This window comes from Pseudoliparis swirei, chromosome 24 (assembly GCF_029220125.1).
Source record: "Pseudoliparis swirei isolate HS2019 ecotype Mariana Trench chromosome 24, NWPU_hadal_v1, whole genome shotgun sequence".
Classification (NCBI taxonomy): Eukaryota; Metazoa; Chordata; class Actinopteri; order Perciformes; family Liparidae; genus Pseudoliparis; species Pseudoliparis swirei.
The window spans coordinates 7,710,449-7,776,106 of NC_079411.1; the positions used below are offsets into that span (position 1 = coordinate 7,710,449).

General features: G+C 41.5%; 1 protein-coding gene across 1 annotated transcript; it reads right to left on the bottom strand.

The window, feature by feature from the left end:
- Positions 1-20,619: 20,619 nt before the first annotated feature.
- hhip (hedgehog interacting protein) lies at positions 20,620-51,379 on the bottom strand. The gene is made up of 13 exons (XM_056410133.1): positions 50,640-51,379; positions 46,646-46,838; positions 42,473-42,602; positions 40,881-41,082; positions 34,909-35,060; positions 33,403-33,576; positions 32,909-33,052; positions 32,546-32,664; positions 31,519-31,642; positions 30,322-30,467; positions 29,012-29,093; positions 23,340-23,488; positions 20,620-23,101 (listed from the first exon to the last, which is right to left on the bottom strand). The coding sequence occupies exons 1-13, from the start codon at positions 50,907-50,909 to the stop codon at positions 22,905-22,907; spliced, it is 2,082 nt and encodes a 693-aa protein (XP_056266108.1). The 5' UTR covers positions 50,910-51,379; the 3' UTR covers positions 20,620-22,904.
- Between the last annotated feature and the right edge of the window lie 14,279 nt (positions 51,380-65,658).

Sequence of the window (65,658 nt, forward strand, 5' to 3'; positions counted from 1 at the left end):
GCATCTTTATATTATTTTAATTTATATTACTGTATATACACTTTGCATTTTTTGCATTTTCATTTTCTTTATGTGTGCATCTTTATATTATTTTAATTTATATTACTGTATATACACTTTGCATTTTTTGCATTTTCATTTTCTTTATTATTTAAATTTTCTTGAATATAATATGTCCTGATCTGCTATTTTATTGTCTTGTATAAATTGTAAACATGCTTGCTGCTGGTACAAACACATTTCCTGGGGGTTTAGTGTCTTGCTCAAGGACACTTCGACGCGCATCTATGAGGAGAGCGGGGATCGAACCCGGTACTTTGTGTTTGCGGGACGAATAATGAAGTGAAACAAAACGACACTTAAGGCTTAATAGCTCACCGACATGAAGCATGAAAACCCCTCATTATAAACAGGTGAGGCGCGCTGTAGTGATAAGCTGAGGGGTGTTTATGAAGCAGCATTACCTTCACAGGTCTTGCTGTCAGCGGCCAGGTGGAGGCCGGGGGGACACAGACAGCGCACTGCTGCCTCTCCCTCCATCTGGCAACCAAACTGGCAACGCAGGGAGAAACATGCGGCTTCTCCTGGAAGACAGACAGGGAAACACTGGCTGAGGAATGGTCAGAGAAATGACCCACTGGATCACCGCTGAGCACATACACACACACATACACATGCCACCACATACAATCAGAGTGCAAGTTCTGCAACCCTGGGACTAGTACTAAAACCATAACAAAATAGTGATCACATTTAATTTAAAAACGAAACCAGTATTGTAAAAAATATCTCACAAATTTATATTAACATATTTTCCATCATTGTTTTTTTCATCTTTTTCTTTCTTTTTTTAAACGTTCTGTTTAAACTGAAAATGACTCACTGGCGCAGGTGTATCCATCTGCGCTGAGTGTGTATCCAGGTTCACAGTAACAACGATAGCTACCGTGTGTATTCATGCAGCGGTGGGAACATGGTCTCTCCAGGAAACCGCACTCATTCACATCTGGAGACAATGAAACATTATTTGAGCAGCAGAAAGAAAACCTTGCAGTAAATCATGCAGGAGAATGGGTTCAGAAATTAGAAACATCAGTCTGACAACGGTTTTGTGCATTACCTTTATCACACTGAGGTCCTTCATACCCGGTGGAGCATAAGCACTTGTCTGGTCCCGCACATTTTCCATTTACACACAACTTCTTGCACACCGCTGAGGAAGATGATAGACATACCATAAAGCAACGCATGTTAACATTAAAAACTCCTGTACACTGGTATTTGATAAGACCATTACTATAGCTTATAGTTTACTCCATGAATGTAAAAAAATAAGCATTTAGTCACTTTGCGTTCACTTTAAGGCAACTGGAAAAAGCTGTAAACATAACATTAGCTGTGTTTCCATCCAATTTTCGAACCAATAGTAAGCAAACTTTTGAAAAGGCGCAAAAAGGAAGAAATGTCAATTGGGCTGCATAGTTTCCTCAGATATATAGGCTACGAATGGCTATAATGTGCCAGTAAACATAAGTAGAGGTCGCCAACTGGGAATAAAACAAGTCACCTTGGCTAGTCTCCAAACGGAAAATGGAGAGAGGACTTCAGGACATTTTTTTCAGTTTGACAAGTTTGACTTGTCCTTTTATGTCGCCTAGTATTGGTCGTGTTTCATGCTGGGACAAAGACAAGACAAAGACGCTAAAACACTCCGTAGAGCTGAGGTTGGATGTTGATTTTTGGAGAGTTTGTTTTTAATAAATGATTTAAAAAATAAAAATAATGATGATGAATTGTTATTGTAGAAATATTGATATGTGCAGCTTTTAATGTTAAAATACAACATTTCAAAGAAACATTCTAGCATTCACAGTTCTAATTAGCAAATAATACAAGAAGTTTTCGCAGAATAATGTATTTGAGTATTACAAGTACTTATAAGTGTGAGTGTTTTATGTTTTGTATAAAACATATTGAATCATTACTGATGCTTTCACACTTAAATAGTATTTTAATTTAGTAGCTTGATGATTGTACCTACTTTACACACTGTTGGGTTGGTGTTAACATTCTAGTTATTCTATGTTCTCTTCACACATGTGTAAAATCTTAATAAGCTAAATAATTAGTAACTGTGGCTGTCAGATACATATAGAGAAGTAAAATTGATTGATTATATGTTTGTATAAAATGGATGAGGAAAAATGTAAAGAAAAGAACTGTGAATGCAAGAATCCGAACTTCCTCACACGTGTTTGTGGTTTTGCTGAGATGCTGAACTGATAACCTGTGAACTGTGGGTAGTGTGTCATTGTTCTTGTGCTGTCACTGCATCGCAGAATGACTTACGCTGACAAATGCCGTGCACATTCCTCCATCCCAAACAACAGGAAGTGGTCTGACCATAGCTGCAGAGTCCTGGCGGTGTGCGACTCCCAGAGCGCTCCAGCGTATTCTCCTCCGACCTGTGGAGGCTGCGACAAAAGGTTATCGGATCATTAGGCATCGAGGAGCTCTCAGGGATTCAACTTCAGTGCAGAACCCTGAAAGATGGTGACACACCTCAGTATTGGAGAAATAAACACACTGCGAATAAAAAGTTAAAGACAGCTACCTTTATTTTGACTGAAAACAATTATAAAGCTGAAAACACTATTCAATTGGATGACACATTGAATGATATATATATATAAAATCCGAAAAATGAGACCACTTCACCACCTTTAGGGCTGAGATGGTAATGGTAGAGTGTTAGAGTGATTTTAATGTGAAAACATTGAAACAAAGTCAAATTAAAATGTAATAATTGTAGTGAGCAGTTAAGTGGCAGGTAGAGACAAACATGTTTTTCCACTGTTAGCTAGCCAATGTTCCTGCAGATGCAGCAACCGGAAAATATATTTGTTTTTTAAACAAAAAAGTGACAGTAAAAGCTCCAAAACGTGTGAGATATGACACTTTTGGAAGTCAGGTGGTCATGGGGTAAGACATGGAGAACAGTTTATTCTTTCTCCTATTTTGTCATGTCTTGTTATATTTGTTTGGGAAAGTGGACCTCAGAGGTTTTTCTTAACAATCAAAAGTCCCCAAAAGTTGGGAACCCTTGTCTTAAACAATTGTAAGACAAATGGTGTTGCACACATTAATTAATGAAGTAACAAGGAAACTTCAAGCAGAGACAACATTAAGTTCCTAAAGGAAGTGCACGGCAGAAATTAATCTAATAAAAGTATATGCCAAGGATACGTCTTTGTAAGCTAACTAAAAACATTTTTTTTAAAGAATAGAAAAAAACCTATCTTGTCAAGAATTAATTCAGTTGCCAATGAATTACAATTCCCATTAAAATAAATATCTCATGCATTTTATAGCTTAACGGATCTTTTGACCACACTTGAACCCATTTACTGCAGCTGTATAGCATAACTATGTAACACCTTCCTCATTTACAGGCATTCACCAGGAACCCTACTATTGCCAGCAGCAATAATTTGGGTCTCATTAAAATCTACTGTCATAAACAAAAGTGCAATAAACTACAAGGCCTACGCAACCACCGAACAAGCTTCATTCATAGCGGCTGTTAAATCTTACATCCGTGAAGCAATTGAGGCTATAATAAATGATAAGAAACGAGCCAAGTAATGATTCATTTCACACGGTCACACTGTGAGAAAGAAAGACTCACACCTCATTTATTTGTAAGAAATGTACTAAATTAGTCGAGCAGCATTTGACTTCTCTTGATTACAGTTTCTTTCAGGCGCTACCAAGCGTTTGTCCAACCAGTGGTCACATTTTCAAAACTCTAAACACAATTAGCAGAGCATCGGTGTTTTGTGGCCGTACCATTCACACATTTCATGTCGTTTTCACACAATATGCAGTCAGTGAACACATTTCCACAATGCTTACATTTTCTTAACAGACAAGCTATACCTCCCAACAAAACTATGGATTGTTTTTGTATTATTTACAAATGTTAACACACAACATCCCACAATGGCAAAAACAATATTCCAAACCTTAGATACAGTCTAAAAACCTCTTCAATTATATCAGTTATAAAACAATATATCTCAGCTGATAATAAACAAACAATTGATTCCCCATCTCCTCCTGATGGTAGGTCAGAGTTTGGAATGTTTTTGGGAAATATGTTTGAGCAAGTTTTGGATTAGAATTTACATTTTGATTATGACAGTTTGAGATGTTGATCACACCGCCTACATTGACTAACCGAATGTTGTTCAATCATCTATTGCAGTCGTTGTCCCAAAACATAGTTTATTTGTAAAAAATAAAAAAATAAAAAATAAATAGTTTGGATTTACTGTAACTTTTTTAAAGGAACAATAGTTCACCCCCTTTTTATCTGGGCTTGTTGCCGTTATTTTTTTGTTCAGAATGCTCTTGTGTGTTTCATGGATATTTTGTTCACTGTAAGCAATACTGTCAAACTTTTTCTGTTCCATCATACTGTAAACAGTATTTGTACTGTACCTCCTGTAGTAAACAGTAAAGGAGAAAAAAACTGATTAGTTTTTTTACTGGAATGCTTTTGAATGTGAACATTACATGTGGACATACAGTTCCCAACCAATACATTTAGTGTAAAAACAGTGGATTGCATGTTTTGCATGCAAATACCTGTAAAACTGAAACATAAAAGTCTATGCAGTTTTTGTAATGTCAGCAACAGCCAGTGTTTTGAAACCTGGTGTACTTTGATTGACTGGAAGGAGCTTGTGAAGTGAAAACAAGACTTATTCTTTGACAGAATAATTTCATTTTGAGTCAGATTTCCAGTGTTTTGGTAAAGTTAGTGTCTGCAGAAAAAGATGTGTTCTATTTTGAAATGCAGAGTTAGTATTTATTTAACAAAATGTGCTTTTGACAAGAAAATTATCCATTTGGCCAATTGTGCTTTGTGAGTGTGTTGAGAGTTTAGAAAAAGTATCTGAAGTATGGGTAAGCGCTTGTTAGCGATTGAAAAAAACTAATATAATATGCTGCTTTAAAAGGATATATTATCCTACATAGTCATACAGATTCACTTGTATACAAACTCTTTCTTACCTGTCCTGATGTTGAGTCATGGAGAGCGTAATGAAATGCAGAATCCCCACAAAGACCCTTCGGTTTATTTCAATCATTTTCTTCCACCACAGATTCTGTTCCAACTTTTTAAGTTCATATTAACTGCATCTAACCTTCAAAAACCTTCTCGCCGTCCAACGAGGCGCTCGTCTTGTGATGTGTGTTGAAAGGCGTCTTCCGTGCCTGAGGACATTAAAGTGTGTGTGGATGTGTTTGTTTGAGGAGTGGAGGGGGGAGTCCCATGGTCTAATTGTAGGGTCCAGGTGTGCCAGCTCACCTGTAAGAGGGACAAAGAGAGGCAGGGTGAACACAAATAAAAAGAGGACAACAGCAGAAGGATGAAGGCAAAAGAATACAAAGAACTGAAAAAATATATTAGCTGACAAAACAATATCCACTAATGGCTCTTGTTCTGGGCTTCATCACAGAGTCTCCATCATCTGATGCTCAGGGGTCAATAGTTCTGAGAAATCTCCTGAGTACTTTTACGACTTCTCCCTCATGTCGACTTGACCGTTCATAATTCTTGAAGTTTAAAAACAGCGGCTTACGGAGCAATCTCCACTTAAGGACTACTTATTCACTTAACATTTATTTTTCCTTCTACCATATCACACGATCATTATCAGCGGGACGTGTGGGAGTACATATTATGTCACATGTTATGATAAAGAAGAAGAGGAGGCAGCAGCAACAGTTCAATGATTTATTGGAAATGGCTTTCAAGTCTTGAGTCCAAAAAGGGCCGGCAGGTAGCAGGCAAGGTCACAGGCTAAAAGGTAACAAAGGAGGGGGCGAGAACAAATAGTGAGTGAATAGTGACTAATGGGGAAGGTGTGGCGACTGCAGGGCTGACGAGCAATGGTTGAAACAGGGCGGGTCAGCTAATTAAAACTGGTGGGGAAAATACAAAGCTAGCATTTAGCTTAGAAAACTTAGCTTAGAAAAATAAGCTAAATGCATGAAACTAGAAGCCGGGGAAAATAGCAAGCCTGGCTCGTTCCAAAGATAAAAAACATTTCAAATACGTAAGATACACCTCTAATTAAATATCTCCTTTGTTTGTGTTTAATAAACAGTCAGAAAGTCACTGGGTCATCTAACTTGTTTCTAGTAAATCTCCTTAAAACCAAACAAGTCATTGTTTTACTCCGATTTTTGTAAGAAATACACTAAATAATTAAAATATATTTGTTACAATAATTACAATATTTGTGTGACATTTAGAGGTTTTTAAATGTAAGACAGAGCCAGGATAGCTGTTTCCTATACGGCTTTTAGTCTTCATGCTAACCGCCTCCAGCTTCACAACAGGCAAGAGTGTGATGTTAATCCTCGAGTTCAATACAGTTGAAACCAACATAGTAAATGAGTCCTAAGTGCTGATAAAAATAAATAAAAAAAAGTATAATCTGTAGAATATATTATGATATTTTTATACATGTTATCATTAGTAATTATTTATTTTGTTTGTAAATATTATTATTTTTAAATATACCCTGAATAACTGCGGTTGCCTTTTCAACTAATTACCATTACCTCTTTCATTCTCTTGTACAAAAACTTAAAAAGTAACAAAGCGGGGACAAGAAATCTTATCGTCGAAAATAACTGCCGGCACACTCAGAGGTGAAGCCTTTGAAGCCTCAACTAGTACCAGCACTGATCACAGAGCAATCAGTTGAATTAAGCCCAAAGCTGGACCCATGGTGGTCCACTCACTATGCAAAAATACACACACACACACACATCTTGCCTTAACACTACATGTGTCTGATGAATGAACATTAGCTGGTAAACAATTGTAGATGTCATGTGTTAATCTCCTTACAGCTTCACCAAGCAGCTGGATCAAATAGATTATACCTATCTGGACGGAGGCCATAACATTATTCTGCTTGTTTAGTCAGTTTACAGCAAACCTCCTGTTTTCAATCGACACCTCAATTTGCCTGACCACTAAACAACAAATGGCACATATTTGGCAGGTTCCTCCAATCCTATTCAACTATTCTGACATACTGTGGGTAGATGGCCCCGCCGTGCCACCGCTGCAGTGGAGCCCGGAGCTAAAAACCACACAGATTTTTAAATTCAACCAATCATACTCATGGAGGAATGCCATTTAAATGAGGCTCGGGATGGAAGGAAAGAAGGTGTGGTTAAGGGTGACTGAAAATTGAAAATTGCTGTTTGTCAAAGTTTAGTCTCAGTTCATTTTCAATCTATCCCTATAGACACACACACACACCCCTCCATGCAACCTCCATCTTGGATGTTTTTTGTCAAATGTGTCACTACCACACATCAGCAAGTGAGGTGGAAAGAAACCATAAAATGGCTGTGCAAGGTCTGCCTTGAATTAGTGCCAAACCTCAGTCCGTATCTGTCATAAACGATACAATTAAACTTAATCCTGGCCGCCAAAAGGGAAAGGAGAAAAAAAAAAAAAGTGGCTGTCAACAGTAAAACAGAATGATAAACGTTGTCGGTGCAAACGCAGTGTGTGGCAAGTGCAGGAGTTGATCAGAGAGTTGTGCTGCGCTCCATCTGCCAGCATGACTCGGTGGGAGCGGATCAAGATTTCCAATGTGTGTCTGCGCCAAATCTGCAGATTCCTCCTCCTCCTCCTCTTTTGACCACATTAGATGTGTAACACATTGGTGGTCTTTGATTCCTCAACTTGAAAAGGGATGCCCCACAAAGAGATCAGATGTCATTTATGTAAAGCCTCTTCCCCACCCCCACCTGCTCAAAAGATATAACATATTCGTCATAAATGATGAGGTTAGAGGGAGTCCCCCGATGTGAATATAAGATTCCTGGAACATTGTTGGTGGTCAGTCACATGGTCCATACAGACAGCCCTTCTGCTCTCATTAAATAGTACTTTTTCATATGTAAAAGTGACTCACGGGTGTATTTACCGACAATTCCTGATCCATTTGCTCGTGTCCACAGAGATGAAAAGACCACCAGCATTTTGGAGTTTAACACTGCCTCTAATGGCTTGATTTGAACTTAATTATCAGCAGTCTGCTTGAGGTTTTATATGCGTACATCTGACATTTTGGGTGTTGGGGGTAATAGTACTCCTTGTATACTGCATGGGATGGGGTTCGATTCCCTGCAGTGTGGGACGGGGGGGGGGACGGGACGGGGGGGCCTTCCTTTCTTGCCAAAAGCAAAAAGTAAAAGGCACTGGTAATGGTACTCCTGGTTTACTGGGATGGGGTTCGATTCCCTGCAGTGTCCTGCTACTTTTTTGACATAAACATTGAAGGCCATAATATTTTCACTGTTTCTGAAAATAGTGTTTAATGTTTCCTACATTCACTAATAACCTGTATCTAGATATATTTCAACAATAATTCAGATGGGCATAAAATATGTACGAGATAACATTTTCTTGACTCCATTGTTTTTCAGAATGAACTATTACTTTATGTGTGGACCACAACACAGAGAACAGGTGGGACGAGAGGAGGTGGACTTTGAATATTCGCTGTCCAACAAAGTTAATGGAAAATGCTTTTATAATGTTATACTTTTTCTATGCTCAGATGTCGACTATATTATCAGGCCAGAGAGCTCTTTTTGTTGGTGCGGTTTGAATTCCAAAGTGTAGTCTTAGACCACAGGGCTAGAGAATCAGTTGTATACATATTTATTTCACGAGACTACATTTCAAAATTTAATTTAAGTGTTTAACTGAGTATATGGGTGACTAAGGAGGTTTTATTATGACAACAGTAGCTCAGTTCATTCATCCATCCATCCATTCATTCTCATCCGCTTAGTCCGGGGTCGGGTCGCGGGGGCAGCAGACCCAGCACGTGCACAGCCATTTTGGGGGGCAGGTGCTAAAACCCCCCCAAAATATGGCAGCCATTGCCAAACATGTTGAACCATAAGCAGCATTACACAAATGTTGCTGTCCTCGACCTGCGTTTCCTCTGGGTAGGATTTTCTTACATTTTCTTTATGAATAAAGGTGAATTATTATATGGCAACAACAGTACAAGCGTTCTGATTGGCTAATGGGTCGTCATGCCAACCCCGTATTGCCCTCCTCTGACGTCATTTTCAAAATGAACAATACTGATAGACATTAACAGCCAAGACGAAATTCATTAGCAGCGAAAATGTGTTTTTGAAAGTGATGAAGACCAGAAGCTATAGTTTGAATCACTTGTGATGTCTATTTACTGAAAATAAAAACTATTTTAGCTGAACCGTGTTGTCTGTTTTCTACAAGATTGATCGTTGTAAGACTGGAACAGACCAAACAAAGAGATACATAACACATAAAACAATGAGGCACAAGGATAGCATGACACCGAGAGCTTGCATTGTTAGCATAAATTCTCGTGACATTTATAAACATACGTGAGCCCGGAGCATGTCGGGGCGAAATTCTCACAAGAACACAAATAAATTTACTGTCGGATATCAAAACACATTTGGGGAGACTTGATGACAGAGAGAGTAACTTTTATTCTTAAATGCTGATGAATAAAAAAAAAATGTGGCTCCAGCAGAAGGGGCACTTTTCTCATCCAGGGCAAAAGGGCAGGTGCTTGAGCACCACTAGGGCTCTATCTGTGCACGTGCCTGGTATGCATGTGTGAGTGTATCTGCGTGCTTATTTCTCGATTTCCAAGTGAAATGTAAGAAACTGACATTCAACACGTTTTAATGTGCTCTTAAATAACCCAAAGGCAATCAATAGGAAACTAAATACACATTGTAGATATAAATAACCTCTTGCCTGGTTATGTTTATATGCCAACCTCCCTGCAGAAAATAGCAAAGAATGATGAAACTTGAATACAAATCAAAGTTGTCAGTAGAGTGTGCGATTGTTTTAAGGGTGTTTCTCTACTTTATGAGTAGCTGTGCGGGGAGCTTCATCTCCACAGAGCTAACATAGGTTTTTTGGTTGATTTTTTTACCAGGTGACCCCCAGAATGATGGACAGTCTGAGGTCGGAGTTCGGAGTGAGTATGCAAAGGAGCCGCCCAGGTGTGAGGGGTTAAAGAGTAAAGGTCAGGGATGAGGTCAGCACACGGGACACCTGCGAGGGTCTGATGAGCACAGCAGGGATGGCTGTGGCAGGAGGACAATGAAACTGATTTGGGGTGAGAAATAGGGAGGAATCCCACTCTATCCATCACCATGATGCCGAGTACCCGGTGCAGGTGCAGCATTTTGTAATCCTCTCTCTCGCTACGTCTTTCTTTTATGAGCAGGGACATGTGTACATTTACATTTACACATTCACTGTGGCTCAATTGTTGGATTAATTAAGTCATCACATGTTTACATTTTTAAATCTTATGTCAGTGTGTTGAAATAACAATTAATACATCAAAAGTTTGTTTCAGGAAACTCAAGAAGTCCAAGAAACATATGTTGTGTTACAAGAGGAGGGATCTGCTTCACTTATACCAAGAAAACAATTTGCATTTTTCACTGTTTTCTGCTAATCTTAAAGCTTAAGGATTGATGCATGATGGAAGTCTAAAAAACACAGGAATAAGTCAATAATGTAAATGCATGTGTAGCTCCACCATAACACTTTAAAACACAATATGCTATTTCTACTAAATTGATTGACAGTTCTTGTATAAATATTTTCTGATGTAGTGATATGTTTGTTTACATCCGTCATGTCTGTCAACAAGAGGCATTTTATATTTTTAAAACATATATATTTTTCCATTTCAAAGCCACAGTACCTGCAATAACATCATGAATATTTCCACATTTTATACTGTCACATAATTTCCGACCGGGCCTTCCTTCCCGGTGTGCTTGTGTAACAAGCCGTTCCTGTCACCACTTTGTTCTGCTCGCCAGGCTTCAGTCAAGCTGGAGGTACACAGTGTACAGAGAGGCAGCAGCCATTAGATACAGAGCTTTGGAGAGATTAGGATGCACACACACCACCAACACAGGCAGTCAAGGATTAGGGCTTTGGCAATGGCAAGGCAGCACACCAGAGCATTGCCAAAGAAAATGATTCACCTTATGTGTGTTTACCTTATGTGGCACTGATGAGAATGAATGGGCAATATTTTCAGAGAAGGAATGAGCAATATTTCTTATTCAGTTCAATATTTCTCTGAGTAGAAGGGCATGTTTACTCTGTAATCCACCATTTATATAACTAGATGTATTTATGATTCATTTTGTAGAGTGTGCTCTGATGCAGGACTTGGAGCTATGGGGGTGCATTTGTGTGATTGTGTGGGTTTGACTTAGAGGCAATGCACTGTTGCAATTTTTTGGGTTATAGCAGAGCCATAAAGAATAAGGCATTCTTGTTTACCAAGCATTGCTCTGCCTCTTTTGTTTCATAGTAACTGTTAATTCATTAGCACAAGTTAAGAGAATATTTTATTTACATTTTGAATCATTAAAAAGCTTTTTCTTATTGAAGGTTAATCTGAAGCTTTGAAGTTCAACATTTTGTAAAATGCAATTATTTGCTTTCTTGCAGAGGGTTTGTTCCTTGGCAGTTTCTCGAGTGTGTACATTAAGTATGGAGCTAACGCCGCGAGGTGATTCGCTTATCTTAGCATAAAGACTGGAAGCAGTGGGAAACAGCCACAGCCATGCCAGCAGCTGTGTGAGGCTGGCACAGCCAAATACTGATATTTAGCAGATATAATGTTTCCCATGTTCACCATTCAATGTTAGCATGCTCACATTTGCTATTCGAGACAAAGTACATCCGAGGCTGATGTCTGTAGTTTTATAGGTAATGGAAAAGTTAGAATGTAGACCTCATGTAAGGTTTGTGGTGCTTAGATTACAGGGAGATTTATCATCGAGGGGAGTGTGGAGATCAATCCTACCATTGAGTCCTGACACTGGTGGACGCAGGCCGACCAACTGATGAAGCTGAGGAGATGTATGCACAAAACAGCAGCATTCTTACAATCTTATTCAAAAAGAGAGAGCAGAGAGAGAGCAGCAAGGTGATATAGTTACCAATGAAGATGTGTCACTATTAGACAGATATAACAGCTGATATCAGGATTGAGAGCCTCAGACAGTGACGGCAGGAAATGATGAGTACCCATGCGTAAGAGGAGTAAAAGCAGGATATGAGAAATAAACTAGAATATACACTTTTATTAATCCCCAAGGGGAAATTAGTTCTCTGCATTTAACCCATCCTTAGTTGTTAAGGAGCAGTGGGCTGCGGTGAAGCGCCCGGGAAGCAACTGGGGGTTCAGTACCTTGCTCAAGGACACTTCAACTTGCAACTAATGGGGAGAGCGGGGATCGAACCCACAACCCTGCGGTTGCAGGACGGCCCTCTTACCCCACTGAGCTAAAGCCACCCCCAAATAGGTCTAAGCATGCAGAAGAAGGGTTTTCCTGGATACATTTACGCTTGAGCTCCATTACAATTCAACATAAATGTCTAAACCAAAAGGGTGAGAAAAACCAAGATGTTAAGGTTATCGTGGCGCTAGAAGAAACATTACATGACACAAAGGGTCCGTTTTACGTCTCTGTTGGTGTACGGATGAAACAAATGAGATCAAAAGATGTTGGTAGAATCATTTTGGAGAGAGACATGCTCTTTACACTAAGCCAAGCTAACTATCTCCCGCTCTGTGAGTCATGAACCTTCTCAATACTCTCAGCGAAGAAAAATCCAGAAATGTCAAAAAATATTTCTAGAAATTAACCAAGCAAGACAGAGTAAGAGCACCTTTCAGATTCGCGCCGCCGTGGGACAATTGAGAATCTGCATGCAGAGATGTGTGTGTGCGTTTGTCCCCATCCATGTTGGTTCATGCTCGACTCTACATGCTACTCCCGTGTGTATGTCACTGTGCTATCACTTGTGCAAGACCCCAAACTCTAGTGTGATTAACTGTTTGTCCCAAACAGTGCCTGTACAGATAACAAGGCGGCAGTCATCTGGCAGAGTTCACTGGCCTGGACACACAGATACAGACACACACACACACACACACAGACAGAGGGGCTGATGCAAGCTATGGCCCCACTTCAGTCAGAGGAAACCACATCTTTGCAATCACAGAAAACGCAACTGTGCTTTTCTTTCTTTTCCTTCCACCGTTCCCTTTTCTCTCTCTCGTAGGGCCGGAAAGTTCTGGAGGGAAGTCGGTGTTTGAAAAAAAATTCAATATGTGCGAGAACACAGTCATCAGAACATTGTTCTGGGCTATTTCTGTTGTAAACGAGAGACAGAGAACAGGATTAGTTTGTGATCAGGTGATCCGTGGACACTTCTTGGCTTGGACGCTTCGGTTGACGCACACTTTGACATACACAAACACATACACACACACTATTTGACCCCAGTGTCAGCTCTAGTGTTAGCAGTGAGGCGGCTGCGGATGTCCATCTGTTGACTCTGAGTGATGTAAGCTCAAGATGAGCCCTGCAGATTAAGAGTGAAGGCAAACAAAGGGCCCTGCCAAGATGAGCCACAGTGTATACAGATTATTATAACAATACAGCCACACGAGCGCTGCCGTAAACCATTTGCATAACTCTTGTTAATGTGTTTCGGAAAATGTTCTTGCTTTGCTTTGAGGGGATACCCCGACATGGAAACTTATACTTAGGTGGTCCATTCCAGCCGACATCAATTGTTTACCTAGCCCTGCTGAGGATCACATGGAGGGGAAGCAGACAAAGAGCGATGTGTTGTCTTTAACAGCCTCACGCACGCTCGGATAGAACAGACACACACAGAAACATACGGTACATGCAAAGTCACACACCTTTTATTCATCCATCCATCTATCTATCTATCTATCTCTCTCTCTCTATCTATCCATCTATGTATGTATCTATCCATCTATCCATCCATCTATCTATCTATCCATCTATCTATGTATGTATCTATCTATCTATCTATCCATCTATCTATGTATGTATCTATCGATCTATCCATCTATCTCTCTCTCTATATATATATATATATATGCCTATCACACTAATTTAACCAGCAGACTGAGGCTGTTCATACTTTTCAGATAAACCAATCATCTTGTTGCTGTAAAAGTTGGACATATCTTCCTTTCTTGTTGTCTCTTCAGCTTCCTGTGGATTTGAACCACCACCTCCGTATTTTATCAGAAGGAGTTAGTACTGTCCAGTGAGCACGTCAGGAAACCCTCGTCAAACATGACATCAATAAAGATGATCTGATATATTCACTCGTTCACCACCAAGGTGGCGAGGCTCTATTGGGGGGATATTGCTGAGTATCTACCACCGTAACATGAAGTCATCGACGGAAACTGCTCTCATATGTGCATGTTGAACTTTTTAATTGTGCTCAATAAATAAAATGAATCAATACTTTTATTTAAGTCTTTAAACCCTTCTTTCAATTTCTCTCCTGACAAAATGCTAGAGCTGCATACATAGGAACAGACTTGTTTGGAGTCAGAAACACACACGCAGCTGATGTTTCCTCTCAGAATCCTTTCCTTTTAATGCTGTGTGGTCATTTATCATGGTTTCTGCCATACAGGACATCAAAATCGCCTCGTTTTTGAACCACCACCCCTCACCCCCACCAGTCTTACCTGTCTCCCAACACTCAGAGCTGCTCTCAGCCCTCTGTGGGGGTTCAGCATGTGTTAACATGACAGCTTGAGCCCCAGTGGGAACCTTAATTGCATCATTTCATGGATGCGAGTCAGTGCTGTGCTCCGGGAGAGTAAACAAGCTCTGAATCCAGGAGCAGCGAGAGAGTGAGGGGGGGTCAGGAAGGGGGAGTGATGGAAGGGTGATGGAGAAATGAACGAGGAGCATGAATACAAGAGCTGGTATAAAGAAGAAGAGGCGGTGCTTCAGGATGGGAAATTGGTGTAAATTACTGAGATTGAAATGTGAGATAGTGAAGGTGTCGAGAAGGCAAAAGAAAAAAAAATCTCTTAGCTAATAATGAAAAATCCACAAAAAGCAACAGCCTTGCAAAACCACCCAAAACTCCTCCAAGGTGGTCGTCAACTGAGGTTTGTTTTGTTATGTGATAAGCCGAGAGTTAAGTGAGGCAGAAGGAAAAGGCAGCAGCAGGCTGGTCGGAAAGTGTGTCTTCATCAGTAAGTGATCGGGGCCAGGGAATATGAGATTTCAGCTGCCTCGGTCATGCGTTTCAGCAGTAGTACTCACCGAGTAAGCCAAGATGTAAACACATGAGGTCACAGAATACACGATGCAATTGGGGGTGTGACACAACCAGATATACAACTGGGGGATTTTACATTCACACACATGTACACTTGCAGGTATGGAGTCAGGAAAACAACCAGCACACATGTTTACAGTCCAGATCCAATATTCTCATATTATTCAATATATTCAATTCAATTCAATTCGGTTTATTTGTATAGCCCAATTTCACAAATTACAATTTTGTCTCGGAGTGCTTTACAATCTGTACACATAGACATCCTTGTCCCAAAACCTCACATCGGATCAGGAAAAACTCCCAAATAACCCCTCTAGGGGGAAAAAATGGAAGAAACCTTGAAAATGTTGCAACTTGGAGGCCACGATTTATATACAAAATTACAGGAGACCTGTGCCATTGTGGACAAACACAGATCTTTCCCCTTCATGACATCATGACTTCATAAGGTAACACATGATATTAATCTCATGTACATTTAACCATGATGTTGTGGTGCGGTGGTGAAGTGGTAACAGTTATTCATGGTGCAGGGAGAGTCAAAAAAAGACTTCAAGAGATGTCACAGTCGTGGTGAGGATCGTGAGACCTTTCCAGAAAAGGGTCATGGCTGACATGGGTGGTATCAGAAAAATCAAATCCTTGTAGTCAATATGAGGAATAATGGATTATAATGTGGCTTTGATGGAGGAGCAGTGCCTCCAGGGAAAATGTGGGGTAAAGTTACTTATTTGTGTTTGTTTATGTAGTTAAAGAGAATACCGTAAAGCATATGGTGGACATTCTTTTTTATGACAACGACCAGTCTTGATGATTTACACCCAATTGATATATTTAGAAAACTTTGAGAATGCCATGAAGCAATTATGTCATTAAAACACATGTTTGGGTACAAAATATATGTTTTTTCACTGCTCAAATCACAGTACTGTACCCGCACTGTGTTGTGTTTTACCTCCACGTGCACACTGCAGTTTGGAAATATACATCTCACAGTCACACGTACATATTCACTTAATGCTGTTGAACTCACAGTCCTCTCCTACACGAGCAGTGCTCCTCCTGGATATGACTGCAATGAAAAAAGGTTCTATAATACTGGCGCCTGAACATGAACTCAGCACTCGGCACTCAGCACGGTAAAGTGAACATTTAAAACTCTAAAAAGATTTGCGATGCAATGACTGTATAATCTTGAAAAAAGGTTCAAGTTACACGATCAGGGTGCAAATTACAGGATCATTCATAACATTATTTTATACTCGGTAGATAACTTTGGTAAAGATACTCTGAATATATATAATAACATTAAAAAAATTAAACGTGGATCATATTCTTGTTGTTTTGGCCATCCATATAATTATTAATAATACAATTGTACTCTCCAAGTTAATTGCAAAGGCAAAATGTTGTCCATCACATTTGTCAAATGACGTAGTGTATTGTACTAGTTGTGAGTCCATACATTTTCTTTAAATACAATGTTAGATGACTCACATTTGATTATAAAGATTAAATAAATATCTTCTGTTTGAATAATATGTAGAAAAGATTAACAAAGGCATTAACAAATATCTGTTTAACAAACTAAGTCAAAAGTCAAAGGTACAAGTCTAAAAACACAAGATGAGGAGTTAACTGTGACTCCCACTGAACGTTTAGGTTAGAAAGTAGCTGCTGAAAGTTAAGAAGATACTGTTGAGAAAGCTAACAATCGGCAGCTTAAATTCTAGATTCATTCAGCAAATATGGTACCATGTTTTGTTCCCTTAAGGGAAAATACTTGCAAAACAAGCTGCTCTTCCCACTTCGCAACTCGACTTCGATCATGTGGCCGGCAGGAATTTCACAGTCACATGTGTTCCAGTAACTATCGCTGTCTGCTCTACATTATGCATTCATAATATTTGTGAGGTTTAAAATAATCTTTTATCAATTAGCTATTTATGTGTTTCATTTGCGAGGCACAAGAGAGATGTCGTCCCGACACAAAGCGGCTGTTGCCTATTGAATCCCCCCCAGGATTAAATACGTCACTACAGAGAGAGAAAAAACACACAAAGTGAATACAGAAAAACAAATTGTTCACTTTCGTCTGGATGAGCACAAAATAAATGACGTGTCTCTTCTTAATCCCAGGGCCATTGTTTTTTCCCGTCTCCTCCTGTTACCCTATAAGTATTGCTTGTGCTGACTCTTTCACTCATGTATACAATATTATAGCATGCACTTCCAGCCATCTCAGTCCTACAAATATTTGGTATACAGGCTGTTCATGTTTATTCAAAGTACTGGGTTACACTGTTTGGGAAAGATAGCCAGACAAGAGCCCTTTGGGAAGGAAAAGGAAAACTATTCCAAATGAAAAGTAATGATTCATGCCACAGATAGTGTATAAACTCAAATATACGCTGGACCTCGCAGCACTATTGGACAGTTCCACTTTATGCAATTTTGATTGGATCTGAACAGTGCATAGACAACTTAGTATTGCATTACTCTAAATATGGCAGCGCGTGCACTGTATGTGCAAGTGAGGACCAGAGTGAGCTGGGTGGTCTCCACTCACTATCAGTATACAACACGGAGCCTCGTTGGTATTTTGGGAAGGAAATTAATATTGCCATCAGTGGTGGCTCTCTGCGTGTGTCCCTCCGTGCACGAGCGTGTGTGCTGCGTCTTTCCGAAAAAAAACAGAGCGCATAATTTCCATTTCAAATGAGGGAACATTTGTGTCAGGCTGAACTTTGAGCGATGCCATGACGCTGCATGACGACACAGCAGCCATCTCCGCTCTCTCGTCGCTGTCGACTCCGCGGGCAGCGTTTCCATTCGAGCGGGAGTCGAAAGGAAAACCCGCCAAGGCCCTTTGCCACGTTGGCCCGAGTTTAACTTAAACATTTTCTCAACATCCTTCTCTCCACTCTTTTTACCTGGCTGGAGGACAACCCATCAGTGGAAATGTTGCAGCTGGCTTACCAGAAATGAGACCGCAACCAAAAACAGGGTTCTTATACATTACAGTCCCATAAAAACAGATTATGTCTGGACTAAGATTGTAGGTCAAGGTTCATTTTTTGGATCGGTAATATCTCAATACTTTCCTAATAGTTATGATAGAGAGAAAGTGAATTGCTTTTTTTATTCTTTTGTTTGTGTTGCCCTTCTATATATGCATGTATAAAATAGTGAGAGTATAGAGACAGACAGGTGAGAGAGAGACACGTCAAACAACGGTTCCCAGATAAATAAATAAAAACACATTTCAAAGGAGCAGTTTGGATAATACACATTTGTTGCTTTCTTGCAGAGAGTTAGACGAGGAGATCAATACTATTCTGCCACCTGTAAATATACATCGTCCTCTCGCGACCGTTTAGCTTCGCTCAAAATGACAGCACATGTCACCTCCAAGGGGTAAACGGCTAGCCGGCACCTGAACACGAATACAAAAAATAATCCACCCCAGTGCTTTCAAAGCTACATAATAAACATGTAACATTATATAATACTACACTGTGATATGTGTAAAAAGGATAACTTGTGTTATGTTCAAAGCTATTTCTTGGCTGGAAGGAGTGACTTCCTGAAGCATCCTCTCGAAGGAAAGAAATTAGATATAACATGTAAATCAGTGAGCTTTAGAGGTTTTAGTTCAATCTGGTAAGACCCATGAATAAAGAAAGGATGTTTATTGTTAACATGTGATGCGCAATGGTGAAGTCTCAGAGTCTTTGGCGCTTGGACTCTACGGGGAGATTTGTAGTTGAGGGCTGACTGCCCTGATCAGCAACGAGATAGATCCCCCCCGTGGAGTCCAGACCTGGTGGTGGCTGATGAGCTGATGGAATGATGAGTTGAAGCTGATGGATCCTTGAAGACTGGCTGGAGATGGGGTGGTGGAGGGGTGCATGACAGCAACCTGAATGAACTGAAGGTAGAGAGACTGTCATATTTGAACGAGACAGCAGCGAGACGATTGGCTCGCCATGTCCTCATTTCCCCGTGCTTATTGGATAGAGTGGACCAGCTGATCTGCGCAGCTGGAGTCATGATTGACAGCGCCGAGCAATGACCGCGAGCAAGTAATGAGTGCGCATGTGTGGGAAATGATTATCGGACTGAGGGATGAAAGGCTGGTGTGAGGGGTAATGGTCTTCCTGTCTGAATTTACGCGAAGCTTCATTAGGCCGATTTAGTTCATGTCTTTTTAAACTTTGGAAAGATAAATTAAGTATTTATGTTAAGCGAAGTGTGATATTAATCTTCTCATCTTACATTCTGTGAGAAAACAAAATAGCACATTACCCAAAATGGTGAGCTTTTCCTTACTCAAGCACTTTTCCTTTATGTGGATATAGAAGTTGGGACTGAAGATGATTCTTTGCCTTGAGTTTTGCGTTGACAAATGAATCTCACCATGAGCTTCATCATTAGCTGTTATGCAGCTTTTGATCTTATCACATGGTCTTCCTTACACATACAGGACTGTCTCAGAAAATTAGAATATTGTGATAGTTCTTTATTTTCTGTAATGCAATTAAAAAAACAAAAGTCATGCATTCTGGATTCATTACAAATCAACTGAAATATTGCAAGCCTTTTATTCTTTTAATATTGCTGATTATGGCTTACAGCTTAAGAAAACTCAAATATCCTATCTCTAAATATTAGAATATCATGAAAAAGTATACTAGTAGGGTATTAAACAAATCACTTGAATCGTCTAATTAACTCGAAACACCTGGAAACACATTTTCAAATGTTTGATTTTGTTTTGCTGTTATAAATCTTTTTTTTTACTTGGTCTGAGGAAATATTAAAATTTTATGAGATAGGATTTTAGAGTTTTCTTAAGCTGTAAGCCATAATCAGCAATATTAAAAGAATAAAAGGCTTGCAATATTTCAGTTGATTTGTAATGAATCCAGAATGCATGACATTTTTGTTTTTTTAATTGCATTACAGAAAATAAAGAACTTTATCACAATATTCTAATTTTCTGAGACAGTCCTGTATATGTGGCCCAGTCAAGATGAGTGCACATAGAAGAGTGAAGAATCTTTTATTATATATTCCCATCACAGCTGGGCAACTCTCACTGCTGATGAAGGTCATGTGATGCTATCAAAAGCTCCACAACAGCTACTATAGTAGGACTTGTGGTGCGATGGTTTTGTTATTGATTCTCTAAAAGTACATGGAGACATTTTATATTAATTTCCTTTTTTTCAATAAAATTTCTATTTTTACAATAATTAAAGTAGTACTAAATTGCATCAGAAATTTGGAAATCTCAACATGAAAACAAGAGGCAAATATTTCAGACATGCTATAAATTTTAATAGACATATTGATATTTCTGTAGAGAAACAAAGTTATCCCTAGTTTTATTTACAATACAGGAATACAAAAAAATTGTCACAAACAGTACAATGGTAAAAACAACATAGAAGAACTTAAATAATTATTTTATTTGTGTAACTACTTAAATAATGAAAATGGTTATTCTATTCACACCACGCCGTCTCAGCAGCTACAATGCAACTTTCACATTAAGTGCTAAAAGAAATGATAATTTTCCATTTTACAGCATGAATTCCATTTTGACCAGGTAGTATTTATTTCAGCAAACACAAGCGAGGCGGGAGATGAGGAACAAAGACATATCTTTAACGGACACTGAACCTCAAATAACTATGACACTTGGAAACTTGTTTTTCAAAGTGAAAGTTGGGAGGAGAGCAAAACTGCAAATGTTTGCCTTCAACAATGTGAAACCCAATGACTGATAAATGAATGACAAAAGATCAAAAGGTGGAGTTTATGGAGAATATGGGCAAACATGTATGTGTGCTGCATCTGAATCAACTTCTGTCTGGCATCCGAAAAGACATAACACGTGAATGTGGCTCCAGCCCTCCCAGTCAGAGTTAAACTGTTTTCTGACTACAAGAAGGAGTCAGATGTTCATTAGACGTTCAATCGGCATCATCTCCATGAGACGGATCATTAGTTTAATCTTAAATCTGCTCTCCACAGAGAAGATCTGCCAAGACTTGGTGGCCTGACCAGACGTTTGATCATCTGACAACAGAGACACATTTCTGACAGTGCTAGTGAAACCAGATGAAATGGATGGGCTCAGCCAACTGCTCCGAATTACTCTCCAGGCACAGACATGCATTACTTTTACAGTAAGGGCGGGCAGGGGGGTATAAAAAGAAACTTGTCCTCACGTGTCTTTCTTAACAGAGGAAAAAGCTGCATTTGTATAAGTACAAGAACATGAAATGACATGAACTGACAAGCTTAGTGTAAAACTGCTTTCTATAAACACCATTCTCTCCCATATATTATTACGCTTAAAAAAATAAACCCTCCTCTATGATAACAATAGTAATGCTATAGTTTTTTTTTTCGTTTTTTTACGAGTTTTTTTTGCAATGCTAAGTAGTACTTAGGTAAGCTCTATTGGAAATATACATCACTGCGCTATCTCTTCCCTTTATAGTTTTGAGTTTGGGTTCAATTTCAGTGTGTGACGCATGAAAGGAGTTTGATAAATGATAACTGTGATAGTGTGGTGTGTACATGGGAATGTTAAACTACTCTCATTGCGCTTTTAATACATGTTTTAATTCATTTTGAATAATAAAGTGAATGAAACAAAAAATGAATACAGTGCATGAGAGCCAGAAACTCTGTTCAGATTGTATGAAACTGGCTTTGACAAAACGGTCTCACTTAGTTCCTATTTCTGTGTCGGTGACAGTCCTCTGTTGTTCATCCACTCTGTACATTGATAGCAAGTGAATGTTGCAAAACAAAGTATACACACTGTATACTATTATAGCTTTTTTATGACAATGTGCCCACAAACTAAATACAACATCTGAAGTGAGACGACACGGTCCATCTCTCCGGTATTAGTGCCTTTAGAATAGTATAGCACAAAGCACTGCAGGCTCTATAGGACCCACGACTCTCATAGACGTCAGAGGTGCAGAATGTTCCTTCAAAGTCTGTGTATGGGGACATATATTTTGAATGGACCATGAGTATAAATTGGATCTGGAGCCACGCCGCTCCTGACAACTATTTATCCTTAAAGAAGCCCTGAACAATCAACTGTCTCCACTGAAAAGCCTCAAACTCCCTTTTATCGAGGGGTCTTAATAATACGACAGATAGCCCCTGAAGAGATCCAAAGTCTTGGGTTAAAAATGTTCTGTTCCTGTGGAGTCAGCCGTGAGTGAGCATTCCTCTGTGCGAGACAGGACGCTTCCGAGTGGATTTTCCATAACTTGGCCGTGCAAATCATCTCCTCCGCCTTCTGCAGGCCACTCCAAAGTGTGAACACGGCTTGGATGCCAGGCCTGGTGCTCAAGAGCATGTAGTTTATAGGCAAAAGAGGACGAGTCTGGTATGGTGATGAGGACGAGGATGAAAAGCAGTCTGATGGGGATTGTGTGTGTGTGTGTGTGTGTGTGTAGGAGATTAAGAGGCCATATTTAGGACACCTCGTTAGAGTCTGCTGGTGGTGGTAGGTAGATTTGCGTCAACGTGAGGATGACAGCGAGGAGCAGCCCCCCTCTGCGCACCCCTATACGATATAGCTGGTCAGGTCGAGGAGGTACGAGGTCATGTCAATGATGTGGTCGAGTATGCCGTCTTTCTCCTGGTCGTTGGGCATGCCCTGCTCACTCTCCTCACACTGGGCCCCAGAGTAGCCGCTCTTACACAGGCACTTGTTGGGCTCCATGCACACTCCTCCATTGCGGCAGACCGGTTCACACTTGGCTGCGGCCGCAGAGAGAGCAGAAAACACAGTGGTCAAACGGTAAGTCAGAGAAAGATGAGGAGAAACAGATGCCGGTGCTCTGGATTTAAGTTCAAATATGTGTTTGTATATTGTGGCAGGCAATGTTGTGCATTAATGAACCTCACTTAAACATCTGGAAAGTAACAACGCATGGACATTCGTTCACATGATGCTCCTCTGAAAGCAGCAGATGCAAATCTCCTTAAGAAGACTCACCAACTCGGCAGAAGGGTCCCTCCCAGCCGGGGCTGCAGCAGCACTTGCCCGTAGGAGTGCAGTGTCCATTCTTACAGTGTCTGGAACAAGCGGTCATCAGGAGCTCTGGAGGCTCCACTTGACGCTGGCACTCTTTCGGGGCATGAGGCCTGCAACGGTTGTTAGAAGGAGGGAAAGTCAATATGTGGGGGACACATTTGTCACGTGGCACTGGGACAGAGTACTGGGACAACAGAATGCAGTTGAGCCCTTTCTGATGAAACTCAGGGTCGGACCTGCAATCTTCCGATTTTCAGTCTAACGTTCTACCAACTGATATATTTTGGTTTGTAGTGGGTGTATGATAAGAGAATCTTAGGAATATTTAGACATTTCACATTGATTCCCAAATCCTTTAATTGAGACCCACAATACTCTTGGTTATCATTCAAGCAGTCTACTCGAGAGGGAATGCAAAACATTAACATGTTGTCCCTCTTGTCGGAGGGTTAAGTCTGGCCTTCTTTATTTAGATCAGGTTAAATGTGGAGCGTACCGCCAATAATGACACAATGACATATTTGATCTTGATTCACACCATGTTTCCCTTCAAGAAACCCCTCAACAATGTACCGCCTTTGTTGAAATGCCTCAAATTTTTTTGGGCAACATATGCATCCAATAATAGTTTCTGTTCTAAAAATAATTAGAGCTGTAAACAGACTGATTCATCAAAGGCAAGCAAAGTGCGTTATTCCTTATGAAGACAAACATCCAGATGCCCAGATGAGCTGAAATTGATTTATTTCACATCACACTCTGGAAAAAAAAATCTGGAAATAATACAGTGCTTAATAACACTCAAATGTGAGGCGTCTGTTATTGCCCACTGCCCACACACACTGTCTGTGTTTGCGTCTGTAACAGAGAGACAGGGAGAACTACAGATGTCTGAACAGTTCTGCTGCACTGATGTAAAAGGCTCATAAGGCAACACAATTTCCTGACACTGAAGGACACACAGGTTTGGCAACTGGTGCGCGGCTATGGGAGCTGAAGAGCATCAGTAGTGAGGTCAGTGTGTATGTAATGCTTCATCCATGGTAATGGTAGCTAATAGCTAACTATGCATTCACTCAGGGCTTAGTGGGGGAAATGGTAGCAAGTTTGTTGAGTCACACCTGTTCTGACCTTCAGTAGCTGGGAAAATATAATATTTGTTTGGCCTTTTATTACTGTGTGTGAAGACACGTGTTTAAGCTTCATATAGAGTCTGTCAGTTGTTAGTTAAATGACTGCAACTACAATATTGTGTGGTAGATACTGTATTGATTTAACTCCGCTAGTATTTACTTCCTGGTTTAAAAAATGTGTTGCAAATATTCTGACAGACACACTGGCCAACGGCACTGTGCAGTGACAATACGGTGGCTCTGTGAGGATAAGTTGCTTTAAATTTGGATGATGGAGGGCAGGGGGGGGTTGATTCCCATGCTCCCATCAGCACCCAACTCCAGACTCCATCCATGCTGGCTTTTGTTGTTGCAGGCTGCATGCAGTTAAAAAAAAAAGAGCGAAGGAGGGAAGCAAACAGAAAGAGAGGGAGAGAGAGAAAGAGTAAGAGTCCCTGGAGGATTGGGGGGGGGTGTAGCTAACACTGTTAATAGCAGGCAGGGGTCAGCAGCGCCACTAAACAGTCTGTACGACTGCCAGGGTGGCTGTGAAAACAGCACCTGCTGGTAGCGCCACTTGACAAAGGCAGCTGGGTCAACAGCCACTGTGGGAATTTATCAACTTTGGGAGGGGTGGTGTATGTGTGAGAGCAAGGGAGTGGGAGAAGGGCGACAGTGCTCACACATGAGGTAGTTACAGGGACAGAGAGAGAGAGAGAGAGAGAGAGAGAGGATGATGACTGATGAAAATCACAATTAAATTGGAGACCATGTCATAATTGAAATGACAATAGAGTAGAAAGTGAGCAAGGCATACGAGTTCCGGAATGAATGCACAGCTGTAAAGATAATAATCAGGAAGATTAATGCAGGTGTTTAGTGTAAAAAAAAAAAGAAGCCCTCCCTTCTGTCTAAGCTGAACACTAACATATCATAACACTGACATGCATTCAAGCCTGTGCAATCAGAGCAGTGGGAATGCTCTGCTCCAGATTTGTTCCTGATCGGTTTAATTATTGTGTCCTGTGTGCGTGTGTGTGTGTTTAGCTTGTTGGCTCGCAGGGCCTGTTTGATTGACATGAGGTATATGTGAGAAAAGGGCTGTGGAGTGGTGTACATTGTGCGCCCTAACAATGGTTTAATCAAACGTCCCAGTGTGGTCTCTTTTGCTGTTTTGTCATCTGACTCCATTGTTTGGGGGCTTCTTTTGTAGCTTCATTCCTTGTTTTAATTGTGCAAGAAATTTACTGTGTATTGTAGGAGCCAGGGCTATTCAGTGCGACTGGCAAGCAGCTTTGTCAAGGGGAGGACCACAGCAGAGATGTAGGAAGATTTAGGAGGGATAGGAAAATAAAGAAAAGGCTTTTTTTTTTCCTGCAGCGTGCTGGGAGCTAGCGTACCACACGCTCACACAGGCTCACAGATGTGCATGTTCACGTGTGCGCACCACCCACACAGTGTATATCTGTACACACACACAAAAACACAGAGGCACATATACAGTGATTTGTGACTTCTATGGCTAATGCAGTCCATAAAGGAGGTCTCAGGACCCTATTGGAAGTTCGCTGTGTCTTTTTAAGGTCTCTGCACACAGTAATTCAATCAGTCCGGCCTGCAGCGGACACAATGTGAACGTGTGAAAACTCTTTCATAATACTGCTTTACATTCTACTCTGTGGAGGGGGAGGGGGGGCTGTAACAAATAGAAAGGCAAATTGCATTTTACACCAGAAACCAGCAGGAGGTCTGGCTCTATACTGCGTGTTATAATTACGCTATTGCAGAGGACCAACTGTAAGAGCAGAGATGTTTGTGTCCAACTGCATGGATTAAGTACAACATCTGCTTTTTCAATTTTATATGATACATTTTGCTATATGACTCCCATGACTTATTGAGTAAACACAGAGGGGCTCAAACAAATCCTGGTTTTGGGCTGTATCATAATATATTTCTTTGTTAGGTTATTTCTGTTTTCTTTTTCGAGCATTGCTTGGAGCAATACTTGTTCCTGGCATTAGTATAATGCAATTATGTTCTTAAATGCAGACTCAATGGGACTATATAGTAGCTAAACTTGCCTGCTTACAGTACGAGGAAACACAGCCAAACTAAAGTATAATTTTTTCTAAGGGCCTCTGCTTTGCTTTGGTTTAATATCGTAAATAGTATTGTTGAAAAGAAAAAGAAAATAAGCAAGAAAAACTTCAATATTAGATTGTGTCTCAATCAGATATGACATACATATTTTACATTGAAAGAAATTCTTATTTATAAGCATCTTTTGTTTTCTACCTTGTTTATATGTGAACTACTTTGGATCGGGGTACGGTGAACAGAATCTAAATTCAAAGGTCCACTTACTATTGCTTCAAAACTTTCAACTGCATGTCACAGCCACAATATAGAGACTATATAGTTGGAAATATGTCTATCGAACTATTATACCACAAACAAGCCCCGTCTTGCTCTCTGACTCTTTCTCTCACCCACATACACCCTCACACCACACACATTCAGCATGTTTCAAAATGCATGGTGGCCTATTTATTATTGGAGGGGTACTCCAACTGACAAACAAATACCTAGAAATGAAGTCATCTGGCCAGGACATGTTTACACAAACACTGCTGAGGGATTTTATGGCTGATGTTTCCCTGTAAGCCTTTGCCGGCCTCCCTAACGGTTCCTCTTTTTCCCTCTATATTCCCAAACACAGTGCTAGATGCTATACTGGACCACAAAAACCACCATACTCTAAAACAAACCTCTTTATGAGAGGGCTTTAGGGTCCAGATGTTCTCGCAGTATGGAAAAGAAAAAAGGGGAGGACCACCAGACTTGATAATGCGCTGAGGTCAGACATGTTAGCTACCCCAGTTACTCCCCCGTCACCCCTCTCCATCCTCGCTGTAACAAGATCATAATAACCAAGCCAAAGTGTATGAGGAGTCAAGACTCCAACACCACAGGGTCCACACAGACTAAACAAGTCCACTTGATGGTGGAAAGAATTGTTATTTGGGAGAAATGCATCTAGCAGTCATGCCAGAAAGCAGAAATATGGAGCGAGCCACCAGGGATCCTTTGAAACATCTGGGGCGTAATTAATTGTGCTAATGCCTGGGTGGCACTGTGATTACCAAGGAATAATCAGCTGTTTCTATTGTGATTCTTAAAAAATGCTAATTCTCTCTCTCTCTGAGTCTGCCTCTCCTACTTTATCTGCCTCTCTTCATCAAATTGCACCTAAAGAAGTGTTTAGAATTCAGGACTTTTCTTGTGCATTCAGTATGTTTAAAGTTGGTCTTGACCCACTCACTGGCCTGAGCAGATGGCCCAACTCTGCAAGAACTTACTGATAAGAAGAGAGCCAGAAACATGGTGGGGGGGATTCAGCTTGAAAATGAATATGCAATTAGTTTGAATTACAAAGTGTGTTTATGTTTGCAGCGATTTCCATACTGCAAAGTTTAGTGTATCAGACAAATATGCATATACTTCCCGACCGTATTATGTGAGAGGAATTCATGCCCCGTCTGGATATTTTCTCATCTCCAGTGACAAATGTTTTTAACATGTACAAATAGTTTGCACAAATAGTTTATAGTTCCATCCCTATCAGAATAATTTATAATACTGACATGCATATGGTTAGGATTATGGCACAGTGACACACACACACACACACATTTGAATCATGAAGCACTACCCACACAATTCCAGTTGTTTAACATCAACTAATTAAGCATTAGACTGCAAGGAAATATAGTGGATTGCCCCCCTCAGAGTGAAGTTATGTGTGTGTGCTGGATTTTAAAAAAAACTTATATGTTATATGCATGAGCTTGTGCGAGTGTTACTATGTGTTGATATAAAATATGTCGACGTCTCTGTGTATGACAACAGGTGCCTTTGTGTTTTTATTCCTCTCAGCAGAATGAACTCTACTGTCAAATACTGTGAAAATACCCAGCATGCAATCATTATTAAGTTGACACTAACACAGCCAGCTCATCAGTGTTTCTGTTAGCAATACTTTACAATAACATTTTGAAATGCTATGCTTGTTTTCCACTTACTGCTCAGCATTTGTTTTGGCTCAGGAAGGTAGTCATGTGATGACTTGTTAAAGGGCATAAAAGTCCTGGTGACAGCGATATGTTTAGTGTGTGTGGAGCGGACGTGTGGAGGTGGTGAGGAAAAGATGTCACTGCAGTGAAATGTGAATAACTATAGATCCATGGTTTCATGAGAGTCAGTTGCATGAGTGTCCTGTATGCTATGATGTATGTGAAATCATTGGACTCCCACCATAAAACAAAACCAGCATGGAATTAGGGATGGTGAGCTCATTTACTGGTCTATTTAGATTGAGGGTTCACATGCTTATTATTAAACTGAGACCAAACTATATACCGCAACAGTTTATAAACAATTGATGGATGAAACAATAAAGTTCACTCAAAGCCCCTTTCCAAATGTGTAACAAACCATCCGAAACAGTTCTTAATGTACCTTTTAGGGTCAACCAGCTTGTAGAGTTTCCCACTGTGTGACTGCGCCATGCTTTTACTGCTCGCCAGTATGTAGACTTCACCTGCAAATAGGAACAGTCACATGGAAACGGGCCATTAGCACTGTTTGCATTACAGATTCTCAATGTGCAGCATATGTCACATGTCAAACTTTCTTCCATTCATGTTATACCTGGGTCAAAATGAGGAGAGGGGACAAGAGGTAGCAAATGATGACAAGAGGACAAAAGGAGAGGACATGAGGAGAATGAGTGTGGCGAAAGCTTCTGCATTGAAGCACTTGCCAAAGGACTATAAGAAAAGGTTTAACTGAGCAATTGAATATCATGAGTGGGAACCAAGCAGATAATTTAATGAGGAACAAGCCAAAAAGAAAATACCACAAGTGGACAAATTCTAAACATGTGTCTGTGGAGCCCATACATCCAGGATGATTCTTGCACAACTCAAAATCAAATTCAGGAATCTTTAAAATATCTTGTCAAATAATAACTCCAAGCCTTGGAAAGAACTGTGATTAAACATTTGTGATGGCGTGAGCCACATCATGTGTTTATGCTAATCATAAACACCAGAGCGGGCAGTTAATGATCCGTCTGTGTCTGGTGGGGGTGTAGCTGTTAAAAATGTTCTGTATCATATTAGTCTGCTCACCTCAGCTCACCCTACCTTAGCTGCAGCCCCCTACCTCCAGGTAAACAGTAACACATCCTTCTACCCATGCAAAACATTGCATTGTGGGTGGCCCTAAACACAGCTCATAAGTGGGTCTTTTGGAGTAGCGTTACTATCTTATGGAAATGACAATTAATCCAAAAGGAAGTACACACACTCTTTAATATCCTGTTGGGAATGTGCCATAGAGGTAGAAACGCTATTAGTTCCCCTGTAGATTTGAGTGTTACTCCGTGTGGGATAGGTGTTGCAATTTGTACAGATTTAAAATCGTGTTCTTATGCATCCCACTGTGTTAGTGCAAAACATTACAAAAACACATTTTTGAATAACCAACTGGAAAATGCCACAACATGTGCACCATTGATAAATATACAACAAAATAACTAAGCCATGATTTTTCCATAGTTTTTCCATCCATCATTTGAGGCCAACACGCCTTCAGGGGTTCGTGTTGTAAAACCCACAAGGGATTTCAGAAAGTATGTTAACACATTTCTGTCAATAATGTGGCTGTAGGGAGGAAGAACAAAACAAAGGGAGAGAGATGAGAAAAAGAGCGAAAATGAGAGAGTCTACATTACTGCGTCGGTTTCTTATCATTGCCCCACTGACCTAGTTCGTCCTCTCCGAAGCCCAAGATGTGTCCCACGAGCATGGAGCCACAGGAGCCCGCTGAGCCCAGACACAGAGCTTTCTCCTGCCACTGTTCCCCACTAGCGGGTGTTGGCACTGTCGACTTCTGGAGGATCCGCAGGTTACTGAGACAAACAAAACACACAAGAGTAGGTGAATTACTGCATTCATTACTTTGTCAGTTTATCATAATATAGTGAGAAATACAAAACTATTCATTTGCTGCAATATAAGACACATTCCAGTTGAGATCCCAAACAAGGACAACTTTTACTTCATGCAACATGGTTCATTGACCCATCAGTCTTTTCCACTCCGTGTCTCACATGGTGTTATTTAAGTCCTCAGCTTTTAGTTTCAAAACAAACATCATGCTGGAGCCATCACTTAGCCACAACAGTATGCCCAAAATTAACCGACCACACATTGTTCTAAACATAGTGCCAACTCCTGATAGTGTACTCGCCCCCTGCTATTTACTTCCTTTGTTGACTCAAGCGTCAGTGTTCGACATCAGCAAAGTAGGATGAATTACAAACCAAAGAAAAGTGTGAACAGCACCGAGCAGGATGTCTAATCTCCATTTACACTGAATGGGCCGTGACGAAGTGGTGACAGTGACATAGAACTTGTTTTCCCCCACGTGGACGGAACTTCGTGTTTACTTTGGCACATGCCGACGCAAGGAACAGATTTTCCGTTCGAGAAGAGAAGAACGTGCCATGTGGATCTCCGACGGGTTTAAGATTATTGTCTGATAACTTAGAAATCAAATGCACTTTAACGCCAACAGGATAAGGACACGACTACTACGTCTTTAGAATAAAGGCAGTCAACAAGTGTGCAGGGAGTCAATCGAGATTTCACAACACGTAGCAACATCATTTTCAGTTCATCGACAATGTTTCATACAGACCTTTTTCACAGCAGACATTTTGACGTGTCTATAGTATAGTATGAAAAGCCCAGCTGAAATTGATAACAACATGATAACATTGCCGATAGCTCAGTTACATGAAGTGTCCCAGTAAGCTATGCCAAGTGAGCCAGAAAGCACAATCCCTCCCCTAAGTGGAATGCAGCCATTATTAATGTTATCAAATACACCGTCTGCTTTTTCCGACAATGACATGTCTGCTGTGAAAAGGTCTACAGTCAGTCCTTTTTCATTCTTACCCATTTTTATCCCCAAACACATAGCTGCCATAGAGCCTTCTAGACTGACAGCCTCTGTAGATGAAGCCCCCCACAGGTGGTGCTCCTCCACTGGACTGCAGGTCGTAGATAGAAGGCTCATTTTCTGGGGACGGACAAGAGAGAGAAAAGGTCGGCTTTAGGCCCTGGTGCCTTCATGCAACACTAGTAAACTACGCTTTATGATGGAGGCAATCTCTGTATCAACCAGGTCATCCATCAATCTGCATCCTGCATCCCAGTGGTTCCAATCTACTGATTTACTCACAAAGTTATTATTCATTTGTTTAATAAAGTTTGTGTAATGTTTTCTGTATTGCAGTTGTCTTGGCAGAAGGAAACATGAATGGAGGTTTGCTGTCTTTCCAAATGTATGATCCAAGACTTTGTGTGCTTATGTCCCAACTGTACTCACTTTTGAGGTTGGGTAACTTGTCTGTGGCATAAACCGGCACTTTGAACTAGAGTGAGAAATCACGGCTGAGGGAATAATTGCGGTTGCCAAAACAACATCTCATTGTGGCAAAGATAACCAGCCATTCAATTTGGAATAAACGGCAGTCTTTTCCTTTTTTTTGTGAGAAGAAGGCTATGCTAAACCATCATCGAGACGGTTATTGTTGTTGACAGCTTTAAATCGTACTTGTGGACACTATCTCAAATTCCCTTGGCAAATCCACACTCCACAAGAAGGGAATCTTTCTAGATCACATCATTTTTACATTCAACCTTCAGTGTCTCTGCACTCAACCCGGGGGTGTTCTCTGAACGTGTTGCCAAAATATCATGTTCTTACTAAATGAAAGACATTCGTAAAAACATATGTTATTTTCAGCCGATTATTCAAGAAGTTAATATATTTATATTTCTTTCTCAAGACATTAAACAAAAGAACAAATCATTTTTTATCTGTAGCTATATATTCCAAACTTTAAAAAAAGGATAAATATACATCTATACATATTTTTTTGTTTTTGTTTGGGACAATCGTATGGAAATTCTAACTCACCATAATCTTTCCCTGGAGTAATCTCCAGTATTCTTCCTGCTGATGTGTTTTTGCCACTGGCATCCGTACAGATGATCAGGAGACTCCCGTTTTCCGTCTGAAGCCGATCCACTGCACACCTACAGAACAAAATACAGGATGAATACAGGAGACACACAGAAACCCGCCAACTACAAGGTGGAAAATTGGCATACAAACTATTTTCAAGAAATAATTGTATAGACTCTGCAGTAATTAAACATGTAAGCTTCTGATTGTCGACCAAAAAGCAGCAAACTTTTGAGTCGGTTGTACAGTATTTTGAAGAGTGGATCTCTTTTGCCTGTTTAGTTCTTCACTGTGACTTTGCTGAGGTTCACTCACCTGCCTGGGTCATGTAATCCATGAGCAAAGATTTCAGGTGGCTGGTTGGTGCTGTTGAAGTAGGGATTGTTCTGCGGTATGGAATAAGGTGATGTACAGCAGTCTGTGTCCACATCTACCCTCAGGAAGGACCCTGTGAAATCACTGCATTCAAACACACACAAAAGAATACAGCTTCACGATGGTGGAAAGCTAGACAGGATTTATTCTTTGGGCACAAACACCAGCACGCAACCATTTATAGTATGATCCTAATGCTGCAGACACACTATGGACAACAAAAGCAACAAAGCTGCCAAGTTAATGCTCTTAAATAGCAGTGTGAACTGGTCTCTTGGTTTTAGATGGAACAGAATAGAGTAAAACAAAAACATGTGATTGATTGACGCTTCACTGCAAGGTTGGAGCGCTGAGAAAAACCCAGCTAAACTTTGGTTTGTCGCTGTCGCTGCGTCGCTTGTAGTGTGAATGCGGCATAAGACCGCTGATCTCACCTGAGTCCATCCATTTCCTCCATATCGTCCAGGGTGATCATGCCATCTCCCAGGACGATGTGCAACAGACCATCAGGGCTGAACAGCAGTTGCCCACCAAGGTGCTTCCTGTGCAGCTCGGCCACTTCCATCAGCACCCGGACAGTCCGGGTGTCCACCTGGTTCGGGTTTTTCCTAAGGAAAATGTTAACACCTCATTGTCACTGGGTTAATGTCAAAGGGTACAAACAGGATGGTTGCTACACTATTAAGTAACTAATATACATATCAGGAGTAAGAGCAACATGTCCATACTAATATGCTTCCACAAGTATACACTGTATCAGGGTATCAGGGTCTTGGGAAGTAGCCTTTCCACAAAGGTGGCTCTTGATTGGGGTGAAAGCCACAAAAGAAATACAATGCAATGTTTAAAATAAACTGCATAAGACATGATTTGAAAAATTACTTTGAGGAATAATTGTGTTTGGGTGTAAAATGACTCCAAGGCATGGATAAGGAACGCTGACATTCAATAAATGATTTTAAATAGTTTGTTGTCTGGAGACGTTTAGTCTAATGCAGTGTCTCAGTGAGATAAAGACAGTGGGTGGAGATGTAACACAGGATTCTAAATGTTGCACAAGTTCGAGTGCAAAGTGAGGATTTGGCTTCACAGTATCGGCAACAAATATTTCATGATGTGTTATTTTGGGTAGTTCTGCAATTTTTAAAAAGCACCTTGCCAAAGAAAGAAAAATGACTTGAACTACCATCAAATACTTTAGCTGTCATTTCTCGATTGGACCCTCAAATTAAGGTCTATACGCTGTAGTCACCAAGACTGCGTGCCAAGACTATAATTAAGATTAGATAATTAAATTAAACTTACAACTGTGATTATGCAAATTAAAATGTAACACTTAAACACGTTCGTGAGAAAAGATTGTTGTCTAGATTACAGCTCATTGAAGGGAGTGTAAGGTATCGCCACAGCAGAAGGCAGACATCGCTATCATAACAAGAGGGTTGCAGATAAACGCCCATATGACTCTGTGTGCTCTTGAAGCTTTCATATTTACTGCGGTTACTATGGTTTCTGGCAAAAAATGTCTTCCAAGGTTTTTTATTTATCCAAACCTTTTAACAACATCAAATAAATGTCAATTTCAACCGATCCTTAATTCTCTTATTGCATTTAAAAACCTTCCAATTTTTACAAATCGCACCATTTGACCAGAGAAAAAAAAGAAAACAGTGAAAAGCAGATTGTGGGCATCTTTACCAACGGTCATGCATCGCTACAAATTACGACTTACCACATCGTAAACTGACCTGTATTTTTCAGTGGTTAAATAAGTGGGCTCTGCATGAAGAAATGCAAATGTCCACGCTATATTAATACCCAATAGTTAATAGGTCAGTTTAATGTTCTGCAGACTATGAGGCAGCTGAGGTTTGGGTTTCCTTTCAGGCAGTGAACGGCCCATATTTGAAGGTAGATTTGGCACACACTTCTCCCATTACCTCGAAACGGTGTATTCAACCACACGGAGAATGTGGTCGTGTGGTCCGATGGCCCAGCGCTCTTGGTTGGTGGTGTAGGAGACGTAGAGCTTGCCATTCTTCTTGTAATTGGGGTGGAATGCCAGGCTTAGGAGGCCCCTTTCATCTCCGCCCTGCAGTCAGATGAGAAACACAAAAGATCCAGCAGTTAATTATGTCCCTCCTTGGCTCCTGCTCTGCTCTGTGGGGTCTGAATCACCCCCCTTGGTCATCTTCATCATCACCAAGACCACTACATGCCACCCCTACACACCCATCACCCCCCACCTCTTTATTTCTTCAACCTCTCTAATCCCCCCCCCCTTTTTTAATTTATCCATCACATTCCCTTTCACACCCCTGCTATTCTCCCATTCTCTCTTTTTCTACCCTCGCCTGTTTCACTTCACACCTTCACCAACCTCTTTGAATATACCATTACCAACCATTATAAAGCATTTGACTCTGGGTAGAGCTGCACCTCCTCTACAAACCCCCTGCCTTTGCCCAGTCCTCTCTGCAGCCTGGTTACGTGCGCTTGTCCACAGGGTCGGGGGGCCCCTGTGACGCCCAGGCCCTCCCGGTGGCCTCCATTGTGCAGTGATTTGTGTGTGTAATCTTTGGGGGATATCCGTGAATGCTACGCTGAGTGGCTGAAAGAATTTATTAGCTCACTCACAGTTCATAGAGAGCACAAAAGTGCAGAGTGCTTCAGTCCGTGCTTTTTGCTCCCCATCCCCTCGCTCTTTCCTGGTTTACACAAAATCCATGCAAAATTCAAGGCTTGGAGGGGTTGAGGGGAGAAGAGAAAAGGGGGTGGGGGTGGGTGGGCAAAGAGCTGCCAACTCCCACTGTCTTGGCAACATGTTTAGAAAACATCTAAATTGCTTGTGTAATATGTAAACCTTTGTCTCACCTCGGCGGCAGCTACATCAGTTGTCACTACCCTGGTGGTCCTCCCATCATAGTTAGCTGTAATAATCAGCTACAGCATTTCATTCCTTCTGCAAGACTAGCCAGGTCGCCCCTTTTTTATGTTGTACTATCCCTCACTATTTCTTCATGACAAAAGAATGGACAGCATGGCAGGCTTAGGTGTGAATAATGTTTATAAAGTAATCCCCGTGTGGTTGTTTCTCTCTAAAACAGCTTGATTCTTTAAAAAAGAAGAAGAAAGAAGCTCAAATGAGCATCATGCAGAGAAATTATATAACTCATGGCAAGCAAACTAGTATCATGTCTACAAATAACACAGTCGTCTCATCCTTAAGGTATTCACTCTCAAAATAGCAAAATAATGGAATTTAGATCAAAACATGGATATTGATTTGAACACAAGTGGTAGGTTCTGGATAGGTGGAGTCTGTCACAGGCCAAGTAAAACACATGATACATTGGTGTTTTGAGTCTTGTAGTTCTGTTTGGACTGCGTTAGACTTGGCCCAATCAAATGCAGCAGTGACATAGGCCACATGCGAATGAAAAAGAGATGACTCTCTACAAAGAAATGTACTTGAAGCACAAATGAGCAACAACAGAGGCCCACATGATAAGCCACAGGGGTTCTATCAATGTGAAATCTTGTAAAAGTTGACAAATAAATCTCCACCACAAATAGGCAGAGTTCCTCCACACCAAATTTACGAGTACTACTAAATGTCAGATCACTGAAGTCAAATTAAAAAAGAGTTATGTGGCACTGGATGCAGCACACTGTGCAGCTGGATGTGAGTGAGAGCAGAAGTGACTGCACAAGGAAATGTCAAAAGGTTTCATCTCAGGGCGAGAAATTCTCAACCCCACTTTGAAATACTGGATCCATGATTTTGGGGACGCAGTAACTCACAGACCCAAAATAAACTTGCTATAGGGAGTGGGTCGAAGACCACAATTCCAAAGAGGCCTAGATCCGGAATCAAGGCAGGACCACCATGATACACAGAAGTTAAAAGCGCTTGAATATTAGCTGCACCGGAGCCACAAGAAACAAACACCGCATTAGAAAGCCGTTCACTGCAGTCAATCCAAGGAGATACCGTGATTAAAGTGCTCAACATTGATATGCCAGAACTGCAATAGGCAGGATAGCCTTGGCAGAGCTCAAAATATCAATATCCAATAGAAATAAGATAATTTAGAGAAACAGCAGGTTTCACATAGTGGCAGCTGAAAAGGGAATTTTCAGGGGTTTCATTGTAGATCCAAGAGCCATGATTAGGTTCAGCATATTTGAGAGGGATGTTTGCCTTGAGTACATTTTTGCACAGTATACTTTTCACCTTCAGTAGATATAAGGATGAGGATGAGGGACACATTTAGGGGTAAGCTGCACAATTCTGTGTTTTATAACAAACACATAACCCTTAAGGTCATACTAATTAACCTCCTTAACGTCTTACCAACAAAGGGTTAATGTTGCAGATTATAATGCCTGCCATCTCCAAACCTCAAACTGTACAAATGACCGTTGTGTCGAATAAAATCCCCCCCCTCCCCCCTTCATTTCTCACTTTGTGTTTTTTCATGTCTGCCATCATTCTTCGCAAGGCCAGGCACGGGGGCTCTGATTGAATCTCTCGTGAGGTATTATCTCTTCATTTTTCACAAACACTTGCCTCTGCATTCCTCTTTTCCCTCCAAGTGTTCTCTGGGGCTCTGGCTTTGGCACTGTCAAAGTGTTGGCGTCACTCCACAGAAAGCTGGGAAAGTATGGTGCAGGGATGAGGAGCGGTTGTTATCTCACATCTCACGGTGCATTACATTGAATGCCGGTCCTTTCTGAGTGGCGGGGGCACACAACGCTACGATTTCCAATTCTGCGGGGGCAGCTGTCCTCGAGTCCTAGTGACGCACCTGTTGGTTCATGCATTGTTACCCTGAAACCTTTTGATCCTTCCTCATGGGTTCGTGGGCATTCCTCCGCCAAAAGATATTCCACATGAGTTGATTGGAGCAAAGCAATGTCTACGCCCTTCACTCAAAGACTAGCTGCAGCATCTACGCTCACACACAGACAATGTGTCGTATTATCTGCTTTTCCCTTGGACAATGAGAATCAAATTTCCCCTGAAACTCCTCCACCAGTATATACATACATCTTGTGACAATTTCAAAATACATTAATCCTGCCACCAATCAAGAATACGATATAATCCATAAACTGGGCCATTAAATTCAAAGAATATACTCTATTTTGTTCCTACTGTATATACTGCTATATTTGTTAACCTCTTTCACCAACAGGTAGCCCCGTGCTTGAGGATAATTGTGAGATCATTATGAGTTATAGTGACGAAGAGGCCACTTATTTCAGTCCGTATGAGAGCAGCCCTGGGCCTCTGATGGCCACTGAGAATGCAGAGCAGCTGTCAACGGAGCAGGGAAAGAAAGAATAACATGCTGTGACTTATTTGTTTTAACAGTGAAATACTTTATTGCCTATTATACACAGGCTACATGTCAGTGGACTGTCAGTTGTGGGATGCTGCTCACAGATGTCAGCATTTATAGAACTCACTGTTACTGGTCCACTTGCAAGTCTCAAGTGTCTCTTCTGAAGTTGTACAGTGCAATGCGCTGTCATTGTTTGAGCAGAGGCTAAAGTTTGCCATCAAAGTCAATGGTTTGGGGATTTAACTGTTGCTGTTGAAAATAGGTTGCCCTGAGAGCTACGACAAACAAGTTCAAGGATAATTGTAGTTGTCATATTTAATTTGTTTCAAAGTTGTGTCCTTAGCTTCTTTTTAAAGTTTTATGTAACTCTTGTTGGCTCGAAGCACTGCTATCCGATGATGTGGCACATATAGAATGAAGCGGCGCTACTGTGTCCTCAAGTCTACGAGACGTGAACAACTTGAGCAACTCAAATGACTGTATTGGACAGGCTCCGACAAGAAACTCTAATTGTGGAAAACTTGCCTGAAGATAGTTTTAAATAACTTTATTTCAAAGCATTGTCGTGTATAGAAAATATTGCTGAAACCTAATGTTTTATTTGACCACTTAAAGTTATATTCATAATATATCTTTTTGTGTGTATTGTATTTATATACACACAGACACTAACTGGACTGCTTCCAAGCTGAAGCAACACAATCTCCTATAGTATGGAGATTGAATTTCCAGAGAAGAACACCCACAGCGCAGCTCGGAGCCCACAGCACCACAGCACAGCATTGTTTCTGTGCAGTTCAGCTTAATTGGCACCGGGGGGATCCGTGGAAGGAGGGGGATAGAGGAGCCGAAGGAAACACAGAACATTACAATCAAAGCATGTGCGTGGAGCTGATGATAAACCCGTTATCTGCCCTGTCTCCTGAGGGCCTGGGTTCCTCTCTCTGTATAAAGGCTGCTCCATCCTGTTGATGCTGCCGGTAAACACCTTAGCCCTCCCCTGGTTCTGTTCACCCCGTGTGGCTGGGAGCCCGTTACGCCAGCCAACATCACAGTATAGGACTCCTGGGGCCTGCGGGGGATCGAGCCACGTCTAATTGTCATAATGATCACTTTATCCACAACCAGTTTGGATTGAATAACGATAAGATAGCACAGCAGTGCAGCGGGAGCGTCCCGCAGGGGCCAGTTGCATATTCATTTGCTGCGCTCCGTTGGACTCCTCGTAAGCAACGGGTCTTGTCAGTAGAGGAGCAGGAGGCATGCGTGATAGATACACTTCCTGTCTGGGAGTGTGCCCCACAACAATTCTAGCTAACCTATCTCGTGCCATCTCAACAATTTCCGAACTATTCTCAAATTCAAAATCTGAGATGAAGCAAGATTATGGATAAAAATAACAAATATCACGACATTACGCTAACAATTACAGTTGAGATCCATTGAGATGTCTAAGAGCTACAGTATATGTCGTCGTATTACCAACAATCCATGTCGAAGTCTTGCAATATTTCCAATGTCAAGAAGAAGATATTAAAAGAACAAATATTTCTACTCTATGATGTAACAATTGCCATAATCTACATAATAACCACCAAGTGACCTTTCTTCAAACAAAGAATATAAAACAGACACACCCTGAAATACATACTAAGCCAGTTCGCCAGAGAGAGCACCTAACAGGTCAACTGACCATTATGTAGTGTGCAGACTTGCATGACCAGCATGTAGTATTTGTCTTTTGGATGTGTGTGTTTTTGTTTAGACATATTTGAATAAATGAGAAAAAATACTTCATGTAACTGTATCTCTTATTATACCGGTCTGCTTATGTTTATTTTATTTTCAGAGAGGGCTCAAAGCCAAACAGAAGTAGAAGTAGAAGTACTTTCCCTATGACACCTCAATCATGTCCCCTCTTCTGGCAGACAGACAATGTGAATCCGACTAATTCCTGACAGAAATAAAGACGTATCATTCTTTTCAGCTCTTCTAAGAGAGAGAAAGAACCCCCTCGTTATTCTACACAAAGAGAACAAGAGAAAGCGAAAGGATATCACAGGCATTCAAGTATATATCCGGAGTATTGGGTAACCAAGGGGGATATTAGAACCCTTATAGGTACAATATGGGAGAGATTAAGAAAGCCATTAACCCGTCTTGGGAGAATTGGCAGAAAATTAGCAGTATGCACAATGTGTGCTGTATGTACAGTAAATTAGCAGATAATGGCGGAATGATTAGCCACAATCCCATTTGATGAATGACTGCTGGTTGGGTGTAATTATATGATTGAATTCTAATCGTGAGCAGTTTGTCTTGGCTGTAGATGTTCCTCACACGTTTACATAGGTGCAAACAGTTGTGTTGTAAAGCTTAGCGTTAAGGCTCTAGCACCATCATTCTTTACTCTAGCAATGTAGCAATCCATATTTCATACTCCATCAGCCAAAACCCCTTCCTCTTTTGATTACATCTGCGCCCAAATGATATCCATATTATCAGATTACTTCTGGAGATCTGCCAACACTGTTAACACTAAAGGAAGGGCTTATTCCTACCTTCAGGCCGTTTTGCACCAGCTTGTGAATGTCCAGGAAGGGCTCCTTGATTAGCTCAAGGTCATGGTTGTGTATCCTGACAATTCCCTCTCTCTCCAGGACAAAGAGCCGCTGGGATCCATCCCCACAGTGCATCACGGCCACCGGCTGCCTCAGACCACTCAACACCTCCTGGGCACAGTAGCAGTTGTGTTTGTGTTTCCTGGGTAACAAGGGAGACAAAAGGTCAGAGACCAACGGTGGCCATGAATAATCCAATTATAAGGTATAAGGGGCATGATAGAATCTGAAGCAGGAATATTTGGAAGGAAGCAAACAAGATTCAGCGGTAAGATATAACTTTTCTGTCTAGGTATGCACGTACTTGATATTCGTCTCAACTGACAAACCAAGCAGGTGTGCTCTTTTGGCTTTTCATGCCATTGGTTTAGAAAGGAGATGTTGCCTTTGCAAAGGCTTTGCTGGTTTACCAACTTGGTGACTTGCCGTTTGCCAAGATGGGAACATACTTAACCAGAAGACTGCAACAATTAAATGCAAAATACAATGTCAGTTTATCATCATGTCTCTTATAATACAACTAAAACTTATTTCTACTCTCCGCATCACTGAACACTGTTCGCACCATCACTGTCTTCTGAACAGATGGAGCAAAAGTAGCACAGAAAGGTACTTGTGTCCCTCCCGTGTACACCCTCCACTGGGCAGGAACCTGACACAACTGTAGAGATAGGGAAAAGAACCCGTGCCGTGTAGATGGTCGCTTTTTGGTGCAGAGAACACGGATAAGAGGAAGATAAGAGAAGCTGATGTGACTGGCCACAACTGATCCCAGCCCATAACCAACTGACACACCTGCTGGTCATTTATAATGGTGAAATCATTATTAATAAATGGTATTTCTTGTCCTATCCTGTGTTCGATGTGCTCTGGTTAGCACACCAGCACACTCTCTGTGGATTGTATGAGGACCATATGAGCATATCTTAAGTCCTAAAAGAGCCAAAATGCTTGACTATAACTGTGATTTTAATTTCTCCCAGCCTCTAATGAAGACAGTCCAGCTCATTCATCCTAGTAGACCTCTCAGAGGATAATGGGACCCTCTAACTTTTGGAAGTTATTTGACTGAATGTTGGTCGTTGATATTCAGGTGCACATACTGCTTGGCCCTCTTGCCTCGGGGAAAACAGAGATGAAAGGCATCCCCCCATGGACAAAAGGGCAAAGCCCTTTATGATGCATAGACCTTTGCTGTGAGAGAGGCAACCAGAATGACGCAGGATAAGCATTTTCATTATGTGAGCAAAGCTGAGTAAATGCAGTCTGGACAAACTTTAGGATTAGAGAGGAGATGGCATGGCATTTTCTGTCTGAGAGTATAGACCATGTCCGAATGAACCATGAACCCTGAACATGTTTCTGTAACAACGTAAAGATCACGGCTGAATGTCTTAACTCATAAGTACTAATGAAGCCAGAAAGTTGACTGGAACTAGCCAAAGCTCATCCTAAATAATAATATGTTCATCTTTCATCGTGTAACTCCATCCTCAAATGGAACAAAACATGATAAAAACCAGGCTGCAAACCTTTTCTCGTCTTCCAAGTAGTTGGAATCTTGCCCTTGTGGTTGCTTTCGTTGAAAATCTGGAAAGCACAGACTGGCATCTCTCCTCCCATAGTATTGGCAGAACTCATCCACATCGGCCTGGAACAGTTCTAGCAAACACAACACATAGAGACATAGAAAGAGGGTCTTACACTGACTGTAGAAGATACTGCATGGTTAAATGACTTCACACACAGGGCAGACGCAAACACCTAAACCGGGAAAATCCAATTAGTTTTCTGATAACATTATTTCAGTGGTACTTGAGCTCTCTGTGTACACATTTCTGTAGTTACATTGGTCTGTACAATAACTGTGTTACAACATGCATGAGTATGGGCAAGGGAGGCCGAAGAATTAGAGAGAACCGATGGGTTGTGCTTGCGTGTTTGGGAGGGTTGGAGTTATGCTCGAAGAGCCAAACCAAATGCTGGCCAGACTGGGATGAGATGAACAAGTGAAAAGAAATGGGCCAAACCAAATGGATCACAGATTATAAAAGGGCCTTGCTGTGAACTATGCTTCCTCCAGAGAGCATACAGATTGAATTGTTAATATAAGTTTACACCGTCATTATTCTGATTAGGCTTTTGGAGTTGTCGTAATGGAAAGAATTTAGAGACGGGCATTTTTCAATCCAGCAACATCGTGATGCTTATCGAACCAAATTGAAATCACTGAAACAGAAAGACTGAGAGACACTCATATTTATTTGAAGAGATTACAGAGTGTCACATTTGTTGTCATTATACATCATAATACATCACTTTCTAAGGATATTTGTAGAACATTTAAATGAGTAAATTCTTTCAAGGATACGCCGTGTCACAGCTCTTACTATCGCCTGGGAAAATCAGCATGTCGAAAGGCCACTTCAGTGTAGTTAGATGGTTTTCCTTGTGAAAAACTGTCCCCATTATATTAATTCGAAGAAATAGCATTTAATTATTCCGGCAATACTGAGGCATCTCGAGATGTGCTTGATTAAGTCTGGATCTCTTGTTCTTTGCATCAAACAAGTCTGACTGTTTTGTATTACTTAGCAACAGATGGGCACTGCATGCACAATTAAATAGTCAACCTGTTAAATATGGCATGCAATTCAGAATAAACCCAAACAAATGTCAGGTGAGAGATTGCATTGCCATACAAAGACGTGATGTTGCCCAATGGTTCCTTGAGTTTTGTTTTTCCTTTTCTGAATCAAGGGGGTGTAACGAAAGAGGGTGTCATAAGCTCCACAGATTGGGCTAAATATAATTGCCACCACTTGGATAACTGATTGTATTCTACTAAATTGGCATGCAAATTCAAGGTGCAACTGCCATCTCATCATTCCTCATGTCTCTTTGCCCGTTTACCTACAATGTTTCAGTGCCCAAGCCAAACGTGATGTGTGTAAACACAGCAGTCCCACACAGCTACACCTCCAGTGTGCAGTGGGTCTCCGAGGCCCTTTGCGACCTCAACATAATCTAGGCAATATTGTTTCCTGTAGTCAATCCCTCAGAGGACAGAGGAGAGCAAATACACTAGCGATAAAAACACAAACAGGACTCTCCCTGTCCCTCCTTTCATCTCCCTCTCCTGCCACACACCGACCACAAGAGCTGACCGCACCAATACTGGAGGTGATAGGATATCCCCTCAAACATCTAAACACAACATGAAGATCAAACACACACACACACACACAGAGCCCTGGCTATACCACCCACTCACTTGTGTCTACAGTTATCTTAAGCATGCTGGTTGGGGACCTCGGGTGCAGGGGGGGGGGGGGGGGGTTGTGAGTGAAGAGGGGAGGAAGATATGAGAGAAGAGGAGTTTGGAGAAGGTGGGAGGCAGTAAATGTCTTTATGGAGAAATGGGGGCTAAGTACATACCCTAATCAAGGGCTGGTAGGAAGTTTCATGGGAGCAGGACGACAGTTATGGATGCAGTTAAAGGCTACCGTTGCACTTTAATTCCTCTGACCAGCGATTTTGAATTACAAAAAGTTATGGATATAACATTGTCTGTTTCATGTTGGTGGTTATATTCCCAGTTAACTGCCTCTCGTGAAAAGATTCAGGTCTGCAAAAATGTTCATCAAACATATCTAAAATGCCAACATAGTTGTTATTGCTCATGCAAATAACGCATATAACTCACTGGAGAGATGTATCTCTGCACAATCGAATTAATCCCTTTATAATATATGAAAGCATTGTCCACCTTTATTGTACAGTGTGCACAGAAAGAAAAGCATGAACCAAGTAAAAGAGAAGAGGAAGAGCATGTAAAAGAAAAAGAAAAACAGGAGAGAAAGAGGGAGAGAGAGAGAGAGACAGAATTATGTCCATATTCCCGGCTCCCCAGCGCTAAAGTTATACTTCCATCTGGTTATCTTCCAAGGCAACCTGGGTGGCCCACCCAAAGTACTTGACATCTTGATGCACTTCAGCAGTTTTACATACACACAAGCTTTGTAGAAAAATAAATGTGTCATTCGTCACCACATATGCTGATCTGCGGAGGGCTGGATGGAGGGGGGGGAGGTTGGGGGGGGTGGGGGGGTTGGGGAGAGCAAGCATTCATCTCTGGATTCCTCTCAGGATTTTTTTGGTTTAACTCGCTGCGCCCATATGTCTGTCAGCTCCTGAGCAAGTAATGCAAGTCAACTCAAAGTCTTCTTCCTCTGCTTTCCCCTCTTCGGGCTCCGCGGAGTCCCACTCCACAACCTCCGCTGTAGTTCAACAGCAGTCAGAGGTATGCGAGCAGGCCATTAGATGCAGACTCAGATGGTATGAGATGGAATGTATGCGTTTGATATTCGACTGAAGCATACCATGTGGGTGGGTTGCGGACAAGTGTGTTTGAAACTGTTCTCTGTTTGCAAATCTCAGCAGATCTAATCAGTTTGTTGCGACAGAGATTGGAAGAAGACTTTTCAGGAGGAGCAGAGACAGTCAGAAAGTGTTTGATCATGTTTGCTATGCACTGTGAAGGCACAGGTACCTCTGATCTTGCATCCTTTCAAAAGGAAGTTCTGAAGACCGAAAGCTTTCAAGGGGCAAAGGGGTTCCTATCATTTAGTGGTACCATTACCACAAGGACATCTGTTGCATCAATGTGCTTTTTCCCTATTCTGGGGATTCTGCCTTCTCATAGTAGAGCTCATAGTCTGAGATAAATTAGCTTCAGCTCTGTTTAGATTCACGTGAACTTACTTGTCAAATAAAAATGTACTAGTGGCAGAGCATGAGCCACAGGTTTTTAAGTGTCTCAGAGAAGGCAAAGTGCTGGACAGTCAAGTCTACGCCACAGCTCGGTGTTTATGCATGCCGACTAGAGGATTAACCCCAGGAGGCGAGTCTGGTGAGCAGTATCCAGTAGCAGGTTATATAATAGTTAATTTTGCTCCAGTCTAGTTTTCTGGTACACTGCTGTGGCTGGGTCAGCTTTTGCTGCTGCATGTTTTCACACCAACCTCATATTTTCCATTCACACGACAGGAAATGCCTCCAATCGGGGAATTGTTACTACATTCAAGGTGTTCAAAAAAAGTCATGCTTGCATATTCATGGCGATTAAAATAAACTTGAATGATCCAAACAAATCAAACAGAGACAAGAGAACAAAACGTTCTGCGCGAGATGCCATAAACACAGCTAGACTGAATACTGCGTCATAAAAAGTTAAAATATTGCAAGACCAAATGTGCAAAGTCAGACTGCAGATGAATCAGCAGACTAATATGGGCAGTGTGAGGCAAGTCATTTCACTGATACATTAAAGTGCAACAGTAAAGAGAGGCTGCAAGAGAGTAAACGGATGAGACAAGCTCAGCAACAAATGAAGGCGAGGTCAGATGAGGTAAGAGCTGGATAAATAAATATACACAGACCAGACTACTGACGCACCACTTCTTGCATAAGGCCACGGATCTGCCAGTTCTACATGTGCAGGCTGTGTCTCAATAAGAAATGTGGCCTGCTATGAATTTTAATTCATCACAATCAGAAGTGTCAGTTTTATTTCAAATGCATGGGAGATCAAACTGTCGTGTGTGTGTGTGTGTGTGTGTGTGTGTTTGCTTGGGTATCACCAGGTAACCACATAGGGGCTATAATTCAAGTCACATTCATGTCATTATTATCTGTATAATTACCTGGTATGTGCCCCCTGCAGGTGTAGTAGAACTCACGGCAGAAGTCCTGGCAGAGCCGCGGCAGGTCTGGCTCCCTGTGTGGCATCTTATCCATGTCCAAGGAGTGGAACAACACCTGGGCATTGGGGGAGCAGCGAGCACACTTGATCTCCTCCAGGAGACGTCCACATTCGGTGTTGTTGGTGGAGAAAATCTGGAGACCACACGCAACAAGGACCAATGTTTGATTACAATGTTCGTCTGTGAACTTTTGCTTCTTGAATTCTGAATGTCGGGTGCGTTTTCAAATCGACGTAGTCAAATTAAAACACCGAGATGTCAATATAGTGTTTCCAAATGATTCCACTGAGCCCGATATTATATTTAGAAAGTTCCGACAATAAAGCAGATGCCAAAGTACTTTCCAGCCCTCACCAGACTTTCCTATTGAACAGCCTTAAATTAGCCAATCTCACCCCAGTTACCACACAGATAGACGAGGATCTCTACTTCACACAAATACTCGAAAGTTAGAACAACACATCCAGAAAACAACTGTCTCTTAACATCTTCCTCCCATGAGACACGTGCCAAGTGAGATGCTCTGGTTGGCAACACTCGGTGCAATAAACCCATTCGCTCACATCACAGGCTAAACATCAATGTCACCACGTAGTCATATATTCTACGTGATCCTCAGATTTGACATGTTGATAGTTATTGTTTGGGTTGATATGGTATTGTGCTGAACAGTTGTTGTTTTTTTGCACATAATCTTTTTTCCCTTGCGTCATTTGATGAATGAAGAATGAGGAGGATCACAGACACTTGCATGGTGTGAAAGTCTGCAGCATCTCTAGAGTACCACGATCTGCATGAACGTTCACACCATTCACACTGCAAAGACACTCCAAATGTCCACTGGCTTATCTCATTTTCCATTTTAAATATGACTTCAGAGATTTTACAATCCCAATCTACACTAAATGAATCATAACAACGCCCTGTACACTGATGTTTTCAAATGGCTATTCCCACCATGTTATGCATTATGTAATTCTATATCCTTTGATACCAATTTGTTAAACATTGAGGTTGGAACGCCCTGTCTGTTTGGAGAAGTAAACAAAGAAATAATCTCATTCACTGCCTACTTACCCAAGTTCATAAACAGTTAAAGTCAAATTACAATTCCCATGTCTGACAGATCGCGGGCATGAAATGAGTGAAGTAAAATAAGAGGCTAAAAGACTTGAGCTCATTTCGCAAAAGTACACAAAGAGTTAATCCAAAAGAAATTAGCAGGATTATTTACATAACAAATTAGCTGTAATAAAACACAATGTAATCTGTTTTAGGTCAAGAGCAGCGCTGCTTGGGCAGCCAGGCAGGCTGGTAGTGCTTTGCTCTGTGTGAGGTCCATGTGTAAACACCAATTTAGAGATAGACAGGCACATCATTCCCACTCTGGTATCAACAAATTAGCAGTCTGTCGAAGTCAATTAGGCCAGCGGACCCAAGGCCACCATATGGATGCCTTACACTTCGCTCTGACAGCAAAACAAACTGCAACTGGAGACAAGAGTTTCTGTTTCGCAGTTATTCAGAGCTGTGTTTACCCAACAGGTAGCAGAACATCTGGCGAAAACGTGGGGATCCACCTGGATGATATATGAACATATAATCTCTAATCACAAACGAAAGTATAACAGAATTATAGATGAAAAAAAATATTCTGGCCGAATTGAGATTTCATGGTTAAACTCAGATCTCAATCCCCCTTTTGGTCGACATTTTTCTTCTTCTAATTGTTGACGTTCTCCAAAAGAGAAACAGAAAAAGGGAGCTCCAGGCTGTGTGGCGTGTTCCTCTGTCTCCGTGCCCTCAGAACCCATGCCATGCAGTGTCGCGGGCATGCCTGCCCTCCTGCTCTATCTTGCCCATTGATTCTGTGTGCCATGGGCTGGCACAAGGTCCATGGAGAGTAGCATTTGTGTGCTCTCAGCCATGTCCTGTGTCCATATGTTGCTGGGATGGGCTCCAATGTTGCCATCATCCAAACCAGAACAAGTGGACCTTTGTTTGTTGTGATTTGCTGAATCTCAGTGAATACGTTCCTCAAAAGCAGGGACAAAATGGCAATGAGGCTCAGCTGTTGCACTTTTGCTGAGGACATGCTAAAGCAAGTCAAGAACAGAGCCATATTCAAACAAACATGGAGCAATAATGGTGGAAGAAACTAAAATAGTCATTGAGGTATTACCAGGCTATTTCAGATGTTTACATTACATTCACTAAAGTTGGCGCGACACCAAGCTGCAATGCATGGCGTCACATGGGAGAACAGCTGTTAGAGGATTACTTCTTTCTAGGAGAGCATCTGCATGGTTGCTTTTGCCAATGAAATTGCCGGAACACACATATTCAAATACAATGCCGAACTTGGGAGGAAAAAAACACTTGCCATTCAAATGCAATAAATCAGTAACACTGTGCAAACCTCATATGGTTATTGAGACGGAGAGAGGGGGAGAGCGCTGATGTGGGCAATGCTAAGCTTTAACAAAACACTTGTCCTCAGGGAATAGGTGTAAATTGGTTGGCAGGGGGATATAGTGAAGGACACACACCCTCTCAAAGGCATTGCGATTGGACAGGGCTGATGAGTGGGGGAGAGTGATGTTCTCCAGCTTCTCCCATTAGTGAAACCAACAAACACAATGGTGTGGTTGTTATTCTTTTGCCATAATCAGAAAGGGCTCCGTGTGTGGGCAGTGTAATGGGGAGGAGGAGAAGTCGAGTTTGTCCTATTCACCCCTCCTCCTCCTCTTATTTGCATGACTTGGGCAAATTAAATGATGCAATATGGCTTTTTGTCGCAGCACAAAGTAAGATACCACCCAGCTACTGAGTGATTCGAGGAACGGGCTTACAGGGAAATTTCTCGGTGATAATCCAACCGAACCAGCTGCATACAGTCGCTTTTTTATATTTTTAATGCCTTTAACCCCACCGGAAACTAAGCGAATGTTTAAAATTCCTGCTTACGCGACATTGTTGCATTTATCTGGTCACTCCGGTCGTTGCCACAACGGACACGACTTTGTCGTAAAAGTGCGAGCGCGCTACATTCCGTGGATTGTTTCCCCTCAACGGTCACACGGTCACCGAACTACTTCCTGTACGGTAACACCGAAATACCGCTGAGAACTATAACGACTGTCAAACAGACGAGAGGTAAACAGTTCGTTATCAGCAGCGGTCAAACTAATAAACGTGTGGACGGTTCACCAGCGGGCTGCTTCCTACCTTTGCAACAGTTTGTGTGTAGCAGGCTGTCCCCCTCTCCTGACACTTAAAGTCGACTGTGGCGAGAAGTAACGAAAAACGGCAAATGATTACCATGGTAACGGCGAGGCGCATTGCACAGCTAAATCAGTGTCGCACCAGACTGTGTGAAAGACACCCAGTAAACAAAATGCGTCCTCAAAATCAGGAGCAGATAAGTTTATAAAAAATATTACAACATTTAAAAAGAAACAGGTAAACCTTGACAGAAAGGATACAGTATACGAGCATAATAATAATATAATAAATGATCCTGAGAAGATATTGAAGGGTTAGCGAGATCATGCGAGATTATACACACGTGATAGCACAGCAGGAGCCTACAGACACAACGTGCATTTCACAAATGGGGATTGTACAGGGCGAACCTTTCGGTGATATTAAATAACACAACGGTATGGTGAGGTCACCTGCCAGGCTACCACACACACGCGCACGCACACACGCGCACATTAGCTTTGTTTTAAAACAATACTTTTTCTTCAGGAAGCATACCCAAGGGCTATTCCCCCTGACCATCCCCACCCACATTCAGCCGCCTGCAACAAGAGCTAGAATGACAATACAAAAAGGGCTGTGGATGAAATGCATCTCCTGGGGCGTTCAAGCAGTAAAAGCCCGGTGCCTTAATTTGAAAATGCAGCGTGGTGGATGGACATTAACCTACCCGGGCATCCCTGCGGTGCAGGATCTGATAGGCGGCTCTCCTGGTGGGACAGCAGGACACACGAGGGTACAACCTGTGGCAAACTTCTCCGCTGTTGCTGCCGTCAAGCAACACTTTTCGCTCCCTTTTCTTCAGCCGCTTGGGCAAGCTTCCGTCGTAACATCTTCTTCTCCTGGGGCTAATTTCTCCCCTCTCGCCGAATTTGGCGTCCCCACATTCCCACACGCTGACCGCGATGGACAGGACGAGCACAAATTGCAAATGCTTCATAGTTTAAAAAAAAAACTAAAGTCACAAAATTGACAAAAAATGAAAATGCTATATAAAAATATAAAAAACTAGAAAAAAAGAGTTGTGGTCCCCTTTTCGAAAATATGAGTGGGGTTAGTCTGCAATGCAGCCTATGTATTTATTTATTCTAAGCAGCAGAAGGCTATTACTACCATAACATTACAAATATGCTTCTAATCAGAACAGGTGTCCTAATGTTGACTCTGCTATATAGAAAGCTGTTTAAAATAAATTGTTGTTGCTTCTACTTCGCCTATACAGTAAAACTCAGAAATAAAATGAAATAAAATTATATAAAAGCAAAACAATAATAATTTATCCTGATGAAATCAAAAAGTCAAAACCCAACTGCAACAGACGTTCCTTTAGATGTAAATCCTTGTAAGCACAACACGGCGGGTTGTGCATACACGGGGTCACAAAAAAACATAGAAGACTTAAAAGTTGTCTCTCACTAAAGTCCTCAGACCGCTCACATGTTTTCCCGTGCTCTTTCCTCCTTCTTTTTAACCAGCGCGCGAGAAAGAGGAGCGAGCGCGGTGACGTATGACTTCGCGGGTGCGCGCATGTGTCCACAGTCGCGTCCACGTCGATGATAAACAGTTACCTGCTGGAGCAGCGGACGGAGAGTGGAAGAAGTGGGAGACGCTCTGTTGGGCTCCATCGACCAGATAATTATTACTCGTGTCTGTTTCTACCTTAAATTTGTGATTTTAAATATAATATTCAAAAATATAACCACTTATTTTTAGTTTCAGGTCACAACAGTATACAGTGGGCTAATAACCTATAGATTACTCATGATTTAACGTCAGCCTATTTATATAATATGTCGTAATTTTTACTTTCTGTGATATTGAAAGCATGACTTTTACGAATGGAGTATTTTTACGTTGTGGTCCGAATACATGATATTCCACTGCTGTCCATATGTTGGAGTATAACTCATGGTCTTGAGCCAAGTCTTTAAAATATTTGAAAAATGAGCCATACAATCTTTTTTTTGGTTCTCAAATAACTGAGCTTATGAAAAAGGCATGCGGATTTCCGTAAGACGGGAACATTATGAAAATTGTGAATATTATGTTACATCACAAACTGTGTCACGGGGGTTTGACTTTGGTTCTAAATATGATCGAAAGGTTTATTCTACCAGCCTCAGAATGTTTCACGACATGTGTTCGGCAGAGGAGAATCAGCTACATTGCGAATGAATCGCTTGGACCTGATGTTTCCTATACAGTGGCACATACTGGCATCTTTATTTTTCTCCTGATAACACCGGATCAAAAGTGGGACAAATCCTCTTTCATTCTCCTCATCAGAAAAGTCACACGCTTGTGATCCGAAAGGGAATGTCCAACATGGCAATTACTGGAGCAAAAAACAGCCCCCCTTTCTCTGGATACACAGAGAATCTAAAATCAGTGACATTAGCGGCACCTGTTCTTACTTGGGGGTCTCCGGCACTCACCAGAGCCCCAGCTCAGCTTATCTACAGGAATCCAGGAGGGGTGGGTTTGATTGTGGGCAATTATGGAAATGACTGTGTGTGCTATGAAGCCGTATAGCAGACCCTGCCAGATCTGACCCCCCACCCTCAACATTCTTTACGTTACCCAACTGGAGGCATTTCACGACCAAGTATAGCCAAAGTGCTACTGCAGTGTTCTGGATGTAAAGGAGGGAAGGGACAAGACCATGTGTGCCATCACCAACATTAGAGCCCCATGCATGCAGAGAAAAAGAGTATAACTGCATTGTCGAACAGCGTGAAAACATGTGGGATGCAGCTGTGGAGCAAAGAGGAGTACATCTGCTGGGAGAGATAGACCATTAGAGAGAATCACAGTTTGACACACCACAGCTTTAAGCTGACAGTCAGAGTGAGGCACAGGCTCAGAGCAGAGGCACACACACACACACACACACACACACACAGTACCTAAATGCATACACTAGAAGAAATAAGCAAACTGCCGTATAAACTGTCTTCTCTTGCGATACTTTTCCGGCACAGTAATCAAAACAAATGTGGTTGTATTATGTTTATTGCATCACATTTCAGGTGTGGTGGTGAATTCTGAAACTCACTTTGCATTAAATGTGGCTCAATTGGGATCATGCCTGTGACTTAATATTGATTTCCAGAAAAGGTAAACAAACAAAAAACTGAAAAGATACCACCTGCTTGGTCCTTTTTTATTTCTGCAGGGTCAGTGGGGGAATTCTCCTGCACATAGAGAGGATATCCCAGAGGAAGATGGTTAGGTTTGCGTGTGACCACATAAGGATCAACAACATGAGTCTGCAGCTCCTCTGTTTCCCAGACTGAGGAGATGTTGAAAGTTGACTCTGTTCTCTCTGTTCATTCTGTTTCTGCTTTGTTTGCTTCATAACTCAATCACGAGCATACACAACTGCACTGATGACAGGGCTTCATTTCATCTTTTTTTCTTCCATTTTTCCATTCCGAGCAGGCAAAACCACTACCTCACACTTCCCAGTTCACAAGTCCACCTCAAGTTGTCTCTGAGTGTCGTCAGAGGGGGCCAGCTCTTGGCTGTTGGTCCACATCTGCGTAGCTGCAAGAAAAGAAGGATGTGAAAATCATGTTTTAAATAAGTTTGAATCAGAAATGTAACCTTTGTCTGTGACAATCTTCTTTTTTTTAATGGATGCCAATGTTGTTTTTTCTGTTTGTCTTTGGATGAAATATCTCAATAATAATTGTAATGATGACCGTGAATGTTGATACATACATTCATGGTCCTCAGAGGATGAATCCTAATGGCTTTGGTGATCCCCAGACATTTCCTCTCACACCACGGGCTTCACGTGTATGGCTTTGCGTGGAATCCCTCAACAACGATTGAATGAATGAGCATGTTTCATGTTCCTACGATTTTGAACATGGTGGACATTATACCTGCCAAATAAAACAATAACATCATTTGTGATAGAAACGTATCACAATTGTTATGTTAACTTAAGTACTAGTGGCAGATATGACTGTCATGTAAACATGCAATGTAGCATTGTCGGGTTTTCTCACCGCGAACATGAAATCATTAACTCCAGGCCAACAGCCATTCGAGGATGTGTGTAAGCTTCTTTCATGACTTCCATCCCTCACCTTGCAGCACACAGCAGCATTGTGTTATTCTCACACCTTCTTTAATGGCCCCGCTTTGGCAATCGCAAGCCCTAAGGCGCACAGAACTCGGAAAGTGTTCACAATGTCATTAATAGTCCTGACAACAGCTTAATGAGCCTTGGCCATCTGTTTATGAAAGCTTCAAGGAAAAGCGAGAGAGAAACACGAAAATCAGATCCAGTAGCGATTTCCAGCTGTGTGAGCGCGCCTGATTTCCACTTGAACATTTCTAAACATATGAGGACATTTTAAGTGTAGTGACTTATGCAGCGTCATCTACAGTGAGTCAGTGACTGAGCCTGGGCTGTCTGCCCGGTATCAACAGCCCCTAAATCACTGGCTTCAACCATCGGACCACACTACCTCGCCTTTAGCTTCCTCGCCCCTCCTTCCTCTGTACCACCCTGGAGTGTCCTTAGGCCTTGTTTGGCTAGAGTATACACATGGCATGAGTAACTGAAGCCACCCAGGGCTTCCTGGCGTGGTGGCACGAGACACATACCGGGTTACACAAGTCGGGAAGACGTAGTGTCCCGTCGCTGTTTACTCGATACTCAATGCCTGATGCATACAAATACACACAAATACAACAACATAGCTCCGGGGAGATAAATACAGCAGCATTGGCTTCCGATAGTTGCCGTTCCAGATGTGTAGGCACAGCAACGCTTAGAAGCTTAGAAGTGGTCATTTTACCTCTCAAGGGTCTCAAATCGCTCACTCCCCTTTGATCATGTCTTTTCTGATCTGAAAGCTAAAGGAAGACAAGGACTGAAGTGTCCATAGCTTGGTCCTGTTTTTGATCGGCTAATTGCCTCTTTAGCCGGCTTTGAAAGGGACTATTTCCATTTCCTCCCTGTTTCAGTTTCTTTGGTCCTCTCTGAACCCTATAATAGAGTATAGCACAATCCCCCAAAGGCAAGAAAGAGGTTAAATGTGCCGATTGATGACTCTTTGCGGCCACTTGTTCGTAAATGTTTCCATCGGGGGTTAAAAGATCCCAAAGTAGTACCATGTTGGGCACCATACATGTGTGTGAGCGTTGCAGAATCATTACAGTCTAGAATCACTGAGCTGCAAATGAATTTGGTGGGATGTGATGGGGGCGGGCGGACAAGTGGTGGTAAGTGTAGTCTGGTGTGGGCAGCAATGATGGTGGTCCCTGACTGTCAATGCTCTCTCCCATCTTTCCCTCCCTTTACTCCCTCACTCCCAGTTCCCCGCCGTCCTCAGCCCATCTGTTCCTGCTTGGCCTCTGAGGCTCTCCATCAGGTAGGCCCGAGCTATTGAGTGCTCCTCTCGTCTCATGGCATCCGAATAAGTCATGTTGAGGAGTGTGTGTGCGTGTGTGTGTTTGTGTGTGTGTGCACCTGCAAAACGTTATGTGCGTTTTTTCTTTTTAAGTACCGTCTAAAACGTTTGCGAAATAAGGACCCACCATTATCTGGCTATCAACTTGCCTTCAGGCAGATCAGCTCAAGTGAGAATATTTAGCGTACATCACACACTGGCTTTACTTTTCTGTAATCCTTTCAAATACAGACATGTAAGAAGTAAAGGTGATATCGAATGGCATAACCTTTTAGTGTAATTTCTTTCTCATTGAGAGTTTATTTTGTTTCAAATCCAAACAGTGTCACTCCCTTTGTAAGCAATATCTGCCTTTATTTAGAACCATGCCAGTAAGTTGACAAATACTTTGATTGCTTGGTGGATATGGAATGCGTCAATTCTCACCCTGAACTTGTACATTTCATCTGAAGAGTCTTGCCTGCAGTGTTGTTTTACTGCTATGGACTGTAAGTTGAACTTTTGTCATTCAAACAAAAAAAAGCCTCCAAACACACAAGCCAGATTAATCAATTCCACCCTTATTTATATTGAGCAAATGGAAAGTATTTTACTTTCATTATTTGGAAAAGTAGCTCTCAAGGTGGTCCTCAGTTTGAGTTTGGAGGGATGATTGGTGTGATAGTGCAGTGCTGTACGGGTTCTCTCCAGAGTGGGCATTATATGGTTTTCTCAGGGCTTGTGGTCAATTGTGAAATCCCGGTTTACACAGCCTCTTTGCGTTGGGATCTTTTACAACAGAAGAAAAAGAGCCGCCCCATCGAAGGCAGTTTGGCTTAGGAGTGAGTTTTTTCATCGCGCCGTTCAAAGGTCATTGTTTGGGAACCCACTGTGTTTTTCTGGCTCAGGGAATTGTTTTGTGGTCTCATTTCGGAGTAATATTTCCTCGTCTGGCCCTTGTTCTTTTATATCAAAAAAGCCAATGTGAACACTTCCCCTTTGTCTGGGATCTGGTTACAAAGCATGAGTCATTTATGTAATGTGCCATTCTCTCCTGTCAGGATGTTTTTGTTCTAATCCCTTTCAGTTATCCCAAGGTACGTCTGCTGGAAAACACTACCCAGTTATTACAGTATACATTTTCATATTGCCTCCCTAAATGTAATTCAAACTGTGGTCTCCTTTGTGTGTTCATACCAGTCATGGAAGGTATTTAGTGGTAGCTTTGATTCAACAGCTTGAACACTGTAAAGAGCCAGCTTTGCTACTGCTTTTGTGAGCTTCACTTGCATTAAACTCAGTGTGACATTGACATGTTTCATTATTTATGTCCAGCTGCATTTCCACCTTGACCCTGCTATTACTCTTTATGTATCACCTAACACTTTAATGGCTACAAAGTCTGAGTATTGGTCATGCACGACTGCATGTTAGTCAGATGTGTTCTACCTCCTTATGGCCTTAAGGTTCTCATTAGCATCGAGTAGGCGCCGTGTCAGAAGGTGGTCTCCATGTTGGCCCCAGTGAAGACAGCTTTGAGTCAGTCAGTGCATTTTCCATGCACAAAAGAAAACAGGTTGAATTCAAGTTAAATCAGGAAATAACAGAAAGTGTTATATATTCACTGCAATAACCTGGTTGATGTCAAATCTGTATTCGCTACATGCAGAAATCAGGTTCCTTCCGTAATGTCGACCAGATGTTGGCGTCTGTATTAAGTGTCATCAGTCAGTTATATATGATTGCAGCTCAACATGTTTTTTCTTTCATTTATTGTAGGAGCATTTGGATTGATGGCGCAGGAGAACAGGATCTAAAGTGAGCTACAGATGCTTTTTCTTGCTGTGCAAATCAATCAGAATTTTACAATGTGCTGTGGAGACTCATCTATATTAGTGTCAGTTTTACTTTTAGTTACATGTTGGTATTAAACATTTTGGAAACAAGGTTACACAACGACTGGTTATATTTTTTCTATTCATTGCTGTATTAAAATATGTGTCCTCCACATGGACACAAACAGAAATCCCATTAAAAACACAAGTAGGCTAAATGTATACATGGACAAGAAACCCCGGTTTCTCTTCTCATTGACACCAATTTAGATACTTTAAGTTAATGCGAAAAATCTGACAATAAACCGTTTTCCACAGAGCAAGTAAACACACTTTGTGTAATTAAGAAGTTTCTTTCCCGACCTCAGACCTCACTCAGCAGGGTTTATCTCAGACGGATGGGGTCACTGCCCTGTCTGCCACTCTATGTCCGCCTCCCATTCCTCAAACCCTCCATCACATTGACACTTGGACAGACGAGCTGCCTCTCACATCGTCTGAAACCTGCAGATATCCATCCATGTGTGGAAGCCAATATGCACAAGAGTACAAAACAGGCAAACAGTTGCAGGCCTATGACCACAAAACACTCGAAAACATAAACACTGCATCATTATCTTCATACTCCCGTCATAGCCGTTTAAAGCAGACAACAAATTAACCGAAGTCAGTGACCATAAACACAGGCTACATGTTTGTACTTTCTTGTGGGAAAGATCATTCGGTAAATAATTTAAGAAACAAAGGATAAATCAGGTCACTGTAAAACACCAAGTTTATCTCCAGCTAATTGCAAAGATACAGAGCAGAACTTCTTGGGTCCAGTCACCACTGTGCTGCATTCCAGATGCTGATAGCAGTATTAGACCACCAAGGACTTAAAGTATACTTACATGGCTTGAGATGTACAAAGACTCTGATAAAATGTTTCCGTCTGCAGCTTATCCATCCTTTCCTTGAAGCAGTGTTTTCTGTCAGACGGCGTCTTTTATTTAACAAGTCTATAAGCAAGTTGTTGTTCTGGGCCTGAAACTGAAGCAGAATTTTAATCACAAATCAGCGACCCATTATTCTGAATATTCGACAGAACACACAATCAACTCTTTTCAGAGACACGGTTTCTCCAGTAGAAAGTTGTTCCGATGAGAACTGTCCACAGTGAGGTCTGTGGATAGTAAAGAGTAACTTGCTACTGGTTTCTGGAGAGACACATTCATGTTTAATTGTTTTAATATATCATTAGCCGTGCTAGCAGTAAGTCTCTAAGGATGAGATTATTGGCCTAATGTTAGGTTGGGCAGTGCAGAGTAAACTATCGCAACCATTATTAAATGAATTGCTCAAAGTCTTGTTTTCAAATGGAATTTCATTCGCCTCTATTATATTGAAGTGGTGGAGTTACATCTTAGACTCTAATGTGTCAAAGCTTAGATAAAAAACACAACTATCTGCAAGATTAGAAACAATAAGTGGTCAAAAACATGTTTATTTGTACTTCTGGTGAACCGATCCTTTAATTTAGGGGTCTGTTTTCAATTCCATCTGGTATAGACTGCGCATAATTGCAAACAGCAATATTTTTATTCGAATGGTGGTCTGCATGAGCAGGTGTTTGACGTCGATACTCTCAGATGTACAAGTTGTGCTAATTTCCTGTAAAACATTGACTTTTTTATTCAGCTTTTGGCAGAGGAATATTAAGAAAGAAACAGGGTGTCTTGCCAACATTAGGCCACAACTGGAATCAGTATTCCTTTGACACAATGTCTTTGATTAGTAGGGCTGTTATGATTTTACAGGCCAAGACATATGGCATGTTTTTTATTAAGATGCGAAATGAACTGAGCCTTTATGTTCTCGCGGTGCACTCAGACCACCAGAAGAGCTCTGTGAATTCTGAATCCAAGGGAGAGACAACCCAACTTGAAAATCCTGGTGTGATAATCCAGCAAGAAAATGAAAGTATGATTGATCATAAATCTGTTGTGCACTACAGGGTAATGTTCAGATACATTTCAACACTTGTCCCTCCTTGGGAAAGTGGATTTTCCCCCCTACCAGTCTTTCACAACCTGTGGCTTGCATGCTGTTTGAAGGAGAAGTGCCAAGTATCACTGCGTACTCCAAATATTTGTGTGGTCAACTGGACAGAGCTGTTGCGGTTGAATCCCATCAGTGATGTTCAAACACTCTTGAACTTGCTTCATGTTTTACACTGCACTGTTCGAGTCTTGGCATTTATTTTCTTATACGATGAATACAATGTGGCAGTTAATCAAGGAAGGAGATGTTGATTTCTATTGTTCTGCTCTAAATGAGCACCACGATGAATATAAATGAATCAGATATTATGGAAAGTTGTGGAAGTTTGCTTCAGAGGTCACTTTTGAGTCAGCAGTGTGTTTGGGGGGAACAACTTTGCTCATTGTAATTCAAGGAAATTCCTCATCCATGTACCACATTAATAAATAATTGGTTAGTTTGCATCACAAACCTTTCTCTTGGACCTTTGTCATCTTACTTGTCTCAAATGGGGAATTACTTACCATCTACTTGTGTCAATTACTGGCATTTCTGTACAGGTGACATATTGTTTAAAGGGAGGGCAGAGCTACCCTACTGGAGTATGTTGGAAGACATTTCTTCTACGGATGTTTTTTCATTACTCGTCTCATAGAGTTCAATAAAGGTTGCTGGCAGTCCTGCCTTCAGTATGTACCACGGTTGAGAATGAACTCTATACTCTACTCTCACATGTACCAAACAACAATAGTTTCTTTTCTTTTGCATACGGACAGTTTGAGTTACATCTTTCCCTTTCTATGATCACTACTGTCATTGACAACGCCCAATCTTTTCCTTTGTCTCACTTCAAACCTGGTGCTCAAAAGATATTGTCTATCTTGCTAACTTTGGATGGTCACCACAAACAGTGCAGCATTATCTGTAAATCAAAATAGCATGTGGCAGTATGGGCAGCCACAGCCACATTACACAAACGCCTATCATCGTTGGATTACAGCTCAGTTACTGTAAGCGCCGTGTTGATTCATCAGCGCTTTAGACCTCCGGTGACGACGGAAATTAAACTTCAGAGTGTAACACAAACTACAACACATAAAGAAGAAGAAAAATCCTCACATTTGATTGGAAATGGTGTGGTCTCCAAGAGCAACCCCAACATGCTGGACATCCTTAAATCCCTGTGCCTGCACCCTCATTCGCGAGCAGCAGAGGAGCGGAAGCCATATTTTAGCAAATGTTTGCTTAACCAAGTGTGACAACCACGCCAGTGGCCAAAACACCGAGGTGTCATGTGTTTGCACCTGTCTTTGTTGAATGCTTAACAACCAGTGGCATAGTCATTAATGACACTTGGAGATTCACATAACTAAATTATTTTCCATCATGGCGTGGAGTCTAAACCTTTTTTTGTGAAGCTAGTTTCACACCGTAGTGTAAAGAGTTAGCCGATGGCTGAATCATCTGTTATATAATACATTTAGACAGAGTTTATTGTCCTGTGGCTGTAAACAGTCATACAAGTACAATCGCTGTTGTGATGCCTCTCAGCCGACGTCTATGCCCAATGCGGTGAACTGTTATACTGCTAGTTGGACATCTTTGGTTTACTGTCTATGCAGTCGCCGGCCTGGTTATCAACTTTGGATTGACCGTCTTGTGTTTGAGGTACAATGCTGCTATTGAGAGCAGAAAAATACTGAACCCAGTCCCTGGATATTATTTACAGCATTGATTTACCAGCTTGAAATGTATATTTTCTCTACCTGTGGTGTCCGAATGATCGCCGGTACACATTCAGGACAATTTGACATTTCAAGTTAACAAAATATCACATGGCGGTTTAAAGCCAAATACTATATTGACACATGGATACATAAAGGAGGCAGAGCAGTATACAGAATATGCCAATGATAATTGTTTAGCAGGTTGTTTGGACTGGCTGTGTGTCACAGTGTGGAGTCCTGGCTAAATATTTACTGGGTGCTGGGGGACTAGAAGGCATGCTTGGCCGAGCTTGTGTCTCTGGTTCAGCAGCAAAGGGGTAAGATGGTGAAGTCATCGCCATCGACCGATGTCGTTAGCGAGCTCGTGATGTTCACTACTGACCCTTTTACCATTTAGGGGGCCCTGGACTGATATGAGTGTCATTGACCCTGAGGCCAACCGTGGCATGTTTGGGGCCTGCGGAATATATCCCAAGCTTTAACCTATACAACGAAGCCAATTATAACTGCGAAAGGCCAAACAATACAATCCATCAGTCAGGTTTCTTGGGTAAACAGGAATGGGCGGCCCATGTCGGGGTGTAAACTCCAAATCCCAGAGAAGCTAAGGGTCAGTGGAGCTGTTTGATTGTCTAATTGGGGGTTGGACTCTGCGTGAGTGTGTGTGTGTGTGTCTGAGAAAAAGAGAAAATGAGAGATAAAAAAGAGAGTGCAAGGACATGTGTGTGCGTGTGCGTGCTTGTGTGTGTGTGTGTGTGCATCACTGCGCAAACACTACAGGTCTGGGGGCACCGAGACACCTAATGAATGTGTGTTTGTCCTTCAGACCCCACACACCTCTGTTTATTTGAACATGGGATAGTGTTCCTGAGCTGTTTTATCCTCCCTGTGTTTGCCACTTAACACGTGCACCGCAGGGTCGGCCTGTGCAGCAGTGTGCACCGCGTTTCTTTTTTATTTTTTTAAAGAGGAAAATATTAGTCAGCCTGACAATAATGACAGACAAACAAACTGTATCTTGTATTTGTGGATACAGTGTTCCTCTTCATTATTGTTCAGCCTTCATTATGAAGCAGGGTGATAATCCAAACAGCTCAAGCGTAGACGGTGCCAAGGGCAACAGGCCAACGGAAGATTGGCGGTCGGTTTAGTGTCAATGATGTGGTGATGTGGGTCAGGGATAGCAGCAGCAGCGATCAGTGCACAGTGGCTAAGAGCCCAGCGAGACCACCGGGGAGGAGGCCTTCACCTCTTTCCTCAGCCATCAATCACTCACATTCATATAAGCAAAGATAGATACAAGCAAACACAACCAGACGCTCATCCTTACACCTTGCCATTATGTGTAATTTACACTTACTTTCATAAAGAATTACCAACAATGAAAAGATACGATGATGTTTATTATTCATGCCAGATCTTCGGTTCCCGAGCATTGATTGACGCAACATGTGTTTTTTTAGTCAGTGACCGATGTGTGGTTTATCTTGATGTTCGATCTATTCTGTTCAAATGGACACTGGTTTTTTTTTGTCACAGAATTCATCTTAAAGGCCAAAAAGTAATGCCAAAACGATGACTTTTTATGATTTTTCCTCCCACCACGTCAGATAGCGAAGTGTTTATAGTCAACAGCCACATTCAGAATGCCTGCCGTCATAGAGAGGGACCAGACGCCAAATCCTGTCTGCTCTCTTACTGCCACACCTGCCCCAAGCTGTGTGAGGTCGACCTTACAGCCAGGTAGAACATGTTGGTGGTTTCAAAGATGTAATTCTGATGCTTTTCAACCATTCAACAAGCGCTGCAGTAGAAATCTAACGACACCTTAAATGTCCGCATTCAAACAAGGAGATAATCAATACTGACCTCCAGCTTTACGCTTACAGATAGGGAGGTTTATGTCTCTTATATCAAGCCAGGCCCTCTTTAATGTTCATTGCCATATCTCGCCTACTTTGGAAAGAGCCACTAATGGATAAAGCAGGGTCTGTGGGTGGACACTATTTCCTGTCAGAGACAAAATTATATTAAATGCATGTTTGATTTATAAAAGAAACCTGAACAAGAGGATCACGATTATTTTAGTTGCTATACAATTAGTTGCTATAATATTATTTTGTATTAAATGTGTATTTTCTAACTACTCTGATTTGTGTGTTTACTGGTAACTGCAGACATTTCATCAGAATAAAAACCCATTACAGCTGATGGACATTTACATCCCTGGTGTTTTTGCCATAAGGACTCCCTCTGCACCAAACCTACTCAGCATTATGTCAGTGATGGTGAAGTGTGTCTTTGACCTTTGAGACCTCACTGGAGGCCTGCTACTCATCTGCTGTTAGCTGTTTCATGTTGACGTCATAACTGACAGTTATTAATGTTTATGGTTATCTGCATGAAATTCACCATGAAAGTGGCGATGAGAGGGACGAGAGGAGTGCCTTTCATATTTATAGCATGATCTCTAGCGTGGTGATTTCTGATTATACGGAGTTCTATGATGAAATGAACAAAGGCTTGTTAATCCGTTATATAATTCCTAAGCAGATAAATAAAGTCACGTTTTCTCATTCTTACTCTACTTCACACAATGCCAACATATGGATATGCATTTTCCACCACTACTACTACTATTGCGACTACTACTAACACACACACACACACACACACATACACACAAAGGCTGCCCTGATGTAGCACCTCTTTAATTCACACCAGCACTTGCTATTCTTCGCTGGTGGTGTGATAGTATTCGCTGAGAGTCCTTCCTCCTGAGTCTTTCACTTGTCTCAAACACTCTACTTCAGCGCAAGGCCTTATTGCCCACCCAAAGAGGTTATAGGGATTCTCGACTGCCCTCTCGCTCCCTAAGTGGGTGGTCCTCTGGGGTATGGCTGAGGCACAGGTGGAGCATTGTAGGGGTGCTCACAAAAATACCCCCCCTCGCTCCTCACCAACTACCCCTCTCCCCACCGGTTTTTGCCACGCCTGCTCCACGGAAAGGTGGACTACATTTTGCAGAACCCTCCATTAGACCGTGAAGGCACTGAAGGTGAAATGTTGACACACACACACACACAAACCAGTGTGCTAACCATGCTAGGGAAGCTGCGTAAATCAAATGCAATACAGCATTCTCTAGTGCTTGTAAAATATCATTCTTAATCAGGTTTTTCTTTTTGCGGGGGGGATATCACAAAGGCCATGGGCAACAAAATTCCCCCCTTCTTCTCCTAAAAATATTCCCATGCTCTGGTTTTGTAAATAATTACAGTTCGGCTGAATGTGTTTTATAAAGTTTACATGGTAGGTTCAGTGCACCCTATCTGTTGTTTGGAACCCTGCAAACCACCAGCAAGATGTTGACATATGGCAGCTCTGGTGTAGTGCACAAGGCATGGATTACTTGGGACCATAATAAACAGGAGCATAAAGAGGGACCTCCTTGTCTTAATATCACGGTGTCCGTCTCCAGATTTCTGAAACCCTCTGGGTAAGTAGGGATGCTGGACGTACACGCTCTTTCTCATCCTACACAATCAGACTGTGTGACTTGGCTGGTCAGAGGCTGCCACCTGCTTCTCTGTGTTAACAGAGTGATTTATTGTTCAAACAGGATGAAGATAGACACAGAACATGTGTCTTCATAACCTTACAAGCCCGACAAATGACAGGATAGTAGGTGGAGTATAAAGGTAAAATAATGAAAAAAGGTTTTTTATCACTATGTCATGTTGACACATAGACTCGTAATAGACATATTTGTGCAGGAACACAGCAGGTGCTCCCCATGGTGATATTGCGATGCTCGTTCGCACAAAGACTTGGCTGTGTGCTCCATCCACCTGCACTTAGGTAAAGAGATGCCAGAATTTCTGATTCAATGAACCATTTATACCAGGTTGAGTAACACAGTGGTCTGCATGCTTTTCCACCTGCACACCAATGCAGAGTGCGTTGTGCAAAAAAAAAAAAAACACGCGAAAACCTTGTTAACGTCCTGTTGAGCGTCTGACTGCAGGAAAGCAGCGTTAAGATTGACGACTTTGGCAAGCTAGTCAAACACGCGGTGACAGGTACTTCAGACAATGACGGGATTGCTAAAGAATCAGCCGACTTTATGTGAGGCTAAACATCCATTATCAGAGTTCCTATCCTCTTACGTCTCACATAACTTCCTGCTCAGATCTTTGCGAGGGCCAGATGGTTACATTGGCCACTGGGGATTGCAAGAAGCCCAGAAAGACAGTTTTACAATGTGCAATTACGGGACAGATAAACTAAACGCTCAACAAAGCAAGGCATTTCCAGATCCCTGACTTCCAGACTTTGATAAGGAACAAGCTGCATTCCTTGGCCAATTTACGGTCTTCAAAATTGAAATACCAGTGTTAATGAAAACTCCAACTGTAGCTTGAATGGAAGATTTTTGTCTCAGTCTAATGAGGCCAGTGCACTGAAGATATACTGTAAAGTATTCAAGATCTGACTGTGGAACCATCAATGTGTGCTTAGAAAGCTTTGCACAGCACTCAAAGCCATCTGATTTGTTTAGGTATTGGTCACATGCCAATTAATGTAGAAGGGGATAGAGTGTCTTAGATGTGGTTGAAGTCAAATATGATATTTCTAATAATTTTTGGAGTTGGACTGTAGAAATGTTTTTCATAATTTTTGTGTTGAAGATTTAA

Bases quoted from the DNA above. Each gene is read 5' to 3' on its own strand.
- hhip (XM_056410133.1), bottom strand. From the start codon at position 50,909: ATGAAGCATTTGCAATTTGTGCTCGTCCTGTCCATCGCGGTCAGCGTG. The intron at 29,094-30,321 runs GTCAGTGGGGCA...TCCTATTTGCAG, and splicing joins CTTCGGAGAGGACGAACTAG to GTGAAGTCTACATACTGGCG. The intron at 23,102-23,339 runs GTGAGTCTTCTT...CTGCGGCCGCAG, and splicing joins GGGACCCTTCTGCCGAGTTG to CCAAGTGTGAACCGGTCTGC.